General features: G+C 36.6%; 1 long non-coding RNA gene across 1 annotated transcript; it reads left to right on the plus strand.

Annotated features, from left to right (window-relative positions):
* Positions 1-20,182: 20,182 nt before the first annotated feature.
* LOC104863151 lies at positions 20,183-42,529 on the plus strand. Its single transcript, XR_780493.1, has 4 exons — positions 20,183-20,267; positions 22,834-22,929; positions 36,480-36,543; positions 42,458-42,529. It is a non-coding gene; the product is annotated as an uncharacterized LOC104863151 (long non-coding RNA).
* Positions 42,530-64,654: the final 22,125 nt, after the last annotated feature.

Raw genomic sequence — 64,654 nt, forward strand, 5'->3', positions numbered from 1 at the left:
AAAAAAAAAAAAAAATGTAAACTAAAGTCAAAGTAGGTTAAAGATGTAAATATTAAAACATAAACACTAAACTTGCTGGAAGATGTTAGGTAGAATTCCTGAAGACTTTGACGTAGATTAGGATTAGAGGTCCCATTTGACCCAGGTATCACTCTGTTGATCGTCTTTCCAAAAGAATTAAAAGAATCCTGCCATACCACATGCACACCCATATTTATAGAGGCACAGTTTGTAATAGCTAAAACTTGGAAACAGCCCAATTTCTCTTCAACTAGAGACTGGATAAAGAACATGTGGTTTTTCTAGAAAATGGAGTACTACTCAGCCATAAAGAAAGAGAAACTAGAGTCATTTATAGGTAAATGGATGCATATTAAGGGCCATACTCTTAAGTGAAATAACTGAATATGTAAATACTGAATAGTTTCTGTGATGTGAAAAACTAAAAGTGTAAATAAGGTTCAAATTGTATAATTGATTATGTGAAATAGGAAGAAAAGGGCTAAAGGAGTAGGGGAAGTGGTAAAGGTTGGAGAAAGGAAAGAAGGGCAAAGGAAAAAATATGAGAAAAGGAAAATTTTGAAATAAAGTTATTGTAAATGGGGAAGGGTGGAGGAGGTGAAGGGAGTGCTGAGGAATGGGGAAAAAATAAGAACCAAGATACTTCATGTAAAGGTACAAGATCCCAATGATGAATGTAACTGTACTGTATACCTAAAAAGTATCAATAAGCTTAATAAAAAAAATATAGAGATAAAATTAGTACGATGCTGTCTGAATATTTGTGTTTCCCCAAATTCTTGTTAAAATCTTAACTCCCAAAGCAGTAGTACTAGGAGGCAGACCTTTGGAACATGATTAGGTCATGAGGGCAGCCCTCATAAGTCACATTACTGCTCTTCTAAAAGGCCCCATGCAGCTGCCTTGCTCTTTGTAACTATGTGAAGACCCAGTGAGAAGGCATAATTTATGAGGCAGAAAATGGGTGGACTTTTCAGCTTCTTGAATTATAAGAAATGAATTTATAGTTTTTATAAGCTACTTAGTTTTCAGTATTTTGTTATAGCAGCCTGGAAGGACTAAACAAAGTAGTAACATTTCTTCAGAAAACAAAGGTTTTGGTTCCAGCTGTGCCATAAATGGGCTGTGTTGACCTTGATCTCAATCTCAACATCTCCATACTTTAGCTTCCTAATCTGCTCAGAGAAGTTTTAATACTGCTTCCCTCACTATGTTTCCATGACAATAAAATGAGAGATGTAGGAAAAAACAAATAAGCTTTACAAAAGTGCAAAGTCATATTTATACCTCCTTTCTGTGAATCTAGATACACAATTATGTCTCTGTGATTTGAAAACAACTCTTTTCACAAATTCCAGTGCTTTTACTAACACATGCCTAAATATGTAGTAAAAAAATCAGAATTTTCTTACTTATACAGATACCCACCATTGCCCAATTCATTTGCTTTCTAAAATCTATTTTTATTTGAAAACTATTTTGAAAAGTAAAATGCATAAGTCTTAAGTATGCAGTCTAATCCATTTTGACAAATGTGTACAACTGTGTAACCCATAGGCGCATTCCTTGTTTATTTATGGCATTGAATGTTTCCATCATGTCAGGAGATTCCATGTGCCCCTTCTAGTCCATCAACCTTTCAGAATAAAACACTGCTGACCATCAGTAAGTGTGTGCAGACCCCAGCAAGTAGCTAGTGTGGACTGGAGCAGCATGGCTTCAGGCACTTCCAGCCAGGGCCCCACTCTGATCCTGGCCATTGGGCCCACAGGCCCCAGCCAAGGATCTGCCTGGAAAAGAGTGGCACATGTGCACAAGCAACAGCCAGAGGTCCACCCTGATACCATTGGTAAATGTGTGCAGGTCCCAGTGAGAATCCAGTGTGGAACAGAGAAGCATGACTGCAGGCAGGTCCAGCCAGTGGCCTGCCTGATGCTGAGCACTTGCACCCATAAGCCCCAGACAAAAGCCCACCAGGAAAAGAGCTGCACGGGAGCACAAGCAATAGGCACAGGCCTGCCCCAATCCCATCCATAAGTGCACATAGAACCTAGCCAGAAGCCTACCAGACACCAGTGACTAGGGTGCTCAGCCTCCAGCCAAAGGCCCTTCCTGACAACATCTACTTAGGGGGCAGGCCCTAGCCAGAGGCATGCATAGATACCATCCCAAGTGTGCACAGGTCACAGCCAGAACCTCCCCTGGACAAAAGGACAATGCAGGGATCCAGAAGGTAACCATTCTGAACTCAGGAATTGGTGCACTGGTGAGCAGCAGAGAAAAGACCATTCAGTGGCTTGCTGAGAATTGAAGACCACTGGGTGAGCAAAAAGTTACCTCAACAAAGGCACAGCAGGCTGCATCTGTTGAAATCAGATGACACATAAACAAGTCTCAAAACCAGACTTCCACCTAAGACAACCCCAAAGGGAAGAGAGATGGAACAATCTGATACTCAATCACCTGGACTCCCTGAACTGGTAAAGAAAGAGGATCTGGAAAAAATGAAATCCGAAATCATTTCTCAGTTAACAACAGAAATTGTGCTCATAGCTCAAGACATGATTAATAAATCTAGAGCAGAAACAGATTGAAAAAAAAAAAGAGGAGCTGAGAAACATGATAGAAACCCAACATAGGAAACAAATGGAATCCATAAAACAGATGTAAACATTTCCAGGAGATTAAAAACTGCATTGAAACTTTACATAGCAGAATGACCCATTGTAAGGACAGAATTTCAAGGATAGAAGACAGGATTACAATGAGTGACTAGGAAAATAATATTTTTTAAAAATAGTGAGGGACCGTGAGAAATCAATCCAGGTACTGCTAGACAATGCAAAGAAGAATAGCATCAGACTGATCAGAGTCAGTGAAGAAACAGGAGAGAGTGCAAATGACATAAAGAAAACTATTCACAGAAGTAATGGCAGAAAACTTCCCAAGTAGTAGAAAAGAACTTGATGTACACATAAGTGAGGCATATAGGATTTCAACTAGCCATGATAAAAAATAATCATATAATATAATAGTTAAGATTCCAGAAACCCAACAGAAGAAGATTCTACAAGCAGTTAGACAAAAGAAACAAATCATGTACAAAGGAAAGCCCATCAGAATCACAGAAGATTTCTCAACACAAACTCTCAAGGCAAGAAGAGCTAGGAGTGATGTATTTTAAGTCCTAAATGAAAACAAACTATAACCCAGATTAATGTACCCTTCAAAACCATCTTTAAAAATTGATGGAGAAATAAGATAATTTTAAGACAAAGAACACCTGAGGAACTTCATGAATACCAAACCAGAACTCCAGAAAATTTTAAAGAGTGTACTAGAAAAAGACAATAAAGGTGATAACCCTAGGAAGCATAGCAGAATGAATCCACCAGGCAAGACAAGAAATTAAATGCAAAGGGGGACAATCTAACAAAAGGAAAAAATCATGACAAGGATAAGTCAATACATATCATTTATAACCATCAATGTTAATGGTCTCAATTCACCAATCAAAAGAAATAGACTGGCAGAATGGGTCAAGAAGCAAGATCCAACAATATACTGCATACAAGAACACACTTAATTCATAAAGAAACTCATAAACTGAAAGTTAAGGGGTGGAAAACAATACTTCATGCCACAAGACCCCCCAAAAGCAGTAGTAGCTATCCTCTTTGCAAATCAAATGGATTTCAAACCAACACTGATAAAGAGGAACAAAGAAGGACATTATATCCTTGTAAAGGGAACAATCCAAAAGGAAGAAATGACAATCATAAATATATATGCAACAAATACTAGTAAGCACAACTATAAAACAAATACTAATGGACATGAAAATCAAATAAGCATTAATACACTAGTACTGTGGGACCTTAAAACCCAACTTTCACAGATAGCTAGATCAACTAGACAAAGAAAAAAAACAACAACAACAAAATGCTAGATCTCAATCAAATTATTGAACAAATGAACATAACACATGTTTACAGAGTGGTCCATCCCACAATATCAGAATACACATTCTTTTCAACTGCACATGGATCATTCTCCAAAATAGACCACATACTTGCTAATAGAACATGTTTAAGTAAATGCGAAGGAATTGGAGTTATCCCCCATATGTTATCAGACCATAGTGTGATAAAATTGGAGATCAATAGCAAAGCAAATTGCAAGAATTTTATGAACATATGGAAATTGAGCAGCACACTTCTGAATAATCAATGGGTCAAAGAGTAAATTAAAGAAGAAATCAGACAGTTTCTACAATTAAAGGACAATAACAATACAACATATCGGAATCTATGGGACACAATGAAAGCAGTCTCATGAGTGAAATTCATAGCACTGAATACTCATATTAGGAAAAACGAGTGAGCTCAAATTAACAACCTGATGCTGAAACTCAGACTTGTATAAAAAGAAGAGCAGGTCAAACCCAAAGCTCATATGAAGGAGGAAATTATAAAGATCAGAGCAGAAATCAATGCAATCCAGACTGAGAGAATGATATGAAAAAATCAATGAAGTAAAGAGTTGGCTCTTTGAAAGGGTAAACAAAATTGACAAACTCTTAGCCAACCTTATCAAAAAGAGGAAAGAAAAGACCCAAATCCATGCAATTAGGAATGAGTAGGGTGAAATTACAAGAGACCCAGCAGAAATCCAGAGGATCATCAGTACTTATTTTGAGAACCTATATGCAAATAAGATGGAGAAATACCAAAGAAATGGACAGATTCCTAGATTTGTATGAATTACCAAAGTAGAATGAAGACCTAAAAATTTTAAACAACCAAATATCAGTCAATGAACTTGAAAATGTAATTAAAAACTTACCAATGAAGAAAAGCCTGGGTCCCAATGGCTTCACTGCTGAATTCTACAAGACATTTAGTGAAGAACTGTTGCCACTTCTGTTTAAAGTCTTCAATGAAATTGAAAGGGAAGCAGTACTCCCAAATTCATTCCTGGAAGCAAGCATCACTTTGATCCCCAAAGCAGAAAAAGACCCAATTGAAAAAGAAAACTATACGCCAATCTCACTAATTAACATACATGCAAAAATCCTCCATAAGATACTGGCAAATAAAAGGCAGATGATTATCAATAACATCCTACATCCTGACTGAGTGGGAGTCATCCCAAGGATGCAGGGATGGTTCAACATATGCAGATCAATAATTGTGATACACTATATTAAAAGAGCCAAGGATAAATACCATATGATCATATCAACAGATGCAGAAAAAGTATTCAGAAAATCCAACACCCGTTCATGATAAAAACCCTACAAAAAATTGGAAAAAGCCTCTACATCAACCTGATAAAGGCATTTATGAAAAACCAACAGCCAATATAATACTAAATGGTCAAAAACTGAAAACCTTCACACTAAAATCAGGAAGAAGACAAAGATGTCCACTATAACCACTCCTGTTCAGTATAGTTTTGGAAACATTAGCCACAGCAATTAGACAAGAGAAAGAAATAAAAGGAATAAAGATAGGAAATGAAGAAGTCAAATTGTCAATTATTTGCAGATGACATGATACTCTATTTAGAAGACCCCAAGAACTCCACCAAAAGTCCCCTAGACTTAATAACCAAATTTAGTAGAGTACTATGATAGAAAGTAAACACACAAAAATCGATAGCTTTCCTGTGCACAAACAACAGACTCACTGAAAAAGGAACTGGAAAAACAACTCCCTTTACAATAGCATCCAAAAAATTAAATATCTAGATATTAACCTAATGAAAGAAATGAAAGCCTTCTTCAAAAACTGTAGCACTCTGAAAAAGGAGATTGAAGATGATATTGTAAAATGGAAAGACATCCCTTGCTCGTGGGTAAGAAGAACCAATATATTGAAAATGGCCATACTTCCAAAGCTCCTACATAGATTCAGTGCAATCTCAGTTGAAATTCCAGCAGCATACTTCATGAACCTTGGGAAAACAATCCAAAAATTCATTTTAAACAAGAGACCTAGAATAGCAAAGGCCATTCTAGGCAACAGAAACAGCGTAGGAGGTATCACAATTCTCCACATGAACCTATACAAAGCCACAGTGATAAAACAGCATGGTACTGGCAAAAAAACAGACCTGAGGATCAGTGGAACAAATTAGAAGATGCAGAAACAATTCTAGATGTACTAAGCCACCTCATCTTCTGTGAAGGAACCAAATACCCTCAATGGAGGAATGATAGCCTTTTTATTTATTTATTTCATTGCATTTATTGGTACTTTTTAAGTACACAGTACAGTTGCATTTATCACTGGGATCTTGTACCTTTTACATGACAGATCTTGGTTCTCATTTTTACCCCATACCTCTGCCCTTCCTTCACCCCCTTCCCCCTCCCCTATTTACAAGAACTTTGTTTCTATTTTTTCCTTTCCTTATATTTCCTTATATTTTTCTTTTCCCTCTTAATTAAAATTTACATGTGTGTAAATACTGAATAGTTTCTCTGTTGTGAAAAACTAAAAGTGTAAATAAGATCCAAATTGTTTGACTGACAATGTGAAATAGGAAGAAAAGGGCTAAAGGCGTAGGGAAAGTGGGAAGGGTAGGCGAAAGATAGCTTTTTAATAAATGGTGCTGGAGAAATTGGGTTTCAACTTGCCAAAGATTAAAATTAGACCTATTTCTCCCACCATACACTAAAAAAAAATCAAAATGGATTAAATATCTAAAAATTAAAACAGAAACACTAAAGTGGCTGGAAGAGTGGTTAGATAGAACTCTTGAAGACATTGGCATAGGAAAAACTGTCATGGACAAAACTTCAGTCATACATGAACTAGCACAAAGAATCAACAAGTTGGATCTTTTCCTATTAAGAAGCTTCTTCACAGCAAGAGAAACCACCAACAGTCTTAAGAGACAACCCACAATGTAAGAAAAATCTTTTACCAGCTGTTTCTGAGACAAAAGGTCTACTATTTAGAATATATAAAGAATTTTTAAAAAATCAGACCTCCCAAATTTAAAGACCTAATCCAAAAAAGGGTATCTGAAATGAACAGACATTTCTCAGACAATGAAGTATGAATAGCAAATAAACATATGAAAACATATTCAATATCACTGTCATTTGAGAGATGCAAATGAAAACAATGCTGAAATTCCACCTCACCCTAGAAAGATTGGCTGCTATCAAGAAATCAACAAATAATAAATGCTGAGGGGACTGTGGGGAAAAAGGAACCCTTCCCCACTATTAGCTGGAGTGTAGACTGGTGCAACCACTGTGGAAATTAGTATGGAGTTACTCAAAGAACTAGGACTAGAGGTCCCATTTGACCCAGCTGTTCCCCTGCTGGATATCTTCTCAAAATAATTAAAAGTGAGCTAGGGATTTAGCTCAGTGGCACCATGACTGCCTCACAAGTGAAAGGTCCTAAGTTCAATTCCTCATACAAAAAAAAAAAGAATTAAAAGACATACCACAATGATATATGTGCACCCAGGTTCATAGAAGCACAGTTCATATTAGTTAAAATTTGGAAAGAGTCCAATCGTCCATCAACTGGATACTGGATAAAGAAAATGTGGTGTCATTTTTTAATAAAATGAAATACTGCTCAGCCATAAAGAATGAGAGATTAGAGACATGTATAGCTAAATGGGTGCACATTGAGGTGATACACTTAAGTGAAATAAATAGGACACAGTGTGTAAATACCAAATAGTTTCTATGGTGTGAGAAAGTGAAAATGTACATAAGGATCAAAATGTATAATAGATAATGTGAAATAGGAAGAAAAGGTTTGCGGGGGAGTGGGAGGGATAGGGGAAAAGAAAGACAGAAATGGAATTAATATGAGAAAATGAAAAAATGGAAACAGTCTTTGAAAGTAGGGAGAGGTGGAGGGGTTGAAAGGAGGGCAGAGGAAGGTGGATCTAGATATGTTTTGTAAAGGTAGAAATCTCCAATGATGAATGTCATTATATTGTATACTTAAAATGTACCAAAGAAATTAATTAAAAAAATAAAACATTGCTCTGATTATTTTTGGTGTATAATAGTTTGTCTTGGAGAACTTCTTTCTCTCTTATGTTTGTCTTCTTTCATTCAATATAAAGTTTTTGGAATTCAACTATATTGTCGTGGATATAAATGACATAAAATGTTTTCTCTGTAGTATTACACTATGTGGATATATCATAATTAATTCATACTGTGATAATCATTTTTACTTTTTAGCTATTAAGAAAATGGCTAAGGTGAGTTTTATTTAAATAGTAGTGTCAACATGTGTTTTCTTTCTTTTGGATATATACTCAAGAGTGAAATCATTGGGTCATAGCATACAGGATTATGTTTCACTTTTTAAGAAACTACCAGTTTTCTGAAGTGAATGAGAATTTTCATTTTTTTCTATATACTTGCCAACATCTGGTATTGTCACAGTTTTTTCATGGTAACCATGGTGTATCACTGTATATCTGGTGCTTCTTTAAGAAAAGCTTTCTTGGATTCTTAATCTGATATCTATGAAGCCCCCTTTAGGATGTGTTCGTGACATTATATGCAAAAAATTCTGTCTTCTTACATTTTTATGAGAATAGAGTCTATATATTTTAGTCTCTTAAAGCAGTCCCTCATATATTAAAATTATGCAAAGGACAGTTTTCATAATTGTGAGTTCTGGTCAAGTTAGCATAATAAGCAAGCAGGAATCAACTACTTATGCTCTCACTTCTTAAAAATGTTATTTTACTTACCATGCAGTTTAATACAAATGCTTGCTGGCTCTTGATGTCTTAAAATACTGTTTGGCCCAGATTTATAGAATGTTCTTATGCGTCCACAATCTTTTCTATAATGAAAATCATATCCTCTGGCCCTATGTTATTAGGAAATGAAATTTGCATTTCTGATTGGATTAGGAAAAAAGTAGTCATAGGGCTTTTCACAATGAATGTCTTTGGTCTACCTGAAGCTTGAGCAAATGAAGCAGGTAGGGATAATTGTTGCAGGTATTTAACATGTTCTGTGAGGTACCATTTATGATTCTTATTACTCTCAATGTAGTCTTTTGAAATCTGCTTCCTAGATTATTATTTATTTTAACATTCCTAATTTAGCAGAGGTTTTGAAAGCATCATTTGTGTATCTCTGTACAATTTATAAAGCCAGTGAGCTTCAGAAGGGTTAAAGTTTTTCTTTTTTTTTTGCACACCCTCACATTCACACCGAATGAATTCAAGGATTAAAGAAAGAATTGAAAAATTTTTGCCCATTCTGTGAACATACTGTGGATGCCCAATTTGTAGTGTGTCACTAACTGGCAATGGTCATTTCTGGTATAATCATTAAAAAAAGAGCCTGCTTAGAACATTCTTTTTAATAAATGTCTTTTGGTAGGAGTTTGGGGTTGAATAAAAACAACATAGAATTATGTGTTGGGCAATCTACATTGCATACAAATTTCTTGAGTATTAAAATAACAAATGAGATACTGTTGGATTATACTATTCCAGGCTACCACAGTCACAAAGGCATTCACTTTGGAATAACTTTATTGAGATACAATTCACATACTATACAGTGCATCCATTTAAAGTATACAATTCAATGGATTTCAGCAAATTCACAAAATTGTACATCTGTCACCACTATTTCAGGACATTTTCATCATTCCAAAAAACTTCCATATCTTAAAGCAGTCATGCCTTCTGACGTTTCTCTCAAGCTTTTCCAGCCGTAAGTACCCATGAATCTATTTTCTGTTTCTATTGATTTTTATAAATGTGCCTAGCCTGGACATTTTATACACATATGATTATGTGTTTTGTGACTATCTTTTTAAAGTTAGCGTAATATTTTGGAGGTTTATTCATATTATGGAATATATTGGTACTTCATTCCTTTTTGTTATTGAATAATATACCATTTTATGGAATATTCCATACACCACATTTTTTTATCCATTTATCATTGATGGATATTTGTATTGCTTATACTTTTTTTGCTAGTTTGAATAATGCTGCCATGAACATGTGTATAAAACTTTTTGTGGCATATATTGACAATTCTTTTTTGTAAATGCCTAGGAGTAGAATTGTTGGGTCAAATGGAAAGTCTACATTTAACTGTTTAAGATTCTGCTAAACTGTTTTCCAAAGAGCTATACCATTTGCATTTTTATCAGCTGTGTGTCAGGGATATGATTTCTCCACATCCTTGCCAAATTTTTTTTTAAATTGAGTTTATTGGTACCTTTTAGGGATACAGTACAGTTACATTCATTGCTGGGATCTTGTACCTTTACATGACAGGTCTTGGTTCTCACTTTGTCTCCTTGTCCCTGCCCTCCCTTCACCCCCTCCTCCCCTCCCCAATTACAAACACCTTATTTCCATCTTTTCATTTTCTCACATTTTTTTTCTTTTCCCTTATTGCCCTTCCCCTAACTATTCCACCTTCCCTACATCTTTAGCTCTTTTCTTCCCATTTCACAATGTCATTAGGTTATCTCATTAGGATCTTATGTGCTATTACAGTTTATTTACACCAGAGAAACTATTCGGTATTTACACATGTGTGACTTATTTCTTTCACTTAGGAGTATATCCTCAATATGTATCCATTTTCCTATGTTTTGAATTGCATTCTTTGATAGCTAAGGTTGTTGAGCATCTTTTCATATGCTTATTGGCCATTAGTATATTTTAGGAGGACTATCTAGTCAAAACCTTGGCTTGCATTTCAATTGTGTTGTCTCTTTATAATTATTGAATTGTAAGAGATCCTTGTTACACTTTTGGGGAATAGTATGAAACAAAAAATATTGAGATGAGCACATTGAAGATAAATATCAATAAACATATTACTTGAGATGCAGAATTCAATCACAGAACTTAGGAGTCACCATACAAATCCTCAAGGCAAAGTCCTGGCACAGGTAAAAAAATGAGTGAAGAATAAAGGACTGCCTAAGAAGCTACAGCCAGACAGTCAAAGAATTGGATGCAAACACATGTATTCTTTATGTAGAATTTGTTGCTTTAGCTGAGGTACTTCATTGCCTGAAAATGCAGCAAAATATTCTGCTGCCAAGAATTCAAAGATATTTGTTTGACTCTTGTTCTTTAAAGATGAGTACAACGTTTCTATTTATTGCTGTGGACTATACCGTATTTCTGTTTCAGCCAAGCCTGCTGGATAATGGTTTAGAGCAGTGCTTCTGAAACTTGAAGGTACATTAGAATCATGTAAGTGAACTTGTGGAAACATATTGTGCCCAACATATGTAGTACATCACATAAAAGTATTTAAAAAATAATTATGTGGAATTCACAAATGTCATTGATAAAAGTTCAATAATGTGTAGCATTTGTTTCATGACCCAAAGTAAATATTTACTGAATGAAATGAAATGCATCAAAATTACCCAGAGGACTTGCTATCACACATCTGGCTATGCCATGATCCTAGGTTTCTCAGTTAGTAGATCTATAAAGGGACTCAATAATTAGCATTTATAACAAGTTTCCAGGTGATGATGATTCCTGCTGGTCTGGGGATCACAGTGTGAGAGCCACTTCATTATTAAAGAAAAACATTTCAGTGCCTAGAGGAAGAATAAAGTGGTGGAGGCCAGGAACAAATTATAACATATAATCATAGGCATTGATAAATCTTTCCAGATGTTCCTAAACAGTCTCAAACTTTGTAGTGTATATTTTGGAATACATCCTTTTCTTTTTCTTCTAGTAACTTAACAGGAGAAGGTAACAAAATGCTAGCACTTTTGTCTTCCTTAAAAATAAATTGTAGAATCTTATACCATCCAAATTTTACATAATAATTTTAAACTTCAAAATAATTGACTTTAGGCTGGGGATTTAGCTCAGTGGTTCTGTGGCCTGCCTGGCAAGCACAAGGACCCGAGTTCAATTCCCAGTACCAAAAAAAAAAAAAAAAAAATTGACTTCACAATTATATAGAATGGTTGCTTTCTCTAAAACAAGGTAACAAGAAGATTCCACTATAATACAACTGGAAAGACATCCACTTTTCTCTGAACAAGCTAAGTCACAACTGGGGTGGTGTTTAGCACACTTAACACTGATGTCTGCCATCTTAGCTACTTTTTTCATTGTTGATAATACCTGATATACAGAAGTTAAGGGATAACAGTTCTATTCAGCTCACAGTTTGTAGATGTTTCAGTCCATAGTTCGAGGCAGCAACACCAGCAAGCAGCAGCAGCAGGCCTGCCTCCCCTCTCTCCATTTATATTCTACACAGTCTGTAAGACTATTGATTGATGCTACCCATGCCCATGGTGGGGCTTCATTTATCCACCTCCTTAATCCCAATATCACACCCTAATTCAACCACCTTCTAAGCTCCCCATGTATGAGTGCATGAGGCTTTGGAGAGGGCATCTAGACACAAGCCATAACATTTACTCAACATCTGTCCTCTCTAAACATTTTTTGAATGAATAAATGTTTTATCTACCATTGTTTTACTTTGGTTCATCTATGGCAACTTTCCAGCTGAATAACAAGGTTGATAGATTTTTAGCTACACTTTTCAGATATTTATATCAAGGAGAAGGGCATATACATTTAATTAAGGTTTTTAAAGCTTCTGCATGTTGTTTTCTCCTGGGAGTGCTGAATCTATCCTCAACCAGTGGGCTATAGGTAATCAACTATATTTAAATACGTAAATATTACACATCTGACAGAAGTTATGTGGCAGAATTATTCCTCAATTTTAAGACAAAGTTTTGGAAGCTATCTAAAAAAACAGACTATGCAAAGAATGTTTTAAGTCTTTAGCAGACTTATTGTTTTGGTTGAGTCTATTTTACAAAGTGTAGACATTTTTATGGCTAACCTTATAAAAGATCTTAATCATTTAGAAATGATAAATAGATCTAAAATTCAACTAGCTACATAAAATTGGAAAAGTCTCATGATGCCAAAATATCAGGCCACATTATCAGAACCAGCATGTAAACTATTTTTCTATATACATTTTCTAAAATAGCGAGATGTTTGAGTACCAAACTTTCTTATCATCCATTGGAGCAAATGCATAGAAAAGTAGGTGAGCTCTGATATCAGAGCTGTGTTCATTTCCAAGATGTGTTACTTCTGGGCTGGTTGGCTGTAGTCATGTGATATGTTGCTTTGATCCTATTCACAACTGAAGAACTCATTTGCTCCAGTTGCCACAAGTTGACATTGGAGTGTAACATTCTAGTCCCCTTATCCCAACTTAGGACAACTCTTTAGGGCCATCACAGTTCTACATCTCTTTTCAGATCAGACAAGGTCACACCAAGACTACAATGAAGTTCAACTTCTTCCTCTGCCAGACATGCTTCCTGCCCATCCCCTCTACACACTTATCTGAGAATGCTCCCTATAAGTTTTTCTGAAGACAAATCTCTAAGAGTCTGCTGCAAAGAAACCTCACATATAAAAGGGATATTTTATGTCACTTAACTTATTTGACCCTAAAAGTTTCACATAACAATGTCTATGAGGCGCTAGCAAAATGTCAAATCCAGAATAGATTTTTAACAATGTTAAATCCTTTTCTAACCCCCAGTTAGATTTTCTTCCTATTTATAGATAAGCCTGTTTTCCCAGACTATTCAGCTTATTCAAGCACAAGTAACATGTAGAATCTGGAATTTGAGAGACTGTGAGTCCTTTCAGTTGGTTTTCCCAACTTCAGAGAAACATCCATTCTGGGACAATGGCTTACATATCTGGTGTTATGGTTCATATCTAAAATGTCCCCCGAAGCCTCATGTGCTCTCAGGTGTGATACTAGATTAATCCACTGGTTTAGCATAGTTCTGTGTTTAAGTGAATGGAGACCTTGGGTATGGGTGACACCAACCAATGAGCTTGTATCCTGGATGGAATAAAATGCAAAGAAGAAGGTAAGCTGGTGCTGCTACTTGACGTCTCCTGCCTACACTGCCATGGGTTGTTTCTCCTCTGTGATGCCCCTCTGCCATGCCACCTTGTGTTGGAGCCAGACAACTATGAATTTAAACCTTTACAAACTGTGAGCTAAAATAAACCTTTTCTCCTTTAACTTGTGGGTGTTGGGTGTTTTGTCCCATCAATGAAAAAGTAACTAAGACAGCTGGATAGTTTAGAGTACGGTTTCCAATGGCTGCTTCTGTACTAGATTTACCCTGGCAGTCAATAGGTGATACACTTTATTTTATTTAGCACTGAACTCAGGACCTTGTGCTTGCAAGGCAGACAAGGCACCACTGAGATGATAAGCATTTTTTAAGTTAATGGCTTCATGTTTGATTTAAATTTCCAGCTTGAGAGAACATGATCCTGATTTGAGTACCAGTTTTAAAAAAGATATTACTATTTTTTCTCCTTAAAAATACTACACAGATGGAGCAGAACATGGCATTGTAAAAGTCATTTAATTTCTTTGACTCTAAAAATAGAGTCAGAAATCTCTGCAATTCCAGCATGCTGAGAGGCTGAGGCAGGAGGATCTTAAATATGGGCCCAGCTCGTGCAACTTAGCAAGACTCTGTTTCTAAATAAACAAATACATTTTTAAAAATAGCTGGTGAAATAGCTCAGTGTGGAGAGCCTGGATTCAATTTCAAGTGCTACAAAGCAAAGCAAAAACATGTTGAAGATCTTCATTGTGCAGATATTGGGTCCTATGGTTGGTAGGTATAGCTATATGCTATAGTTCAGTTGATTAAAATGTGGAAGGTTTATAATTTGTATGTTACTAAAGGAGTTTAACTCAAACAAGGGCTCTAGAAATTACTGTAATTGTTCACTTTGAAAAACACTTATTACAATAATTCTGGGGATTTTCCTTCTGGGGACATACAGACGAACATGACATGGTCCTCTGCCTTCAAAAAACTCATCTTCTGTCCTTGAAGGTACTAGCTACATGGGCTTCTTTGTAGGAAAAGGGATCAGAAATACACTGTCAAGTGTTTTGTTTTGTTTTTTATTTTTTGCCCATAATAAAAATTTATGTAATTATAAAAGAGTAGCTAAAATAAGTTACTCATTATCCTCCAATAATCGTTTCCTTCCTCTTAATCTAGATCACTTATCTTACAATATTATCTGGACATATGGCCATCTATATAGAGCATACATTTCCCAGCTTTCTTTGCTCCTAGTTGTGCCCATGTGACCATATTCTGGCCAATGAGATATAAACAACAATGTTGTGTGCATGGTTTCTGAGTTGTATTTTAAAAATGAAGTTTTTGGAGCCTACTTCCTTTTTCCCTATGCTGCTGGCTTATACTCTCAAAATGAAAGCTACAGAGTAAAATATACAGGTACCTATAAGTACTGGATTGCTACATAAAGAGTAGAATCTGAATATTACATAAAGAGTAGATTTTTATTACATAAAATGTAGGAACTTATTTGCTGGTGTTGGTATTTCCTTTATAGATGAAGAAATGAACCTAAATTCATTTAGTTAGGCAGTGGGGAAGCTGGAATTCAAGTGCAGACAATCAGTATTCAAGTCTAATTCTTTTTGTCTAAGAGGATTCTTTTCAGGTAAAAACTAAAATCTATTCAAGTTTGTAAAGTAAAAGGCTATTGAGATGTGCCCAAAGTTCATAAAATTTGAACAGATCTTGTTTATCAAATATTGTTTATTAAAACTGGGGGATTTCTTTAAAGATCAAAACTAGAAGAATTAAAATTAATAGAAAGCTAAGTTATCCTATTTTGCACAGAAAGTCAATTAAAAGAAATCACTACCCTAAGAAGTGAAGTATAAGTATAAAGAAGATAAAGTATAAACTGCCTGAAGGTAATTTGGGTCATTCATTCAAGATATATCCAGATTAGGGAGGTTTTATGGGTATTTAGGTATATCCTTCACTTGTAATTTTAAGTTTTAAAAAACTCTGTCTTTAGTCCCCCTTGAGGCCTCTCTCAGCCAGAAATCTCAGATGGACTGGCTGGCACTGCTTGGCATTCCTTAAATTCTCATGCTAGCGCTAACACAGCATACCAAGCTGTGAGCAGTTATGTTGCCAACAACTTCACTGAGGAGGAAGCAGACCATATGCCAAGATATGACCTCAGTGAATGTCCTTAAATTCATATGATGAACGAGCAGGTGTTTAATAACCACATTTTTCAATTATGTCTCAGTTTGTGTTTTGGAAGAGCATCAATTCATCCTGTATCCACAATGAGAAGGCTGCAGACTGTCTTTGAGTTGCTTGCTCTTGAACCCTCAGAATGAAAGAGTGACACAATTTGTTCTCTGAGAGGGGCCATCCTCCATTTGGGTCATCTCAGGTTACTTCCCCTTTCCTTTTCTTCCGAAGAGTGTGTCTTGGTATAATTTATACCACTACTTCTGACAACTGTATAGGCTCATTCTCAATTTCTTTCCTTTGTTTCTATTTATGCTATAGGTTTGAATGTCTTATTAAGTCAATAGATTCCAAATATTAATGTATATCAGAATCTCCTGGAAGGTGATTTTTAGGCTTCACCCACAGTTTCTGATTCAGTAGGTGCTGGATAGGGACCGAGAATTTGCATTTGTAACAAGTTTTCCACCGATGCTGATGCTATTGGTTTAGGGAACACAACTTTGTAACATACGCACACCACACACGCATATATATTTTTTGCTTGCTGTAAGAATTGCTATATAAAGTCTCCTCTCCTCTCTTATCAGACTATCATTTGCCTTAAGTATCATATGTCTTTATATACTCAGAGTTTGGCCATGTGCCTGACCAAGTATGAATGTTTGTTGATTCTTGTTTTTATTGATTGAATATTTATGTTACTTCCAAAGATTATATGTTGAAATCTAATCCCTGAGGTGATGGTATGTACAGGTGGGGCCTTTGGAGGGAATCGGGTCACAAGAGTACAACTGCTATGGATGGGACTAGTGTCCTTAGAAGAAAATGTCAGAGGTCTTTATTTTCATCCTGTGATGATACAAGAAATTGATGTTCTAAAACCTGAAAAAAAGGTCTTACCAGACACCAAGTCTGTTGCAATCTGGATGCCATATTTCTAGCCTCTATAATTTTGAGAAACAAATGCTTATTTGTAAGCCATTCGGCCTATAGGATTTGGTTATAGCAGTCCAAGAAGACACCTGTGTTGGCCTACCCCACTTTCATTCTTTTAAAAACCAATAAATAAACATCTTCTTTCAATAAAAAATTCTGTTTCACAAAGATTTCTTCTTTAAGACACAGAGTTGCTCAAAACCCCAGAATATTTCACCGATAAGCAGTTGCCACAATTTCCAGTGAATTGTGCATTGTCTACCCTCTGTTTTTATGTGCCTGGAAGACCAAGTTAATTATCTTGTGGTTGCTGGCAACTTCTCAATGAAAGATCTGTCAAGTGTAATATCCCAATGCATTTGGCAACACAAAGCAAAGCAAATAATGTGTGGAGGATAAACATTTTTCTGCACGAGGGTTAAGGGGAGGGTTCGAAGAGAAGAAAATCACATTTGTATTTTAAAGAGTTCTTGCTATTGAGAACATTCGGGAACCAAAATGTTTACACCAGTTAGCATTCCATCCCAGAGACAATGTGGTTCTGTTTCCAGGCAGACTCTCACCTGACAGTTCAGAGTTTGGCTTAGCCCTGGAGCCATTTTCCAGCACGGTGTGACTCCCCATTTGAACTCTGAAGAGAAGAACCTCTCAGAGAAGGTTTTTAATCTTTAACGATATTTTTAGATTTCTAGTGTTAAGGTGTCTAGACGCCCCTGGGTACTAGATTCTTTAAATAATACTATTTCTAGTTAATTAGCCTGAAAAATGTAGCCAGTCATTAGATTATGAATATGTTATCTTAGTCTGTTCAGGCTTTTCTAACAAAGTACCCCAGACTGGGTTGCTTATAAAAACAACAATCTATTTTACACAGTTCTGGAGGCAATAAGTGTCTCCTTTAAAGGTGTTAGTCCAATAGACCTCTTTGAATCCTGACTCTCTCCCCAAAGGCCCATTTCCTGTCCTAATACCATCACATTTCTGGCAGGGTTTCAAGTGGAGAATTTTTAGGGAAAAGAAATATTCAGTTCATAAAATATCCTATAAAATTACAGAGTACACTTAACGATTTTTTAAAAATTCTGTTAGATGTAAGCCATAATGATTTATTTTTTAAAATAAGCTAGTATGTGATAAGGCACTCACTTTATAGCAAGATAGCTAGGTGAAGAGGCATCCTAGCAATTTCTTTCACTTAGAGGTGGCAAATATATGACTTGTCAGTCACATTTACCTGGCTTCGTTCAGATGCGCCCAAATGCATCCTTAGAATGCTTAACACAACACAGCATGGGTAGGAGGGTAGGAGCCTGGACAATCAGGACAGAGCTTGGTCTAAGTACATACTACTGGATTTTCTGGGATGTAACCTTGGGCAAGGGACTAATCTCTAAGCCTTTCTTCCCCAGAGCTCTAAAATAAGAGAACACACATATACTATTTAGCAAGGGCGTAGCATAAGGAGCTTTATAATGTTCACTATTCTCCTTTTTAATGCTATTATTAATAAATAACCAAACTAGGCAAAGGATGAAATTATTTGAGCGCTGCTTCTTCCCTAAAGTGTTTAGATCAAATCTAACGGAAGTTCATATTTGTTAGGGAAAGCATGACAACATATTAGAGTGACACTGCCACCATTCAGCTGGGCTACGGCCTTCTGAGTCCAAGCTCAGCTTTCCCTACAACCTGTAATCTCCTCCAAACTTTTCTGCTTAAATGGTGGTGGTGCTAATCTAAGGGCAGGTGCTAATGCTATCTCTTTCCACCTTTCAACCCTTAGAAAGTCTTGTATAGACAAAGTCACAAATACCTTATTACTTGCTCTCAACTCTTAAAGATTTAAAGATACTGAGTGCAAGAGCTGCCATTCCATCTGAATCCTCAAGCATGTCTTAACCCATCACCCTTCTTTATGTACATTGCTTGCAATCCCCTAATTCAAAGTGCATCGTCTCTTGACTGGATTTCTGACATAGCCTCCTAAATGAACTCTCTTCTTCCCTTTTCCTCTCTTCTACCCAATCAGCTGGTTTGATCTTTTAAAACTGCAACCTTAACTTGCTTAAAATGTTTCCTTGCCTTCTTATGATCTTGTAATGAAATATAAGAGCAAGGTGTCCATCGATTTGTATAACTCTGCCTCTGCCCTTTTCTTCAGTCCCATCTCATGGGGAGACTGAAGAAACAACTTTTTCCTATTTATATCATAGCTATGCTGTTATCTTTCAGATCCTCAAATGAGTCAATGTTTCCCTTTTTCAGGGCCTTTGCACATGCTGTTCCCTTTCCCTGGAATGCTCTTCCTTAACTCTTAATCTGCTTAACTCTATTTGCCCTTTTAGGCTTCAATTCAACTGTTGCTGCCTCAGATAACTTCTCACTTATCCCCATCCCCTAATAGAATTATGTCACACCTGTTACTTTCTCCAGACTATTTGCATTTTTTCCTCCACAGAGCTTTCACATATTACATAGATTAGTAATTATATACATAATTCTATGCTTACTCACTTGATGTTTCTCTCCCCTTCTACACTGTGGTACTTATGTGCCTTATTACTCTCTAAGCCCTGAAAAGTTTAAGCATGTTCTCTTTAGCTTCACAAGCATAAGAGCAGAGCCTTTCCCTTCCTTACCATCATTATCACCATGGTAGATCAGGAGGGCCCATCCTCATAAGCAGGTGTTTAGTGTTTCCTGGTATTTTGTCCTCATGGGTTAAGTTAGATGATAAAACAGAAAAGAGATTGGAAAGTCTTACTTGAGCTGGGCGTTTTCTTGTAATATTTGTCAAGGTAAGCCAAAATTTCTGTACCAAACTGCTGTATTTTATTGGATCAACATAGTAAAGTTCATTTCTGCTCATGTAAGTGTCCAAAGCAGATATTTATCATAAGGATAGCTACCTTGGTCACTGTTCCAAGGGACTTGGGTGTACAGGCTCCTTCTACGTTATGGTTCTGCCACCCCTTAGGGCCTTAGAGACCATCATTTATATCTGGCAGAACAGGAAATAGGTTCATAAAAGATTGGAATGGAATCAGCCATTGTGAAAGAAATGTGTGTCACTTCTTCCAACATTCCATTGGCCAGAGCTCACTGGTTCATGCTATGGCTTCATCTATGGCAAAGCAGACTGAGAAATAAGGCCTAGAATGTGCCCAGGAAGACAAGGTAAACATGTAATGTGGATGCCCAGGGAAAGGATAATTGGTATATGCCCAGGATTGGGAGATGGTTGGTGCTCTCTAAATGCATAAATAAGTACATGAATGTTGGGAGAAGCAGCAGCCTTCACAAATATTTTGCATGTCAGTCATTTCATACCTTTGCAGTCCTTCTTGTTTTAATGGGTGTGAGTAGTGCTTTTCAAGGCTGTGGAATAAGGCTGGAAAGAACTGTAGCTATGGTGCCCTTACTTCTGTGGGCTTGTTGTATTCATTTATAAATACACACACACACACACACACACACTCTCACACATACACCTACATACACTTAGAGAGAGAAACAATCCAAGCAAACAGGATAGAGCACAATAGAAGGAAAGATAAACATGCCCAGTGCCTGGCACATAGGAATCCTGTAAATGTTAGAATGAGAGGAAAGAGGACAAGCCCAGTTTTCCCTATCTAGGATTTAAATGGATGATTCATAGACATATACTGAATTCCAATAGTCTTTCCTTAGAAATGTATCAAAGAGTGCTATCCCATTTTCCATTCATAATGTTACTCTTGTCTTTTAGCAATAGACTAGGTTTATTTTTCTAGTTAGTCTCTGTGGCTCTTCACGCTGTGTAAAGGCTACAGAATGTCAGGGTGGGGGAGTGGAGTGTTGTGGCAGGAAAAACCTGACTCAGGGGTCACTGAGATGGTTGCCATGAAGCTTTGAGAAGGAAAGGGATGCGGCTTATGATGGGATTTTTATGACTAGTTTCTCTGCTGATTTTGTAGAGGACGAAGAGTTCACCAAAAATCTCTTCTTTTTCTATACTTGCTCATCAATCATTGTGACCAATGCTATAATACATTAGTGTTCCCAACTCTCATATTGACTCTCATTCTTTCTGGTCCAAGTCTGCAGTATTGGCTGTAAAACAAAAGTGCAGCTTTCTTGCAGCCCAAAGAGGTCATTTGATACACTTTTGGATAAGGAGACATATCACCCCTCCCCAGATTTGCTGTTATGTACCTTGAATGGTTAGGATAGCAGGAGTTGCAGCTGTCATTTTTGGACCATAATGAAGATGCCAAGAGACAATAGACAAGTTGATTCTGACATTGTTGAACACCATTACCAATGGTAACTGACACCTAGATTTAGGCTTTCTTTTATATGAGGAAACATAAACCCCTTTTGCTTAAGGCACTTAAAATGAGGATTTGGTCACTTGCAGCCCAAAGAATTTCTTTTTTTTTAAATCTTATTGAGTTTATTGGTACATTTTAGGTATACAGTACAGTCGCATTCATCATTGGGATCTTGTACCTTTACATGACAGGTCTTGGTTTTCATTTTTCATCTTTTTCCCATACCCATGCCCTCCCTTCACCCCCTTCACCCTCGCCTATTTACAAAGACTTTGTTTCCATTTTTTCCTTTTCTCATATTCCAAAGCATTTCTTAATGACTTTTTCTTTTTTAATTTTATTTTTCCATAGATAGAAGTAAATGAACCAGCTATATATAAGAAGAATTAAAAAGTTTCTACAAAATACTAAAATAAGATTTCTAAAACTGGAATTGCAGGATAGGGATTATAATTTAGAAAAAAATAAAGTCAGAGGACTCACACTGTCTGATTGTAAGACTTGTTCTAAAACTAGGTACAGTAAAATCTTGGATTACTAGTACAGTATTTATAAAGTTTATAAATCAAGACAGCATTATTGCCAAACAATAGACACAAACATACTCAGAATACAATAGAGAGCCCAGAAAATATAGACTGCAAAACAATCATTCCCCTGGAGCATTTCTGCAAAGAGGAAATATCCAACAATGCAAATTACCTCTTCCACTACAGTGGCAAGTCAGCTCTCTCCCCACTGAGCGAGCCTTCCTCAGCCTGAGATAAAATTTAATCATAATGAATATGTTTAAAAGTAAATTCTACATTACACTTTCCTGGACTAGACTACTGCTCTCAAATGTCAGGTCTTCTTGTTATTTTTCTTTGATCTCTCTGGAGTTCTAGGGAAATCTCTTTGTTCCTTGTGAGCGCGTGCTGGCACTGTCTATTCTTGGCACCATCTCTAGGGGCTCTCTTCTGGAGCAGGTGTAAGGATTGCCCTTTCTCGTACTTCTGCTTCCCTTTTCCTGCCCTTACTAATTTTGTTTTCTCCCAGATACCTCCTCCACTCCCCTCCTCAGTTGATTTTTGGCCATAGTTTTTATGTTTCTGATTCTCATTGCTAAAGTATGAATGAGATCACATTGTCCCCTTGCTTATAATCTTCAGTGGATTCCCCCTTTCACCAGGTTCCTTCAGTACAGCAGAGGCCCCGTGGCTTTGCCCTCATTGGTCAGGACTCTTCTGGCCCCACATCTTGGCATGCCTGAGGACATCAAGCTGTCCAGCCAAATGCCATCTCCTCCAGCAGGGCCTTCTCACCACTCTTCCAAGATACCTCACATCACTCCATCCACTTTTAAAGTTTTATTCAAAACTTTGTCTTTTATTTCTCATCCATTAATTTGTCTATTTCCTTTTTTTTTCATTTCCATTTTTCTAAAGCTCCATGAAAGTAAGGACCTACTCTGCTGAAAAGTGACATTTGTCTTTGATCTATAGGAAAATGAGTTCACCTGAGGAGAAAGATCCATAAGTGGGGTATGTACTTTTGCTTTTCCAAATCAGTCCAGGTTTTCCATGTAATTATTAACAGCATTCCATTCCTCCTCAAAGGTATGACTGGTGGACAATGAGTTACATGGCCATCCTGCCTATGAGGCAGAGGAGCCTGTGCATGGTTAAACACCGGGCCAGATGAGAGGTTGGTGCCATTCAAGGGATGGACAGGAGCCTTCTGTGGTGGGATGGTGGTCGTACTTCTGATGCGGGGGAGGGAATGGTGATGAAGTTGGAGAAGCTGGAGTGGGCTGAATTATGTAAAGCCATGTGTGTCTTGCCAATCAGAATTATGACAAGGACTGTTAGTGTCTTCCTTGTATTCTTGGGAGAAGACTTTTCACTGTGCTTTCCTTTAGAGAGATTGTGGAACTAGGCTATCTCAGGTGGAAACATTTGTGTTTTGCATGTTAAAACAATATGACTATGTAATTTTAAATTTATATAAAATTTTAAATGGCTTCCATTTATAGCTTGGGTCTGACTCTTCTTGTCTAAAGAGAAACAATGGGAAAACTGGATAATGAATGTATTATATATAAACCTTTGTGTACTTCTAATTATTCAAGTGTTTTTTTGTTCCCCTTTTTAGTTTTAACTACAGTAAATGGCCCTTTGCTAGAGACTTGTACCAATGTCAAATCTACTCTTTTCTCATATTGTCAAGCCTTTCTTTTGTCCTTAAGATATATTATCAAATTTACGTAATGATTCTAACTTTGGAAGTTTTATATGAGTTTCATTTTTTTTTGCTGGTTTTAGTTCTGGCTTTCTCACATGGTGCCTTATTTTGTGGTGTGTTTTGTTTTGTTTTAACTACGAGTTGTTAATTTTTCTTGAAACTTGATCTGGGAAAATTTTTAAGTCCTAGGGTAAAGATGAGTCTTCCAGAAAGAAAGCTTATTTGCACCTGTTATATCTCTTGGATATACTAGTACTCTGGGACTTCTATAAGCTATTGGCTTACACATTTTTGGAATTTGGTTACAGACCCCCAAGAGGGATGATGCTAGATCACAAATTCTTATGTTGGACACTTTTCTCCTTCTATCACCATTGAGGTTTGAGACATTGTATTTTTCTTTAATGTATCCTGAAAGGACTGGGGTAGGGTTATCTCTAATTGATCCTTATATTAAAGTGCTTCAGAGATCAGCTTAATGCAGTGGGTGAAGGTTTGGGGAGGCTCATTCTCATTTGGGGAGGACTTTTCTACCTGGGAAGATACAGGCTTTGTCAGCTCTTCTTGGAGACATGAGTGGTCTGATATTCAAATTCATCTAGTTTAGCAAATGTCTTCGTAAAACTACCTTTCAGTCTTCTCACTGCTTTCTGGACTCCCCATTCATTTAATTATTTGCCCAGTGTAAATTCATGGCTTAATTAAATGCAATTTTACCTTCATCATGAAGACTGCCAAAATCTATTATTTTTTAAAATCTTAAAGTTTATATGGAACCAGAAGAGAGATGAAGAATAGCAAAAGCAATCCTGGGTAGCAAGAGCAAAACAGAGGCATCACAATCCTAGATTTCAAGTTATATTACAAAGCTACAGTGATAAAAACAACAAAGAATCATCACAAAAACAAGCATGTGAATCAATAGAATACAACAGAGGAAGCAGAAACAATCTTAGGCACTTTCAGCTACTTAATCTTTGACAAAGGGGCCCAAAAATACACTGGAGGAAAGATAACCTATTTAATAAATGGTGCAGGGAAAATTTGCTATCTACATGCAGAAGATTGGACTCATATCTCTCACCATGTACTAAAATAAAATAAAAATGGATCAAATATTTAAATGTTAAAACAGAAATACTTAGTCTGCTGGAAAATAAAATAGGTGAAACTCTTGGACATAAGCATAGGCAAGGACTTTCCAAACAGAATCCCAGTTGTATAAGAAATGACATCAAGAATCAATAAATGGAACACATCAAATTTAAAAGCCTCCTCACAGAAAAGGAAACAATCAACAGAATGACGAGACAATCTACAGAATGAGGAAAAAATTTGCCAGCTACTCCGTGGACAGAGGACAAATATCTAGAATTTATAAAGATTTAATTTATAAAGATTTAAATTTATAAAGATTTTGATTTAAAAAAATTTGACCCCAAAACAAAAGACCCAATCAAAAAATGGAAAACTGAATTGGATAGACACTTCTCCAAAGAAGTAAAAAAGGTAAAAATATACATAAATATGTTCAGCATCTTTGGTCATTAGAGAAATGAAAATCAAAAAACAACACTGTTACCAAAGAAAGAATGGCTATCATCAAGAAGTCAAATAATAACATTATGTTGGTGAGGCTATGGGGATAAAGAACTGTTCTGCATTGTTGGGTGGAATGTAAACTAGTACAGCTACTATGGACATCAATATGGAGATTCTTCAAAAACCTAAACTCAGACATTCCATTCAACCCAGCTATTCTCTTTTGGTGTCTTCTCAAATGAGTTAAAGACATCATATTACAGAAATACATCCATAACCATGTTTATAGCAGTACAACTTACAATAGCTAAATATTGGGAGCAGCCTATATGCCCATTAGCAGATGAATGGATAAAGAAAATGTACACAGTGGAGTACTACTTAGCATGAAGAAGGATATATTTGAGTCATTTTTAGGAAAGAGATTCTCTTTGAGACCATAATGTTAGGTGAAATAAATCAGATGCAGAAAGTTAAGTATTGCATGGTTTCTCTTATAAGAAAAAATAAGTATATATAAAGAGCAAAATAAAAGACAGGTTATGTGAAACAAGGAGGTAAACTTGTGCAGATGGGATGGTGATCTAGGGGTGGAGGTAGAGAGAGTAGGGAGAGTAAAGGAGGAGAAGTAAAAAAGGATTAAAATGCAGTATTGCATGCACCATCCCCATGATTAATATATTTATTATGCATCACAAATGTGTACTAATAAAATATTTTTAAAAATATCTATTGGCCCAAATATTGGCTCTTGGTATTCAAAGTCAGACTTTTGAGATGAGAAATACCTTTCTTTTGGTCCTTGAGTTTGTCGTAAAGTGCTAATGATTATCTTTTTGTAATCAGTGCTTCAAATCATCCAAACCTCCTGAAACAATGTAGGCCTCATCTTCAATATAGATTTGATTTAAAACAGCGAATGAATTAGAGTAAGAAATAAATTGTAAATGCCAACCATGTCCATTAATATAAAACAATTTCTCCATTATAAAGAATTATTTGACTATTTTTAGTCCTTGAAGAATGTATCCATAATATGACTGATAATTAAACTAATACCTTATTAATGAACATTTTGATTCTTTTCATTTTTACCTGCAATCCATGTTGTAACAATAAACATTCTTGTACATTTACTTTTTTATAGCTATACAAAATTTCAGCAGGATAAATGTCTACAAATAAAATTGGTGCGTCAAGTACTACGTCCATTTATACTCTTGATGGCTATTGTCTAGGACAATTTTATACAGAAAATGAGAGAGTTCCACCATCGGTAAGTGCGTGCACACACCTGGGAGCAGCTGTGTGGAGCAGAGTGGTGCGGCTTCAGGTGGGTCTAAGCGAGGACCCCACCCCAACCCCAGGGGTATAGGCACACATCCCAAAGCCACAGACCACCTAGAAAAGAGCAGCACAGGCATGCAAGCTTCATCCAGAGTCTTGCCATACCATCAGACACAGCCAAAGGCCCCCTTGGAAAAGAACTACACAGACACACAAGCAACAGCCAGAGGCTCACTACAATGCCACTGATAAGTGCCTGAAGACCCTAGCCAGAAGACTGCACAGACAATGGGAACTAGGATACACAGGCCCCAGACAAAACCCCTCCCCTAGACAACAGCTGCATAAGGGCTCCAGTGAGAGGCACACCTAGATACCATCCCAAGTGTGAACAGGCCCCAACCAGAATCCCACCCAGACAACAGGTCAGCTCAGGGATATAGATGGGCCACTATTCTAAACCCAGGAATTTATGTACTGGGGAACAGCGGAGTAAAGGCTGCTCAGGGGCCTGCTGAGAATTGAAGACCATTGGGTGAGCAAAAAGTTGCCTCAACAAAGGCACAGCAGGCTGCATCTGCTGAAATAAGATGACACAAACAAGTCACTGCTGAGAAGAAGACCATTGGGTGAGCAAAAAGTTGCCTCAACAAAGGCACAGCAGGCTGCATCTGCTGAAATAAGATGACACAAACAAGTCTCAAAACCAGACTTTTAGACCACCTAATGCAAGCCCAAAGGGAATAGAGATGGAACAATCTGATATTCAACAACCTGGGAACTGACAACAACAGAGGACTTGGAAAAAATGAAATTGGAAGTAATTTCTTAGATAACAGCAGAGATTGTGCCAATAGGACAAGACATGATTAACAAATCTAGAGCACAGATTAAAAAAAATACAGGAGCTGAGAAACATGGTACAAATCCAATGTAGGAAACAAATGGAATCCATAAAACAGATGCAAACAGATTTCCAAGACATTAAAAACTCCACTGAAGGTTCATGCACCAGAACAAGACCATGCGAGGACAGAATTTCAGATACAGAAGATAGGATTGCAATTAGTGACCAAGAAAAGAAAAATCTCTTAAAAATAGTAAGGGACCATGAGAGATCATTCCAGCAGCTGTAAGATGATTCAAAGAAGAATAACATTAGACTGATTGGAGTTAGTGAAGAAACAGAAGAGAGTGAAGATGACATAAAAAAAAAAAACTTCATCAAAGTAATGGCAGAAAATGTTCCAAATAGGGGAAAGAACCTGACATACAGATAAGTGAGGCTTATAAGACTCCAGCTAGCCATGATAAAAAAAAATCTACACATAGGCATATAATAGTTAAGATTGCAGAAACCCAGCAGAAGAAAAAAATTCTACAAGCAGTTAGAGAAAAGAAACAAATCATGTACAAAGGAAAGCCCATCAGAATCACAGCAGATTTCTCAACACAAACCCTCAAGGCAAGAAGAGCTTGGAGTGATATATTTTAATGCCTAAAGGAAAACAACTTCCAATCAAGATTTATTCTTGATACTCTGTATCTTTCAGAATTGATGGAGAAATAAGATAAGTTCAAGACAAAGAACACCTGAGGGACTTCATGAATACCAAACCAGCACTCCAACAAATTTTAAAGAGTATACGATAAAAAGACAATGAAGGTGACAACCCCGGGAAGCATAGCAGAATGAATCCACTGGGCAGGAAAGAAATTAAATGCAAAAAGAAAAAATCATGAGAAGGATAAGTCAATACATATCAGTTATAACCATCAATTTTAATGGTCTCAATTCACCAATCAAGAGAAATAGATTGCCAGAATGGGTCACAAAGCAAGAGCCAACAATATACTGTATACAAGAAACACCTAACTCAAAAAGAAACTCATAGACTGAAAGTTTAAAGGTGGAAAACAATACTCCATGAGATAGGAGCCACCCAAAAAACAGGAGTAGCTACTCTCTTTGCAGATTAAGGGGATTTCAAACCAACACTGATTAAGAGAGACAAAGAAAGACACTACATCCTTGTAAAAGGAAAAATCCAAGAGGAAGAGATGACAATCATAAATATATATGCACCAAACAGAAGTGTGCCCAACTATATAAAATGGACATGAAAAATCAAATAAGCACTAATAAAATAGCAGTGGCAAATATCAGTACTCCACTGTCCCAAATAGATAGATCAACCAGACAAAAAATAAACAATGAAATAGTAGAGCTCAATCACACTATTGAACAAATGAACTTAACATATGTTTAGAGAGTGTTCTACCCCACAAAATCAGAATACACATTCTTTTCAGCTGCACATGGATCATTCTCCAAAACAGACCATACTCTCTCTTATAGAACATGTTTAGGTATGTGCAAATGAATTTAAATTATCCCCTGTATATTATCAGAACATAGTGCAATGAAACTGGAGATCAATAGCAAAAGAAACCACAAGAATTTAATAAACACATGGAAATTGAACAACACACTTCTGATTAACCAATGGGTCACAGAGGAAATTAAATAAGAAACCAGACAGTTCCTACAATTAAATAAGAAACCAGATGGTTCCTACAATTAAATGACAATGACAATACAACATATTGGAATCTACAGGATACAATGAAAGCAGTCTTATGAGGGAAATTCATAGCAGTGAATACTCATATTAGGAAAATAGAATGAGCTCAATTACACAACCTGATGCTGAACCTCAAACTTCTAGAAAAAGAAGAGCGGGTCAAACCCAAAGCTCATACAATGGAGAAAATTATAAAGATCAGGGCAGAAATTAATGCAATGGGGAGTATGAGAACAATACAAAATAATCAGTGAAGCCAAGAGTCAGTTCTTTGAAAGGATAAGCAAAATTGACAAACCCTTGGCCAACCTTATCAAAAAAGGAAAGACAAGTCCATGCAGTTGGGAATGAAAAGGGTGAAATTACAACTGACCCATCAGAAATCCAGAGTCATCAATACCTACTTTAAGAACCTACACATCAATAAGATGGAAAATACAGAAGAATGGATAGATACCTAGATTTGTATGAATTACCTAAGTTGAATGAAAATGACCTAAAAATTCTAAACAGCCTAATATCAATCAATGAAATTGAAAACATAATAAAAAACTTACCAACTCAGGAAAGTCCAGATCCTGATGGCTTTACTGCTAAATTCTATAAGACATTTAGAGAGGAACTACTGCCACTCCTGTTTAAACTCTTCAATGAAAGTGAAATGGAGACAATAATCCCAAATTCATTCCTGGAAGCAAGCATCAGTTGATCCCCAAAGCAAAGAATGACCGAACCAAAAAAGAGAACTATAAACTAATCTCATTAATAAATATAGATGTAAATATCTTTAATAAGATACTCGCAAACAGAATGCAGGAGATCATTAAGAAGATCGTACACCCCAGTGAAGTGGGATTCATACCAGGGATTCAGGGATTGTTCAACATATGTAAATCAATAAATGTAATCCACTATGTTAATAGAGCCAAGGACAAAAACCACATGATCATCTCAATAGATACAAAAAAAGTATTGACAAAATCCAACACACATTTATGATAAAAATCCCTACAAAAAATTGGAATACATGTCTCTACCTCAATCTGATAAAAGCCATCTATGAAAAACAAACAGCCAACATCATACTAAATAGTCAACAACTGAACTCCTTCACACTACAATCAGTAACAAGACAAGGATGTCCACTATCACCGCTCCTGTTCAATGGAGTTGTGGAAACATTAGCCACAGCAATTAGACAAGAGTAGGAAATAAAAGGAATAAAGATAGGAAATAAAGAAGTAAAATTGTCATTATTTGGAGATGACATGACACTCTATTTAGAAGACCCCAAGAACTCCACCATAAGTCTTCTAGGTTTAATAATGAAATTCAGCAAAGTAGCTGGATACAAGGTCAACACACAAAAAACAATAGCTTTTCTGTATATGAAAAACAGACTCACTGAGGGAGAAGTGGGACAAACAATCCCTTTCACAATATTATATATATAAAAAAGAAATACCCAGGAATCTACCTAATGAAAGAAATCAAAGACCTCTACTCTGAAAACTACAACACTCTGAAAAAGGGATTGAAGAGATAAATGGAAAGACATCCCTTGCTCCTGGGTAAGAAGAATCAACGTAGTGAAAATGGCCATACTTCCAAAACAGCTGTATAGATTCAATGCAATCCCAATGGAAATCCAAATAGCATACTCACATACCTTGAGAAAACAATCCAGAATTCATTTGGAACAAGAAGAGACCTAGAATAGCAAAAGCAATTCTAGGCAATAAATACAAGGTAGAGGGTATCACATTCACCTTCTTGAAACTGTACTACAAAGCAATTGTGATTAAAAACAACATGGTACTGGCAAAGAAACAGACCTGAGGACCAGTGGAACAGACCAGAAGACACAGAAACAAGTCCAGACACACTCAGACTCCTCATCTTTGATGAAGGATCCAAACACCCTCATTGGAGGAAAGATAGCTGGTGATAAATGGTGCTGGAAAAACTGGGTTTTACCTTGCCAAAGATTAAACTGGACCTATATCTCTCACCCTGAACTAAACTAAAATAGAAATGGATTAAAGATCTAAAAATTAAAACAGAAACACTAAAGAGGCTGGAAAAGAGGTTAGGTAGAACTCTTGAAGGCACTGGTATTGGAACAGATTTGTATGAACAAAACCTCAGTTGCCTGTGCATTAGCACAAACAATCAACAAGTGGGATCTCTTCTCATTAAAAAGCTTCTGCACAGCAAAAGAAGTATCCAGTAATGTGCAGAGACAACCTACAATGTGGGAAAAGTTTTTCTACACTTGATTTTAGCCAAAGGCTGAGAAGCGATGAGAAAAAATTTTCACTAACTGTTCCTCAGACAAAGGGCTACTATCTAGAATAAAGAACTTAAAAAAATCAGACCTCCCAAATTTAAAGACCCAATCTAACAATGGGTATCTGAAATGAACAGACATTTCTCAGACAACGAAGTACGAATAGCAAAGAAACATATGAAAAAATATTCAATATCGCTAGCCATTCGAGAGATGCAAATGAAAACAACACTGAGATTCCACCTCACTCCAGAAAGAATGGCTGCTGTCATGAAATCAACCGATGACAAATGCTGACAGGGATGTGAGGAAAGAGGAACGCTGCTAGTGGGAATGTAGACTGGTGCAACCACTGTGGAAATCAGTATGGAGATACCTCAGAGAACTAGGATTGGAAGTCCCACTTGACCCAGCTATCCTCCTGCTGGGTATCTTCCCCAAAGAATTAAAAGAATCATGCCATATATGTGCACCCATGTTCATAGAAGTACAATTTGTGATAACTAAAACTGGGAAATAGCCCAACTGCCCATCAAGAGGAGACTGAATAAAGAAAATGTGTGCATTTTTAAAAAATAAAATGGAGTACTATCCAGCCATAAAGAATGAGATACTAGAGACATGTATAGCTAAATGGATGCACATTGAGGTGATACTCTAAAGTGAAATAAATAGGACACATATGTGTAAATACCAAATAGTTTCTCTAGTGTGAGAAACTGAAAATGCAAATAAGCAATAAAGGGTATACTAGATAATTTGAAATAAGAAGAAAAGGTGCAAAGTGGGAGTGGTAATGAGAGGGGTAGGGGAAAAGAAAGATGGGAATGGAATTAACGTGAGGAAAAAAAAGGAAACAGTGTTTGTAGATTGGGGGGGAGGGGAGGAAGGGTTGACGGGAGGGCAGCGGAATGGGGAAAAATAAGAACCAAGATGAATTATGTAAAGGTGCAAATTTCCAGCAAAGAATGTCACTACATTGTAAAAAAAAAATGAATGTAATAGTCACCTGTCACAAAAACAAGCATGTGTTTCAGTTTCAATGTCAGGGTCCACTCACATTTTACATATAATACAAACATAACCTATGATAAAGAAAACTTCAGATATCTGAACTGCATAATTATCTTTACTGCTTCCAGCTTTCACTTTAATGATATCTTATGAATGTATATGTAGTAAATTCAGGGATCTGAATTAAGTTGTTAAATGGTCACAAGTGGATCTCTAGTTTACATATTTCTCCCCCTCTTTTTTTTTTTTTTTTTTTGCTTAAGCAGGTGTCCTAATATCTGCAAATTTAAGGATAGAATTATGTGTTAAACTGAGCCACAGGCTTTGTGTTTTTGTTGTTTCAGTAGTACAGATCAAATCCAGGGGCATTCTATTACTGTTCTACATCCCCAACCCATTTTAATTTTATTTTGAGACAGGGTCCCACTAAGTTGTCCAGGATGGCTTTGGACTTGTGGTGCTCCTGCTTCAGCCTCCTGAGTCATTGGAATTACAGTCATGTGCCACTGCAGTGGTTTGTGTTTTATTTTGAATCAATACAATAAAGTTATAATATATTAGCATTCTAAGTGATCTGTGGACTTGCAATTGGAGAGGTTCAACTGATACAGTAATTTGGGGTGCAAATGAGGGACCACTTAGATGGGGCCCAAAGATGAACATGTGAGCCCTCATCTACCTGCGGATGGGAAATAGTAGCCCCTCCTCTGCCAGGGGCCATCCCTGGCCACCTTCATTTCAACTCTTCAAGTCTTGATTTAGGTGTGCTCCTTTAAGACCCAGAGATTCAGCTGTCCCAGAAGAAGCAGTTAGGATAGACACTGGCTCAGGCTATTGCTCTTTTTGAAGGAGCCCAAGAAAAGATCCTCACTCTTCAGGGATAAATTCAGCCAGAGGGCTCCAGCCAAAGGTTGTTTCTCACATTCACTCACACATCCCTCTCCAGAGCTCAAATCTGCTCCCTGATTCCTAGGTCTGAGCTAATCCCACCATTGCACTTGGTTCAGCCCCGAAAGCACATTATTCTCTTTTGAACTCCTAAGTCTGCGCAGACACTGAACTCCTAAATCTGGGCTGGTGGTCTTATCGTTTCTTTTTGGTGATGAGTTTTCTTGAGGGACAATCTTTCTTGGCTCCAGACATTTTTCAGTTCCACCCCCACCCCGGTTTGATTAGGTTTAGAGGCAAAGTAGCTGGTCTTGGTCTCTCCCTGGGAGTGTCTTGGCTATTCAAGTTTAGCCAGGCTCCATATAACGATATTTTCTTTCTTCCTCCCACAAAAATACCAAATTCCATTTTACCCATCTATCCTACTGAAGATCATTTAAGTCCACTCCTTTCATTTTAAAAATGAGGAAACAGAGGCACAGAAAATTTGCTTCCAGCTAGTGACATACTCAGTCTTGAGAGAACAAAAATAAGAATTTGTGCCTTCTAAATTACAATTCAGGGCTCTAGTCTTTTCATCGAGATGTTTCTGTTTTGTGGGTTTTCTTTGGTGTTTTGAACCCCTAACTTACTTTCACTGCAGCATATTTAGCCACATTCCACCCTGTGCGGCTGAAATATTTGCAGACATCCTGGGCACCTTTATTATTTACCTACTAGTTATTTACAGAGTCAGAACCAAAACCACTCATTAAATTAGATGCTATTTCAGAAAACCTACATCACTGTTCCCCTTCATTAAAAGGATAATCAACAGCCAGAGCTGAGCACATTGGCTGGCCTAGAATATGCCTTGCTGCTTCTCTGTGACCCAGCGAACCCAGAAAATCCTTATGGGTTGGCCCAGAATTTGATGCACGCTTTGCGTTCAGCATTTCCACTAAACTCTCCATGGATCAAATCTTTTCTGGTTTCTGATTCTCTTTCTTTGGAAACATTTGTCACTCAGTCAACCACCACATTTTCTCTGAAGTGGCCGTCTGTGAGTGGTGTGAAATATCCTCCTTCTAGAACCTCAATCAGAATGCGACAGAACCCCCTTCCTGTCTAAGCCTTTGTCTGCCATCCACCTCGACAGTCACAGGACCCACAGTGGAGTCTTGGTTCTGTGTCCTCAGCACTATACGCTCCTTCTCTCCCTACTGGCTGTGAAGTAGTGTTCTATGATTGCACGTTCCAGGCCTACTTCTTGATATTTTAAAGGAGAGAGAAAGGAATTCAGAAAATTTCCTTTCTTTCTAAAGATAAGCCTAATTTTTCAATCTGGCCCATGTCTGTATGTGATAAAAAATGTTCTGTTTTGGCTCCAGAATCTCAGAATTAACTAATTCATTATATCTCTGCAATTCCATTCCTAATCATCTTCCCTCCTCTTTCTATTCCCCACTCCGTCTTCCCCACCACATCCTCAGGTTAATGCTGTATACAGGCTATGTAGATGCTTCATATGAAAATACAAATAAATGTATACTTATATGGTTCAATATTCTAGTTACTATTACAATAGCTACAGGGGGCCCAGATAATGCTTTGAGTACTTTCTACACATGGTCTCATGTAATTTTGGGGAGAACTCAACTTATAGATGAGGAAGCTGAGACTTAACGTGGCTGAAGAGACTGTGCCAGAAATTATTCTTGTTAAATAGTGGGTCAGGGCTTGAACTCAGGGCTGCTCAATGCCACAGTCCCCACTGTAATCCTTGCACTCTGAAAGATCTGAAAGGGGTGAAGGGAGGGCAGGGACAAGGGGAAAAAATGAGAACCAAGACCTGCCGTGTAAAGGTACAAGGTCCCAATGGTGAATGTAACTGTACTGTATGCTAAAATGTACCAATAAACTCAATTAAAAAAAAAAAAGATCTGAAAGGCCCCTTTAATAAAGCTCTAAAATTCCATGATGCTGCTTATTTGTGAGAGGCTCATTTTCTGCTCTCTAGGGAGTGTGCACTGACTTCAAGCTGCAAGGACACAGCTTATAAGAAGGTAGCAAAAGGAAACATGACACAAAGAATGATTGTAATGTCCAGAGAAGAATGTAGAAGAATAACAGGAAAATCTCCATACAGAAGGCTTTTTCGAAACCAGAGAAGTGGCAGCAATATTTTATTATAAAGCACAGTGTAGCAAGAATGAGCCACCAGGTTGAATTATATTTGACCATCTTATTTTCATGTTGGGCACATAAACAAGGGTACATATTATACGCCTTATTATTTTTTCTTTGGATTAGGGAATGTCATGAATGCCATAAATTTGTCTTGGCAGACAGTATTGCAGTTAGACTTCTCCAAAAACCACTTCTTAGTACTAAATTTAATGTGGTGGAAATGGATATTTCTTCATAGCTGCTATCATTTCTGCTTAAATTATTAATAGTTTTAATTTATTCCTAGAAAGTTATTATTTTACTTTAAAATTATTCAGAGGAAGATTTAAATGATAAAAATGCTAGCACTTGTATTTATTTATTTATTTTTGCACCATGCTGTTACAAAACAAGGATAAAATAGAGAGGCTAACCCAGCAGAATAGATGTTACCTGGGAAACATGTTCAAAATAGGAACTCTCAGGCCCTGACCTAGACCTTGTGATGTCGCTCAGAAACTTTTGCATTTAGTTTTATAATCCATCTCATGTTAATATTTTCCCATATATTTATTCAGTTGCATTGCATTTAATTACCTTAGCTCCTTTGTCCAAAATCAATTGAGTATGAATATGACATCTATTTCTACACTCTCTCATCTGTTCCATTTGTCTGCTTTTCTATCCACCAGTAGCACATTGCCTGAATTGCTATTCCCTTATAATATGCTTTGAAATAAAGTAGGGTGAATCACCAACATTTTTTTCTCTATTTATATAGGTCTTCTTTACATACACATATTTCAGTGCTACAATAAATGTTACTTTTTCCTCTGTAGTAAAATATGTATAACACAAAATTTCATTTTAAAGTGTGTACTTCAGTGGAATAAGTACATTTACATTGTACAGTTCTAACTCCAGGACATGACCCTTCTCCTGGGGTGTGGTCCTCTTAAATGATGGCTTTCTGGGGATTTTTGACTGAACGTTTAAAATGCCCAAGGAAATCTCCCATTCCAGCTGAGCTGCACCACTGCAGAACCTTCGCTTCTCGTTTTCTACCATAGTTAAAGTCACTGTATTTCTTTAATAGGAACTGAGACAAGCATGAGCCCAAGACAATGGAGTTATGGACAAATAATGATTCAACTCCTCAGGTAAAGTGAAAGGTCTGACTTCTTTATTTACTTGTTGCCTGAGAGCAGTATTAGGATTTTTAAAAATTAATAAAAGAAGATAAAATGGTGGTTGGAGCAGCAACCAATAGCAAATGACAATAATAAGGCCTCTCAAAATGCTTTTGGAAATTTGTGAAATTTATATTACAAATAAATGAGTAAAACAATTTGCTCCACTTAACTCCTTGTTTCCCATAATTATCCTGTGTATCAAAGTCAAAATTATCCCCCTAAAGCACAGTTCTGATTTTGCTAAAATATTTTCTGGTACCTAGTATTGCTAAACAAATTCCTTAGCACAGCATCTAATGCCTTTCTAGATGTGTCCATGTTGTCTTTTTAGTATTTTCATTCAGTGACTCCACCTTTGGCAGATGGCATTTGGCTTCTCCTGCCTTGCAAGGCATTCTGTGTGTCTGTCGCTGCTGGCAATGCTTTTGCCCTCCTTAATTACTCCCTAACCCACTCAACTTTGAAGACCTAATTCAAATGCCACCTCTTCATGGCATCCACATTATTTCCAGTTGCAATCAACCTCTATTATCTCTATGATCCTACTTTACTTCTAATGCACCCTTGCAGGGTATGTAGTGGCGAATGCATTTTTATTTTGCTTTATGCAATTGTGTCTTCTTTCATTGCCTCGTGTAGGGACCACATACATGCTACACACAAGCCCCAAATCCCTACTTGTAAGCTCATGGAAAATATTACTAAATGATTACAAAATGATTTTCTACCGATCTTAAATGTACTGCAAGGCATCTCAGGATATTATTAATTGATTATTAGCAACTTGTCCAAGCAGTTATTACCAGTCAATCAAATGCAGTCTGCATTCCTTTTTTAGCTAAATTTATGACTTTGTTTATAACTAAAGCTTAATGCTTTGTTTAGTGGAAGTGAGTTTCACTGCATAAAGGTGAAGGGAGGGCAGGGACAAGGGGAAAAAATGAGAACCAAGACCTGCCATGTAAAGGTACAAGATCACATTAATGAATGTAACTGTACTCTATCCCTAAAATGTACTAATAAACTCAATTAAAAAATTCCAAAGGTAGTTTCCACCAAGGACTAAATTTATTCAGGAGAAAGTAGAAATGTAGAGATTATAGAGGATTGCAATGCTATGACATTATAGCATGTGGATGGGCTGGCTACATAGGAGAAATCTGTTAGTAAGAGCAACAAGCTCTTGCCAAAGTAAGCTGTCAGACCTATTTTCTTCTCAAGAAACCCACCAGGAGACTTTGTTATTTCTGTAGTTTTGAATCTAAGAATTGGATAAAGCTCTATGTCAACTCTGTGTAAGGTCATGCTCTGAAAATCTTATGGGTCAAGGGAAGGAGCCAAGGTGTTTTCAAGTGTCTCAATTCATTTTATTACTATGGAACAAATCTCATCAGATATGGTTAGACATTTTTCCCCTGTGAATAGCAGGTGTCTAAAATAACTAAGAATTGTAAAACTGTAAAGATGTAAGTCTAATGTTCAAAAGCCCAGGGCAGGGGTAAGGGGAAAAAATGAGAAGCAAGACTTGTCATGTAGAGGAACAAGATCCCAACAATGAATGTAACTGTACTGTATCCCTAAAATGTACCAATAAACTCAATTAAAGCTGAAAAAAAAAAGCCCATTTGGGAAATGACAAGAGACATCAAGGGTTTCTCTTAAGGTCAGTTTTGAATATTTGTCCGTGTCCTTGAAACTATTCTAAATCTGTACTATCCAATACAATAGCTGATATTCACATGCAATTATTTAAATTAAAATTAAATAAAATGTAAAATCCAGTTCTTCAGTTACACTTGCCACATTTCAAGTGTGGCTAGCAGTGATCCTACTGGAGAGGACAGATAGCACTTCTGTGCTTGCAGGAAGTCCTACTGCACAGTACTGTTCTCAAGCCTCTTGCAAATGATTTGAGCTCTGCTGCATTGCAGTTAAGGGTTTTTGTAGAAGTTTTTGCTTCTATACACCAATGATATATTCTTTAACGTTACCATTACTTATATTACACAACTTAATATTTATGTTTCTTTCACCCAAATAAGTGCTTTTCTCTTTGGAGGCCCTTCTGTTTAATGTCCCATTTGAGATGAAATATCAAGCAAGTATTTATTTGCTGTGGTTAGAGGCCTATGTTGTATGCAACATTCTGTTATTTATTTTCCCTTGTTTCTTTATGGTGGTTAATATCATCCCTGATTCATATGAGTTTCTTTCTTCACTTCTCTGCATGCTAAGTTGGCTAGGTACTGCATGCTTGTGTGAATTTAAATTGTCTAACTTTTCCCTCACTAAGGAAGATATAGAGAATTCAATCATTAAAGAAAAGGGCTATTGGGAAATAATGTACCAAAAGTCACCTAACTATTCTATGACATTTTTGTTCTTGCCTTTTCTTCTACCTTAAGTAAAAGTCATTGTATATAGGGATGCGTTAAAAATATGTCACAAAATACAATATGGCTAAGGCTTCCATGTTACATTTAAATGAGGTTAATTTGAAATGACTTAATCTATGTTATGGTGGCTACTTACTATAAAACTCATTTTTATTACACTCAAAGCCATATGTTGACTTCATCTATTCCTCTGAAGATGAGATTATTTGATTTTTAAAAAATATTAAGGCAAAAATAAATGCATTATAGCACATGAGACAAAATCTCATCTCTATTTCTATTCCTATGGTCCCAAAGATTATTATCTGTCCTTGTAATTTCCTACTAATGTACCTCTTTGAATAAAGTCTGGACTGACTATTTATTCATATGTTCTCTTTATCCACACACTCCCTAGGCTAAAAACTTGCTATGTATTTGGAATAAATGAATCAAAATCTTCCCTTTACAGCTTCATCCTTATCACAACAGGACCTCCTCAGTGTCAGCTGCAGTGAGACAGTTATTCTCATGGCTTGGTTTGAATCTGTTTGGTCCTTCCTGCTGTGGAGACCCCAAAGTCACTTAACATTGTGTCATTTGGTTCCTTCATCTCAAAGATGAATTTGACTTCCAAACCTAAATCACTAGAGTTTTTTCCTGAGGTTTAATAAAAACCATTGAAATAGTGCTATTATTTTTCAGCTGAAAGTCAAGACTAAAATTCTTTTTTCTCTCTCTGACTTTAAAGTTTTTAAATGAAAATGTATAGTGAAATGCACAGATTTTAAGAATAGAATTCATTGCATTTTGACAAATGCATACATCAAGTGCCGAATGTCGAAACTATGGGAGATTTCTACCCCCTTAGTTCTTTTTGCCCTTCTGAACACGTCCATTTTCCCAACTGTCAACACAAGACCATAACTATTTTGATTATGCCACTGTAGCACTTTTTTGTAGTTCTAGAATTTCATATAAATAGAATCACACAGGGCTTTTTTTTTTTTTTTTTTTTTTGGAAATTAGGCTTTCCTCATTTTCTATGAATTTTAATTAAATATTTCACTCCCCACTATAATGTCCTTTCCATCCACATTTTATATGGACACCTGTCTTTAAAATATTGGAAAATCATCGGCATAGAGGTAAATATTAAAAGTGTTAAGAGAATGGTTTGGTGTTTTGGAAATGGCTTTATAATTCACAACTACACGACCATGTCTAGTAACTTTGGTAAGTTACCTAAACTCTCTGAATCTCAATTGTCACTGTAGAATAACTATCATAAGAGCTGAAGAGTTAGCTCAGTGGTACAATGTCTGCCTTGCAAGCACTAAGTCCTGAGATTGATCCCCAGTACCAAAAATAAGAAAAACAAAGTAACTATCATAATATTTGTCTCACAAAAGTTTTTATTAGAATAAAATAATGTATGCATAACAGCCACCATTTGTGGGTACTGAACAACGGCACTCCTTCCCCCTTTTAAATTAATTAGCTTATATGGTAACCTGGCATTTTGGCCATTTTCCACATCCATTAATTATGTTTACTTGACTCAATTGCTAAGTAGGCTCCCATCAAGGTCATTCTCTTATACAACTACACTTATTTTCTTCTTGTTTTTAAATGTTCATTTAATTTTGATTGCATCTTCTATGAAAAATACCTTTATTTTATAGATAAGGAGACCGAGACTCAATGTGGACTTTAAAAGTTGGACCTTTTCATGGGCAAAGCTCTGTCCCCTGAGATAGACACAAGGGTGATCCAAGACCCTTAGGTCCTTTGTCATTTTTCTTTGCTCAGGAAAGTTTCCAGTGCAAGTCGAGGACCCAGTATAAACAGATGTCTGCTTTTGCCAAAGCTCTCCATCTGTTTTCTGCCTTCTGTTTAGGTGGTTCTTGGCTGACAATTGACTGTGGTCCAATGGTTCATCTGTTTGTTCATTCATTCATGAACAGGTGTATGCTATTCTGACGATTTACTTGGCTATTACATGTCAGAAACTATTATGCGCACTATGTAAAAATAGAGCAAAAATATCTACATTTTAATGAAAGATACATTCCAAATAGGGAAGGTGGACAATAAGTTTATTTACTTACTTATTTAATGTTAATGCAGTAAGTACTTTGGAGGGGAAAAAAAAACACAGAGGAGAGGAAACTGGAGTTACCAGAGAATGGTATTTATTTTTATAAAATAGGTTGAAGGAGACATCTCCATTCTATCAATTGAGACAATTAACAAAGCCTAACAGTTACCCGCAGAAGTCACACAGCATGAGGGAATGAGTCACACAGATATAGGGCAGGTTGGGAGAGAGAGGTTCCACGCAGAAAGAAGAACAAGTCTGAAGCACTAGGATAGGAAGTCCCTGGGTATCTTTCTGAAACAGTTGGGCAAGCTAGTGAACTTGGGAGCAGAGTTAGTCAGGAAGAAAGGGGAAGAGAGGAGTAATAAATGGACAACCATTAAGGGTTTTAGTAATTATTTTAAGGACTTTGATTTTAAAAATTATTGATTTTATTAGTGCAAGTTTATGATATGGAATAGTGATGTTCGTTTTGGGGAACTGGTACATGAATATAACATATGTTGATCATTTTCAAACCCTTAAACCCCTCTTCTTTTTCCTCAACTCTCCCCTGAACCCCTTTCCCATTTCTAAGAGTCTACCTTCTAGCTTCCTATCATGACTTTTATTGTGAGTGAGATGAAAAGCCATAAGAAGATTCTGAGCAGATGAAACCATCCATGATTTGACTCATATTCTGACTTCTGGGATAAGCGTGAACTGCAGGAAGGCCAAGATGGAAGCAGGGAGATCAGTTAGGAGACTGCTGCAGCAATCAGCAAGAGATGACATTGGCTTGGATGGAGTCAGTAGTAGTGAAGGTCATGAGAAGTAATTGGATTATGCATGTGATTTGAGGCTAGAGCCAGTAGCATTTGCTGATGGATAGGTTTTAGTTTGTGGGAAAGAGCCAAGGAAGATGTTAGAGTTCTTCTCTTGAGCCACTGGAAGGAAAGAATCATCATTAACAGATCCAGAAGGCAAGAAGAGGAACAAGCTTGAGAAAAAAAAAAAACATCAGGAGTTCATTCTTTGGAGAAGTTAAGTTCATTTTTTGGAGTAATTGAGTTTGAGATGACTGCTAGACAACAAGCGGAGATGTTGGGTAGACGAGATGGATGTATGAACCTGGAGTTTAGGGACAGGTCTTTGCTGAAGATGCAGGTTTGGAAATTGTCAAAAAAGAGGAGGGTTCAAAGCAATGACTAGAGGAGCACACCTACGTGTAAGGGTATAGACAGAAAAGGGAAGCCCAGTATGAGCCACTGCAATTGATGCAATGTGATTTAAAATGACTTTCAGTCACTTTCAGATAGGTCTAGACCTTTTATTCTTATTACTAGTTAGTATTTCCTTGACAGTTCTTGCTTGTTCTTTACCTACTCTTCATTACTAAAGAGGGTTTTGCTCATTTTGTCTTTAGGACAGACAAGTGCTATAGACTGGTTGTTCCTGACCCCTTACAGATTAATGGGCATTGAAGAAACAACAGGTGATTTTGAAACTGTTCTCCATTCCTTTGTGTGTGTGTGTGTATGTGTGTGTGTGTGGAACCAGGGATCGACCTCGGGTCCTTGTGCTTGCTAGGCAGGCCACCGAACCGCTGAGCTAAATCCCCGACCCCCTGCTCTCCATTCCTTTCAACACTCTAGAATTCAAGAGGGAGCTGAGGGAAGAATAAAAACAAATATATCTTTTGTGAGACATAGGATTTTATCAATGTGAGAAACGAAGTTTGATTTCAAAAAAGTTCTGTCCTCTAGAGAGAAGCAAAGATAAGAAACATTCTAACTGTTTTGTTTTAATCTGAGACCTTGAGAACTGCCTTCATTTTACAAGCAGAGCAACAAAATCTTACTTTTTTGAAATGTGGGCAGACAGAAATAATCCCCCTACTGCCCTAGATACAATCATATAACCTTCAAGTTATTCGAAAAAGTCACTCTGTGAGTAATATAAAGATGAAATAAAGAGAACATACCTGGAAGTGATTTGTTCCAATTACTATGAATACATAGCAAATCAAACTAAAATTTAGTGAGAATAAACACTGACTATGCTCTAAATTTCTGTAATAAATTTGGATTAAGCACAACTGGAATAGCATATTTTATGCCATGATGTCTGGGGTACCAGGTAGAAGATAGGAAGGCTGGGGTCTGGAATCACCTGAAGGGTCCCTCATTCACTCAACAAGCAGGTGCTTCTGGGTCACAAGAAGAGCCACATTTACCCTCCCCATAGGCTTCTCCATGTGGCCTCTCCTTATGGGTTAGTTTGGGCTTATCTGAAGTTCCCAGAGTGACTGAAATAGTGAGCCAGGTGGATGTTGTATCCTTTGTCTGGCCTCGCCTCAGTAGACAGTATCACTCCTGTCACACTCTGTTGGTAGAGGAAGTCTCAAGCTCACCCACGTTCAGTGGAAGGAATGTAGGTACCATGCTTCAGCAGCAGGTGTGTCAACCACATCATCAGGGGAGTTTGTGGGATGGCATGTGTAAATTGATTAGTTGTCTTTGGAAGTATACAATCTGCCCAAGATTTAGGGGCTACCAAGACAATAAGCTATCAGATTTGCAGTCTTTGGCCTAAGAGGTAAATAAGAGATAAATGATAAATACTTCTGGGGGTGATTATCACTGATTTTAGGATCTTTGGGGAGGTTTCTAATCTGCAGACTATGAAAATGTTATTCTGGTAAAAGGTCTGTTTATATCTTAGGTTCACTGTCTCATTAGGACAGCATTTGTACTGTGTTGTTGGATGACAAGCTGCTCAGAAGAGCACAGGGAAGTGACATATGGTGGAGTTGCAGACAATTACTGAAGGCCCTTGAGAATTTACAGGCAGCACCTATAGAAGAGAAGAGAAACTTTTCTGTAAAGCTGTCCTCATTCCTAATCAGGGACTAATGAATCCTCTCACATCACTCTGTGATTAATTTCTATCTGTGGTATTTCCCTCTGGACATATACAAAGGGAATCGGGCAAAATTATACCCTTTCCCTCTGTGGATTTCCCCTGAAGGAAGTTCATCTCTCTGCCCATAAAAAGTCCATGGGTCCATTTTAAATGATTGGTGGCCAGATCCAGGTTAGAAGGCAAAAAGACTTGGAACCTCTAGATGAATACTAAGAGGGAAATGATTGAAATCTTTGGAGTGATGAAAACTTAGTACAAAGTGAATACAAATATATGGACCAAGTTCAAGGAGTTATTTGTCATGATTTCAAATGACAGCAGACATCAGGGAGATATTTTTGGGCTTTTCCCATACACAGGGCCATCAGAGGAAGGTCTAGGTTCCCTACTATGACCTCCTGAGCAAGGTGACACAAAGCAGGAAGAAAGATCTTTTGAAAATAAGGAGTGCTTAAGTCGTAAAATATTAACATTGATCTCAACTCCTAATGGAGTTTAAATGGGCCACTTAGTTCAGCTCAGGCTGAGCTTTATGGATTTATTTTATTTTATTTTAATCAGCCTTTAAATATTGGAGCCTTAGAATCCAAATGTTGGGATTTGGACATATGGGTGGCTGCCGAACCGTGGGCATCTGAGGGAATAGGGGGTGCAACAAGATCATTGCAGGGTCTAAACTGACTCATCAAAGGCTTGGAAACATTTTGCAGTCAAGGGGAAGTGAGAGAGCCAGGGGTAGAAATGTGAGTTTTGCTAGAAATCAGTAAGCTTATGAGGAAAGGATTTGGAAGGAGGTGACAGTAGGAGGTTGTGTTAGGAATGAAGAAGTCCAGTCCTGTTCTATTATAAATCAAGGAAAGAAAAGATGACCTGGGTGGGTATGGGACTTCTATTTTGAGGTGTGAGAGATAATGCAAAAGTTGGGTAGTTCAAACATTCAAACAGAATAATAATAACTTATGTAGTAGGGTGAGTCTCTGCCTTATGTGGCAGCGACATCTCACGCCCACTTTAACCTGTTCATCTCTCTTTCATGTTCAAGCAAGGTTACCCTTCCTTCTGTCTTCTTTATGGATAGGGCTGTGGAACCAGATGGAACCACTTAGGCTGTGGACAGAAGTGACATGTGATCCAAAGTGCTTAAGTACTGATGTGTGATCCTCCTGTTGTCTTTCCTGTGCTGTTGAAACCTGAGATACTCTGATGGCAGAGGAACCTGCTTAAGGGATCCTCCACTAGTCTGGATGCTGGAGTGAGGTCACAGGGATTCTATGCCTATGCTTCTACTGATGAGAAATGGACATATCCCACAAGCAAGAAACAACTGATTTACTAAGCTACTGATATTTTAAGGTGGTTTATTACCTCAGAATAACATAATATCCTAAATTGCATTACTCAGATGCACAAATACTGCACTCTAATTGTATTCAGGGTTTTAGCAATATATTAATACAGGGTACATAATTTATAGGAGTATTTTATGATAATTACCCAAAAAGCAATATGCAAAGTTGTGCAAGAGAGATTAACCACACACAAAAGGGCCATAGAATCCAGCTGAGGGTCTGGATCCCAGCAATGTCCCTTTCAAGTACAGCTAAAGGTTTAGAATCCAAAGCAGTGTCCTCCACAAGTGAAGCCAGTGGCCTAGAACCCACAGCAATGTCTCATGCTTGTCTGTATTAAGGATCTACACCTGGAAGGGACAAAGGCCAAAGGTGGAAACCAGAAAATCTATGCCAGTGGGATGAAGGATCTGTGCCACCAGGCTGAGGAATTCACATTGGAGCTAGGAAGTGATGCTAACGGTGAAGATCAGAGCTCCCTGACAAAAAACAGCAGCAATTTCCAGTGACAGCAAGGCCTGAGTTCCTCCTCTGATGAGAACAGTCTAGTTCACATAAGGAAAACCATCCACATTAAGCTTCTCCCAGAAAATCAAGCCAAGATCTTCGCCTCCAGTTTTTTTTGATGGATATTGGCAACAGTCCTCAGGTGGCTCTTCCATGCCCAGACCATGGTGATTCAGTTCAGCTAGTCACTGTAAATGGACCATTAATTGATCCACCACAAAAATGTTCTACAATCCATTGCATTTTATTATCAAATCTTTACCTGTTGGAAGCAGACAAAGGAAACTAAAATATGTCAAATAATGGTAAGTCTCATATAAGTTGTATCTATTATATATTCATTTATATGTTGAAGCTCTCCAAATTTCTTTGACAGCCAATGAAGTATCCAGTATAAAAAGTAGCTTATTTGTCCTTGTGGCAGAAGGTAGGAGAGGGATAAGCCCTTCTGGATATCTGGATGCCCTTTTGCCTTCAAATGCAATACTTTATGGTGAGGACTTCTGATGACCATCCTCTCTACATTCATTCTTGCCCTATCAGTCTTTGGCTCTCAGGTCTTGTCTAAGCTCCTTCAGCATCCTTGCCCATGATGTTCACCTCATTACCAAAACTCTATCATGGAGCTTCATTTCCACAGAGGCACCATGAAGGTTTGCTAGTCTTTACTTTCAGACGTCATTTTGGTCCTATTACACTGGCCTAGAGGCATATCTGAACCACCTTTTTACTGTCTCCTCTTTGTCTGTCTTGTTGCTGTCCACATCCACTGCCTGACCTAGGGGCTAGAGAGATAGGAATGCTGAGACTCTTGAGGCTAAACAAACCCTTTCTCCTATAAGTCTTCATTCTTAGTCTTTTTTTTTTCCTACCCTCAAATAGGGTATGAATGCCTTTTCTGTCCAGTGGGATTTTCTGTAAGTTATTACCTTCTTCTTGATATCAGTAGACACCTTTGTTCTAAGTGGACTTGCTTCTTTCCCCAGGACATTAAGCCTGATGGCATAGCCTGAATGGTGAACATGACTGATAGACAGAATACATTTTTAAAAATATCCAGGTTGATATTGAGTGATTTCTTGATAGCAGCCATTCTTTGTGGGGTGAGGTGGAATCTCAGTGTTGTTTTCATCTGCATCTCTCGAATGACCAGTGACGTGGAACATTTTTTCATATATTTACTTGCTGCTTTTACTTCTTTGTCTGAGAAATGTCTGTTCATTTCAGATCCCCATTTTTGAATCAGGTCCTTATATTGGGGGGGGCTGATAGTTTTCAGTTCTTTATATATTCTAGATAATAGTTCTTTGAAGAGCAGCTGGTAAAAAGTTTTTCCCACATTGTAGGTGGTCTCTTAGTTCTGTTGATGGTTTCTTTTGAAGTGCAGAAGCTTTTTAATATGATGAGATCCCAGTTGTTGATTCTTTCTGCTAGTTCCTGTGATACTGAGGATTTGTTCATAAAGTCTTTTCCTATGCAACCACTATGGAAATCAATATGGAGATACCTCAAAGAGCTGGACTAGAGGTTCCATTTGACCCAGCCATCCCTCTGTTGGGTATCTTTACAAATGAATTAAAAGAATAGTACCAGAGTGATATATGCACACCCATGTTTATGGCGACACAGTTTGTAACAGCTAAAATTTGGAAGCAGCCCATTTGCCCATCAGTTGGAGATTGGATAAAGAAGATGTGGTTTTTCTATAAAATGGAATACTATTTAGTCATAAACAAAGAGAAATTAGATTCATTCATAGGAAAATGGATACATATTGAGGATATACTCCTTAATGAAATAAATAAGTCACACATGTGTAAATACCAAATAATTTCTCTGGTGTGAATAAACTACAATAGTATGTAAGATCCTAATGAAATAACTGACATTGTGAAATGGGAAGAAAAGGGCTAAAGGTGTAGGGAAAGTGGGAAGGGTAGGAGAAAGGTAATAAGAGGAAGAAAAAAAAGGAGAAAATGAAAAAATGGAAATAAATTGTTTATAAATGGGTAGGGGAGGAGGGGATGAAGGGAGGGCAGGGACAGGAAAAAATGAGAACCAAGACTTGTCATGTAAAGGTAAAAGATCCCAATAATGTATGTAACTGTACTGTATACTAAAAGTGGTACTAAAATGTACCAGTAAACTCAATGAAGAAAAAAAAAAAAACCCAGGTTGACATTTTCAAGATAATGACATAAGCATTTATCAAATGTTTTCTCCCTGAAAATTTGGAAACCTAGTCTGAAGTTACTGATATTTTATGGCCTCCTTGGAGAAATTAGTGGCACTTATTGTGTGATAAGCCCATTGAGGAATGAGGAAATTCCTGAGGTATGATCTCACATTAGGAGGTCAACCATGAGAGCTTGTGGATAGCTATATATAAAATATTTATCTAAAGCCAAATAAACTCAGTATTTAACCTCAAATTTCCATGTAAGTCCTATGGGAAACCCAGTTCCTTCTCTTCAGCTCACTAGCTATCTTGTTTTCCTGAACACCATATCCTAACTTCCTCTAGGGTCACACTCACATAGTCATTTGCTTCTTTTAAGACTAGCAAGGAGTAAATGAATAAAACCTAGGACTTTAACTTTCTCCTTTTTAAGAACTTTCTTTTTGTCACATCTTTGGTTTATACATTAAGGCCTCATATGGATTTTTTTGTTATTTTATACTGAGTATATTGATTTTTATAACTCATTGATGGGTAGTGCCCATAAATATGATATCCAGGGATTATTTTAAATCAAATTCCGGGTAATCTTGCTGCTTTTAAGCTTGACAATTATCTGAGTTTGTAATTTTTAGTTGCTCTTTATAAAAAATAACTACATAAAATCTCATTAATTATTTTTTAATTTTTCTGCTGAATATTTTTAGCCATGGATGATTTTGTATAGTTGAATTTAAGATAACCTCTCTTTCAACTTTCCACCAAACAATCAAATCATAATTTAGGAATATGCCACCTGTCTTCCTTACATTCAGATGCTGAAAGTTTGTGCTAAATGAGAGCTACTACATTCCTCTCTTGTGGCAAGGATGATACAGAGGAAGCTCTCTGCCTCTAGTTAATACAGAATGAGAGCATATTTGTAAGCAAATACATGGCATTTTAAACAAAAGATGCATTTCTGAAAGTTCCCTTGGAAGTGAATCTATATTGGACAATATATTAGTTACTTTTCTCATTGCTGAGACAAAATACCCAATGCCAAAGTTAAAGAAGGAAATTGGGTGGGCCAATGAGTACCAGCAAGCCATGAGAGGAGCCTGCCAGCACCCCAGCCTTCATTGAGTGGACTAGTTAGGACCGGCCAGCAGTGCAGGGAGCCCACCAACACCCCAGCCTTCATCAAGCTGAGAGGTGAGGTCAGGCCAGCTGCGTGGGTGCCTCTGCAACATACCTCCCCCGCTCACCATCGGGCCTCCTCATTGTGACAGTTCCTGGATCCACACTGCAGAGGCACAGGTGGTCATAAAGGCCATTTTACTGAGCTCCAGAAGATAGAATGGAAGTGAACAACTGCAATAAATGCATATCAAACCTTTGTAATTGGTAAGTTGGAGGGAATCACCATCTTCCATCAGAACCTTGATTATCTTCAGGGTAAGGGCAGTGGGAACCTGTAGTAGAACCTTGTAGAGTTCAACCCTGTAGGAGGTCAGGGAGCTCAACTTGGGCCTTGTAGCCTGAATTTAGCCCGAATCTTAGTGGTCTGCAATCAGTTAGCTGAGACTAATTGACTTAGTTCTGCACATTGCTGCTCACATTGCTTATTATGACAGCAGAGATATATCCTGAAAGAGGCTCTTCAAAATTTTTCTTCTTTCTTTTTCTCATCCGATTATGCAAATTCTTTCTTTTTTCTGTCTTTTTTCCCCCACTTAGTCTCTTGCTCCCCCATATTATTTTTCATCTCCCTTTTGGTTCCTATTCCTGCCTAATTTGGATTTCTTCTTTTTTGTCTCTTTTCTTTTCTTTCCTTCTCTCTTTTTCCTTCACTCATGTGTCAGTAGTTTCAAAGGAAAGTTGAGTCCCTATTACTATTAAGTTGTTCTATTCTTGTCTTGGTTCTTGCACTCTATCTTTTCTTCTTGTCTTCAACAGTTTCCTAGAGTTTGCGTAATCATCCTGTGTCCTCTGGCTTCACTTGAAACCTTGTCCTATTCATCTACCTATCCATTTCTCTTCTCCTAACTCCTTCTAAGTCCCCACCCAGAAGGGTAAAGTTGCTATAATGAAGAGTTTATTCACTATAAACATATTTTTGTCTGGTACTCAATTTTTATTTAATTCACATGGTTTAAAGGTAATAGATTAATAACTACCACAAATGGTGTATTTCTAAACTGTGCTTAATACTGTTGTGTTGCTGACTGTATCAATTAGGCTAAAGGGTTGTGATTGATTTAATGAGTTGTCCTTTCTGATATTATGAAAGTGAGAGTGTCTATGAGTCATTAGAGACTCAAACCCTAAAGAGCAGCTATATCAGGAAGATCAGAGAACTAACCCAGGAATTAAACCAAGGACAGCCAACAACACAAATAAAAATGAGAAAACAATTAAGCAAGACAGAAAAACAGACTTCTAGTTCACCAATGGCAAATTCTAGGGTAAATGAGGTGGAAGAACCTGACAATCAACCACCAGGACACCCTGAACTCATAGCACAAGAAGTAACAAAACTGATCAATCAGGCTCTAGAAAAATTCAAAACAGAAATAATTTCTCAGAAAACTACAGAGATGGTAGCACAATGAAAGGCATGATTAGAGACTCTAGAACAGAAACTAACCAAAAAAAAAAAAAAAAATTGAGCTCAGGAACAAGCTCAGGAACATGATAGAAGCTATGAATGACCAGCATAGGAAAGAAATGGAAACCATGAGTGTCAAACATAGGGAAGAAATGGAATCCATGAAACAGATTCAAATAGATATCCAGGAAATTTAAAAACTATTGACAGTATTTGCAGCAGGATAAATAAATGTGAAGATAGAATTTCAAATATAGAAGATAGGATTGCAGTGAATGTTAAAAGAGAGAAATTCTTAAAAACAATATGGGATCATGAGAAATTGATCCAGCAACTCCTAGACGATGCAAAGAAGACTAACATAAGACTGGTAGGAATCTATGAAGTAGCAGTTCACAAAATTAATGACAGAAAACTTCCCAAACAGAGAGGAAGAATTTGACATCCCGATAAGTGAGGCATATAGCATGCCAACTAGCCATGATTAAAAAAAAATTTACACCTAGACATATAATAATCAAAATCCCAGAAACCCAACAGATGAACAGAATTCTACAAGCAGTTAGAGAAAAGAAACGAACAACATGCAAAGGAAAGCCCATCAGAATCACAGTAGACTTTTCAATACAAGCCCTCAGGTCAAGGAGAGCCTGGAGTGAGGTATTTCAATGCCTAAGACAAAACAACCCCCAATCTGGAATAATGTATCCTTGAAAGCTATCTTTCAAAATTGATGGCAAAATAAGATACTTCCATAACAAAGAACACTTGAGACACTTCATGAATACCAAACCAGGACTATAAACAATTCTAAACAATATCCTAGAAAAATACAATGAAGGTCACAACACTATGAAGCCCAACAAAGCAAATCAATTAGGCAAGGTGAGAAACTAAAGGGAGAGGGGAAAAATTAAAAAGAGTCAACAAAAGGACAATAACATAACAATAACAAGTAAGTACATATCAATGTCAATTCACCAATCAAGAGAAATAGACTGGCAGAATGGATTAAGAAGCAAAATCCAACAATATGTTGTATACAAGAAACACACCTAGTGCAAAAAGAAGCCCATAGACTGAAAGTGAAAGGATGGAAAACAGTTCTCCATGTGACAGGAGTCCAGAAAAAAAGCAGGGGTAGCAATCTTATTCGCAGACAAAGTAAATTTCAAACCAAAACTGATTCAGAGAGACAAAGAAGGTCACTACATCCTTGTGAAGGGAATAATTCAAGAGGAAGAGATAACAATCATAAATATATATGCACCAAATATTAATGCCCCCAACTATATAAAATAAATGGTAAGGGACAAGAAAAACTACACAAGCACAAATATAATTGTAGCAGGGGACCTAAATACCCCACTATCACAAATAGACAGATCATCTAGACAAAAAAATCAGCAATGAAATACTAGAACTGAACCAAGCTTTTGAACATATGGACTTAATAGATGGCTATAGAGTGCTCCACCCCACAAAATCAGAATATACATTCTTTTCAATTGCAAATGGGTCATTCTCCAAACTAGACCACATGCTAGCTCATAAAACAGGTTTAAATAAATGCAAAGGAATCAAAGTTATCCCATATATATTATCAGATCATAGTGCAATTAAACTGGAGATCAATAGCATAAGAAACCAGAAGAACTTCACAAACACATGGAAATTGAACAACACTCTCCTGAACAACCAATGGGTAACAGAGGAAATTAAAGAAGAAATTAGTCAGTTTTTTCAAATAAATGATAATGCCAATACAACATGTGGGAATCTATGGGATAGAAAGAATGCAGTTCTGTGTGGAAAATTCATAGCAGTGAATGCCCACACTAGGAAAACAGAGCAAGCTCAAATAAACAACTTAATGATGAACATTAGGCTCTTATAAAAAGAAGAGCAAGAAAAACCCAAAACTCATACAAGGGAGGAAATTATAAAGATTAGAGCAGAAATCAATGCAATGGAAACTAAGAAAATGATTTTTAAAAATCAATGAATCAAAAAGTTTGTTTTTCAAAACAATAAATAAAATTGATAAATCCTTAGCCAACCTTCTAAAAAAAAAAGGAAAGAAAAGACTTAGATCCATACAATTGGGGAAAAAAAGGTGAAATCACAACAGATACAGCAGAAATCCAGAGGATCAACAATACCTATTTCAAGAGCCTATACTCTAATAAAATGGAAAACACAGAAGAAATGGACAGATTTCTTGATATTTATAAATTACCAAAGTTGAACAAAGAAGATATAAAAATTCTAAACATGCCAAGTACAATCAGTGATATTAAAAATGTAATTAAAAGTATACCAACTAAGAAAAGCCCAGGTCCTGATGATTTAAAGGCTGAATTCTACAAGACATTTAGAGAAGAACTACTGCCACTACTCTAAACTTTTCAATGAGATTGAAAAGGAAGCAATACTTCCAAATTTATTCCTGGAAGCAAGAGTTACTTTGATTACAAAACCAGGGAAAGACCCAAACAAAAAAGAGAACTACAGGTCAATATCCATCATGAACATAGATGTAAAAATCATTAGTAAGATACTGGCAAACAGAATACAGAGGGTCATCAAGAAGATCATACACCCTGACCAAGTTGGATTTAGTCTACAGATGCAAGGATGGTTCAACATACATAAATCAATAAATGTAATACACTATATTAATAGAGTCAAGGGCAAAAAAACATGCAATCATCTCAATAGGTGCAGAAAATGCATGTGACAAAATTCAACACCCATTCATAATAAAAACTCTGCAAAAAATTGGAATGGATGGTCTTTATCTCAACTTGATAAAGGCTATCTATGAAAAACCAACATCATATTAAATGGCCAAAACCTGAAAATCTCCATGTCAAATATGGAACAAGACAAGGATGCCCACTATCACCACTACTGTTCAAGATAGTTCTGGAAATATTAGCCACAGGAATTAGACAAGAGAAAGAAATAAAACTAATAAAGATAGGGAAGGAAGAAGTTAAACTGTCATTATTTGCTGACAATATGATACTGTGTACATAGAAGGCCCCCAAAATTCCACCAAAAGACTTCTAGACTTAATTGAAACTTTCAGGAGAGTACCTGGATACAAGGTAAACACTTAAAAATCAATAGCCTTCTTTTACACAAATAACAGACTCACTGAGAGAGAAATTAGGGAAAGAATCACAATCACAATAGCATCCCAAAAAAGAGCAGCTTGCAAGGCAGGCGGCAAAACCACTGAGCTAAATCTCCGGCCCCTAGATGACATCCTGATGAGTATTTTAATGATTGATTATGGAGAAGGAATATATTTTCCTTCCCAAGAAGATACAATCCTATCAGAATCTCAAAAGGATAGACACACTACAAGTGAGTTGTTGTGGGGGGGGGTCCTCTAAAATATTTCCATCCGCCAGAGTTGCTATAGTTAGTTTCTACTCACTTGATAAATGTTTCAAATGATTTCATCCTATCATTGCTCACTTCTTAGTAATTGGTAGTACCATTTGGTTCTGGGTTCTTTATATTTTTGCCAGAACAGGCAAAAAATCAGAGAAAATCTAGAATCACCTCATATTTCATGGTTACATAATGTGGGTGGTTATCTCTCATGGAATCCCTTCAACCTTTTGTTCAACTTAGATCACTCCATCTCCTTTGCTGAATCACTATATATTCTTTGCTGAATCATAAGAACCATGATTGCATACATATACCTTTTTGAAATTATTCAGAAAAATACCAGTTGGATAAAGAGTTTTTATAAATGGTTGCTAATTATGAGGATGTTGGGTTGCAGCAATAAAAAGCCAAGTCACTGTGAATAAGGTAAAGATAGTATGATGCCTCATAAAATTTAAAAGCAAGAATGGAAGTGAACAATCAATGTCCTACAGGCTTCTCTTTTCACTTTTTCCTTCTGCATGTCTTTATTTTTCTATGTACTTTTTTTCTCCTCTCTCAACTGGTATAATCTATTTCTATAAGAGGAAAACATGAATAATGACAAGACCTATGCAAATTTTTAGTGGCAGTTTAAGGCACCTGGAAAGGTCTCAGCTTGTTTTCAGATACAATTCTTTGGTGAAGGAAGGTTCTTCAGTGACCAATTTGGATAAGTTGTTCTCTCTGACCAATTTGATGGCCAAGATAGATTCTAAGAGGTAATCAACTCACATGTCATCCCCTGGACAAATTGACTGAAGCCAGCCATGTTTTGTGCAAGATGGTTGGGCCACAAGATACCATGTTAAGAGTGTGACAGAAGATAGGAGTAGTGATTTACATAACAAATTAGAGGAGGAGTGGAGGTGGCTCTATGTAATTAAAGCAATAATTGTTCATCTTTGTTCTAGAGGAATCTGATTTTTAGAGCCCATTAAATAAATTTCACATAAAATATAAAATGATAATGGGATATTAAATAATGTTTTTTAAGAAAATAGAATGTTTAAAAATATCTAGTTTCATAAAGTACTGCATGGATGAAGATAATGTAACAATTCACAAAAATACAGTGTTGATAAAGATGTACACCTATTGGAATGTTGACAGCAATGAAAAGGAAATATCAAATCATTACAATTTGCTTTCATTTCCCAAGCTACTCAAATGCTCCTTTAATTAAATGTGTATTCAGTTCAGTTTTAGCTGTTTGTGGTTATTGTTTTTCTATCTCAAAATGTTAATTTATCATATCAAATGACATTTAAAAATTTGAGTGTCTTTTTAAAAATTTTATTTTTATTGGGACATGTTTGCAGTATATAATGTTACATTTCTTGTGGGGAGTTGGTGAATGTATGTAGCACACGTCAATTCTGTTTTTTTTTTTAAATATGGGGAGTTGGTGAATGTATGTAGCACACGTCAATTCTGTTTTTTTTTTTAAAATCACATCCTCTTCCTTCCTTCCCTGTACCTCTCCATCTCTTGTTTCCCTCCACTTTTGCAAAATATCTATCCCCTTATTTCCTATTATCTATCATGTATCTTGCTCTTTATTTATATTCTGGGTTTCTTATATGAGAGAACCCATATGATATTTAAACTTGTGTGGTTGATTCAATTCACTTACTATATGGTCTTGAATTGCATCCAACTTCCTTCAAATGACTCATTTATCCATCTGTATAGTAGAATAGTATCTCATTGCATATAAATACCACATTTTATTTATCATTTCATGTGATGATGGACATATATAACACTTGAAACATTTAGCTATTATTAATTGTTCTGCTATAAATGTGTGTATGCAAATACACTGCAATATGATATCTAACTCTTTCAGGAAGATACCTAGAAGGAGAAGAGCTGGGTTGAATGGAATTTCTAGTTTTGGTTGTTTGAGGAATATCCATGCTGATTTCTATAGTGGTTGTATTAGTTTACATTCCCAACAATGATGATTTAGGTTTCCCTTTTCCATGCAGCCTTGCCAGCATTTGTTATTATCTAAGATTTTTTTGATAGTCATTCTTTCTGGTTTAAATGGAATCTCAGTTTTGTTTTGATTTGCATTTCTCTAATGGCCAAATATGCTGAATATTTTTATATGCTTACTAACACGTATTTCTTCAGCTCAAAAATGTCTATCCTATTCAGTTGCCCATCTTTTGAGTGGGTCTTTCATTTTGTTAAATATAAGTTTTTGAGTTCTTTATATATTCCAGGTATTAGTTCTCTTTTGACAAATAGCTGGAAAACTTTTTAGTCATTCTGTAGGTTGCCTTTTCACTGTATTGGTTGTTTTCTTCACTTTAATGAAGTCTTTTAATTAATATAATCCCATTTGTTGATTCTTGATGTTATTTCTTCTGTCTTTGGGGTTCAGAAAGTCCTTACCTAAGCCTATGTCTTCAAGAGTTTTACCTTGTAGTAGACTTTTTTCTATTCTAACATTTAAATTTTTGATCCATTTTTATTTTTGTTTAGTCCACAGTGAGAGATACGAGTCTAGATTTAATCTTATGCCAGTTTTCTTAGAACTATTTATTGAAGTGGTTATCTTTCTTGGAGCATTTGTTTTGGCCCCCTTTGTCAAAGATCAGGTAGCTAAATGTTTCTGAGTTTGTTTCTGCATCCTCTATTCTGTTCTATTGATCCATGTCTGTTTTTGTGCTAGTAAGTTGACCCTTGACTTATGAACTCAGTTAATTTATGATGGCTGATTGTAGCTCATGTTGGTCAATTAAAGGCTCAGGTGTGTCTACACAGCCTTCAAAGCCTCTCTCCTATATAATTTTAGGCCACATTTTTTTCCAGGCAGATCTCAGTGTCTTTAGAGAGACACTGCCCTGGGGTTTCTCAATGAACCCCACACAGGAAAGGATGATGTAATGTTACTTCCAAAACTCTTTAAGGTTAAATCTGTTCCTGAGACCATCTGGAAGCACAAGCAGCCAGCATTTGGGTCATAACTCAAGACTTTGATCATAAGTTAAAACTAAAATTCCAGTTGTAACCTAAGTTGTTCATATGTCAAGGTGGTCATAACTCAAGCATCCATTTTACCACTATGTTTTTCTCACTTTAGCTTTGCAAAATATCTTGATATTTGGGATTCTGATGCCTCTTGCTTTGCTCTTGTTACTAGGATTGCTTTTTCTATTCTGGGTCTCTTCTTGTTCAATATAAATCTTAAGATTATTTTCTCTAGTTCTGTGAAAAATGCTATTGGCAGTTTGATTGGAACTGCATTAAATCTCTATATCAGTTTGGAAATAAGATCATTTTGACTACATTGGTTCTGTCTGTCCAGAAACAGAGGATATCTTTCTGTTTTCTGTTTTCTTTTAGCAAGTGAAATACTTAACGCCAAACTCTTCTGGCCTTTAAGGTTTGTGTTGAGAAGTACACTAGAATTGTAATGGGCATACTTTAATAAGTGATTTGTTGCTTTTCTCTATCAGCTTTTAAGATTCTGTCCTTGTGCTGGCTTTCTGAGATTTTAACTATGATGTGTCATGAAGAATGTGTTTTCTGATTGTGATTATTTTAGAATTCTATATGCCGTACTTATCTGTATATTAAATTCTTTCCTTATGTTTGAAAAGCTTTCTGCTAGTATATCTGTAAACAGACATTTTTATTCCATTTGGCTCAAGACTTCTTTGTTCAAGCATACTACTGGACTTAACTCCAGCACTTCAGACCTAGTCACCTCTAAAGGACACACACTGAGGGCCTGGCTTCTCACCCTGGAGGTGGAGTCCCATGTCCTTCCCAGTCTGAGCTCAAATTTCTCAGGTGGTTCATGTCTGTATACCCTTTTCTCAAATGTCTCTTGTGGCCATCTTTCACCCAGTCACTGTGATATAGTGACATTGGAAACCCTGAAGTGAAGTTGTTTTGTAGTTGTTTTATGGCTCATTATTAAAAATTAACCACCTCCAAAGTGGCTCTCAATTAAACACTCCAAATATAATGAGCACAGCACTATATTATTTTCCAACTCTAGCTTGCTGTGCAAAAGGAGTCATTTTCAGAGGAAAATTCCACACTGTTTTTGCAGTTTCCAATAGCCATGGGCTTTTCTTGGGGCTATCCCTTGTGGCTTGGTCCGTTGTTTCTCCCTAGAGCTGTTGACCCTCTGGCCTTACCTTGTACTCACAGAATACAGATTCCCTCTACAGGAGCCAGTGTGAGCTTTCCAGATGGCTTCATTCTTTCTCTTCATCATTCCTTATTTCTTCAGCTTCTCTGTAGTTTCTACTTTTCTCAATTTCCCAATTTACTTTTTGTTTATAATCTTCGCCAAGTTATGTTTTTCTTTTGTCTCAAATCTTGGTCCTAGAGACTCTGTATTTTGTTGCTGATTAGTACTTCACCATTGTTTCTCAGTCCCTGGATTTTAACTTTTATTCCCTGGTCTATCTTTTCCCCTATATAATATTGGACACATACTTTTTTATTCATTAAATTTATTGGTATGTTTTCAGTATACCATATGATGCCATGCCATTAATCATTGGGAGTTTGTATCTTTACATGATCTATCTTGGTTCTTTGGACACATTTTTATGTTGAAGGAATGCTATAGTAGGAATATGCTGGTTATGGTCCCAGCATCCATTTTCTCTTTTATGATCAACCTCGTTTCTATTTTTCCTTGTCAAATAACTTTTGAGATCCTCTGTTTTTCTCTTAACATACCAGTATTTTATTAATGATTCATGAATATTAATACTTGCAGATTTAGCTTATTCCCTAAATTGATATGCAAAATCCTATAACATGGCTGAGTGTCATGGTGAACTCCTATAATACTCTGGGAAGCTGGGAGGATGAGGCAGGAGGATCACAAGTTTACGTCCAGCCTGGGTGACTTAGTGAGACCTGCCTCAAAATAAACAAAAGGGCTGGGGACATATCTCAGTGTGAAGATTCTGGGATCAATCCCCAGTAACAAACGCACAAAAAATCGCATTCTGTGGATATCAATTACTTTCTGACATACTTTTCTTATGGCTATGATATTCTTTGTTTTTAATTATGCAAATCATAATTTAATATCCTATGCCTCAGATTATTTCTCTGCAAGGTGTAGATAATTACTGTAGCTTGCTATGACTACAAAATTAGTTAATAAAACAAAACATTGCCTGGCATTTAGTCAACATTGAATAAATGTTACCTATTAATATTACTAGATTATTCATGGGACATTATGACTTTCTTTAAGATTATACATGTATAGTAAAAGATGAGCTTCACTTTTACATTTTAATTAAGTTTCATTGATGTGATCACTTAAAAAGGACTCATTGAATAAAGTTCATGAGCTCCATTTTACATACATATTAAGAGAGAGTGACTGGTTATGCTCTGAAGACCTCAGGTCAATGAGTTTTCATCTTCCTATATGGAAACTTTAGGAGTCAGAATATGTTTTGTCACAATATTTTTCCTCATAATAAAAGCTACCAACTTGAGTATTTCTTTAGTAGCCCAGATCCCTGACAACTAATAATAGAAATGCAGCATGAACAGTGACATTTTTCTCTTTTGTTGGGGGAGAAGTTATTGGGGATGGAATCCACTGCCTGTGCAAGTACTCTAGCACTGAATCATACCCCTACTTCTTTTTATTTTATTTTGAGCCAGGGTCTAACTAAGTTACCCAGGCCCCGAACTTGCAATCCACTCTGCCTCAGCTTCCCAGGAAACGTATTACAGGTGTCCACCATTACACCCAGATGAAAATTTGTTTGCTTGATTACAGTAGAAGCCTGTCATTATAGAGCCCCTGAAATAAAGAATATCTTCAGACATTGGGCGTGGTTGGCCTTGTCCTTTTTCAGCTCTATTTCATTCAGAATGAACATATTCATAATTAAGGTATCAATTTCAAAGACATCACATTACTAAGAGCAAACATTTAATATTAGATTAAAACACCCCATTTTGTACAAAGATGCTATTATTATTCAAATCTTTGGCAGTCAAAATTTTATATTAAAGCAATAAATTTCTAACTCTGCCTCAGAAAGGCAGCACTCATTTTTAACAGTGCCATTTGTATTTGCTTATTAGTGCCCATACACCCATCATTCCAACAGTTCAAATGCTTGTACTGATAAACTATCTGTTATAGTTGTACCTAGTTTTACATATCCATTTCATCCACCTTAACTTATAAGGGACCTGATATGTCTATCCAGAAATTCTTTCAAATTGAGCCTTTTGGTATTTCTCAGTCTTGAAGGTTAAACACAGTTTATTACATTTTTAAAAATAGCATTTTTAGTAATTTCTGGGCAAAGAATGGAAATATTGGGTTAAGGTTCAGATTAAAACTTGTGGAAATTGTGTCTTATTGTAGAGTTTTGCTATGTCATTTCTGTCACTTCCAACTGGCCAAGAAAATCATTTTAATTATTTTTCTCAGAAATGTTTTAAATTCACTTGTCCTTTGTACCCCTTGGACAAAGTTCAGATCCTCCTTATTACTTGTTCATAAATTTTAAGCTTTCCTACAGGCCTTCCTAGCACTGTTACTTGATGTACCACTATACTTGCCATTCTAGAATTGCAATCCTAGAAACCCATTCTATGTTCATGGAACAAAATGATGGTATTAGCCTTTATTGACTTTCTCTCAGTTTATCTTTCCTCCCAGTTCACACACTTCAAATTTTCTAGTTATACATCTTTACCGTTTCTTACAAATAGCACAACTTTTCATGTCCTTGAGGCTCTGGTTGGTTTCTAGTCTATCCTGTATTAATTTACTAGAGTTGCAATTTCAAATACCATAGACTGTAAATCTTAAATAATAGAAAATTATTTTCTCACAGGTCCAGAAGCTGGATGTGATCAAGGTGCCAGAACAGATGGCCACCAACTTCTTGCTGGTACCTCAGTGCATGTACAACCCTGGTGTCACTCTCCATGTCCCCAACTCATCTTCTTATAAGCACACCAGTCTGACTGGATTGGTGCTCACCTTAACCACTTCATTTTTTTTTTCTCCTCATTGAGTTTATTGGTACATTTTAGGTATACAGTACAGTTACATTCATTATTGGGATCTTGTACCTTTACATGATAGGTCTTGGTTTTCATTTTTTCCCCATACCCCTGCTCTCATTTCACCCCCCTCCCTTCCCTATTTACAAATACTTTAGGTTTTTTTTCCTATAAAATGGAATACTACTAGGCCATGAAGAATGATACATTAGAGTCATTCATAGGAAAATGGATGCATATTGAAGTCATACTCTTAAGTTAAATAAATAAGTACACATGTGTAAATACCAAATAGTTTCTCTGGTGTGAAAAACTAAAAGTGTAAATAAGATCAAAATGATATAATTGACAATGTGAAATAGGAAGAAAAGGGCTAAAGGTGTAGGGGAAGTGGGAAGGGTAGGGGAAAGGAAATAAGGGAAAAGAAAAAATATGAGTTAATTTTAATTTAATTTAGTTTTAATTTTAATTCGTTTTAAATTTTTAAAATTCATTAATTTAATTTCATTTTAATTTAAACATTTCTGTGTTTGCCATACCTCCAAGTCAGTCATTTTGAGTACCTGGAGAGTAGGGTTTCTGATACAAATTTGGTAAGGAATGTAACTTATAACATACCTTGTTCAACTATTTCTACTCCACTATTCACTTTCCTGAGAGGGCTTCCTCAGCTTCTTTGTTACTACCTCTTCAGTGCTCCCACAGGCCTTGGCGCTTCTCTCAATCATTTCACTGGCTGCACAATAATCACTGGTGTTGCACATTGGTCAACTTTTTATTAAAGGGATAAACAGTAAATATTTGAGCTTTTGTAAGATAAATAGCCACTGTCGTAACACTCAACTCTGCCACTATAGCAAAGAGTGTACAGAGCTCTTCCTTCTCTGCCTAGGCCCAGTCTGTAGGGCACCACAAATCTCCAATAGAATTTTCTTTGAATTTCACTCTCAGAGAAGGATGGTGAACTCTACGGAATTTCACCAAATTCATATCAGAAAGCCTGCTCTCCAGGTACTCAAACTTTGGAGATAGGGCAAATAAAGAAATGTTTAGATTAAAATGAGGCAGTTAGGGTGAGCACTAATCCTGTCACACTGGTGTGCTTCTAAGAAGACAGATTAAGACTTCTTTCATTTTATTCCTTTCTTATGAGTCTAATTCTTCTTAGGGACTGATACACAAATGCACTTCCTCCTTCAGATGTATTTAGTTCCCCATTCCATGGTTTAGGCTACTGGAATTTATTAGGAACTCCTAGCTCTGGGATCCAGAGCAGGTCTATTACCTTGCTAGGGAAAATTCCTAATATAGAATGAACACTTGGATAGAAAAAAAATATTTCCCATAGAGAAACAATTAGCATTAAGGCAAGGCAATTCTTCCATACATGAAACTGTCCTGCACTTTGTGTTTGCCTTAGTTATTTTCTCATTGCTGGGACAAAACACCTGACACCACAAGATTAAAGTAGGCATGCATGGCTTAGTTTAACTCGCAGCTTGTGGAGATTTTAATTCAAAGCCTGCTGGCAGGACAGAAGGACTTGGCATAGAAGGTTTCTCTTGGCATATAAGTGGGAAGCAGCAAGGAATAAAGGGAGGAGGAGGCCACACCAGTGACCCACCTCTTCCCACCAGGATTCACCGCCCAACATCACATCCAGCTATAATCCATCAGTGGATTAATCCAGTATCCCAGACCTGTGATCCAGTATCACACGCCCATGATCCAGTTACTTCCCAAAAGCCCCACTTATGAGCAGAAGAAGGTTTGGGGTGACATCTAGATAAAAACCGTAACAATGGGATGTTTAAAATGTCTGGCTTTTTCCTAGTAGCACCTTCAAGTCTTTATAACAACCCAAAATATTCCCATATATTTCTAAACAATCTGAGTTTTGTATACCCTGCTTAACCCATGAAGTCTCCTCCAATCTATTATTTTATGATGTATGTAATTTTTTGAAAGTGAACTATATGGCAAATATAATTTTGAAATTTAAAACTTGAAATTTAAACTAATCAGAAACATCAAGTAACCAATTTTGTTTTGTATGTTACATGAACCTGGTAGATAGTGAGTTTATTTTGTATTTTGAGAAAAGGCACAAGTAAATAATGTGTGTAAAGTCTTAATACTGAAGTGTTGCATGTGTCATTGTGTTACCTCAGATTTAACTCAATCTTTCATCCTTCCACAACTTCCCAAATGGTAGTCACTGGCCATACGTGGCTATTTCAATTCAAATTCAAATTAACTACAATTAGGTAGAATTTAAAATTTAGTATTTCAGTGTTACTAGTTATATTTTGCTACACATGTGGCTGGTGGCTACCATACTGGATAGGGCAGATATGGGACACCTCCTTTAACACAGAAATTCTAACTAAGCAGTCCCCAGTACGCTAGCCTTACCAGTTATAACTGACTCAAGCTATGCTACACAGCATTTTATGTTACTCAATTTATTTTATTCAAAATACTAGAATGCCATTGCATTTTCATTATCTAAAACACAGGCATGAGAATTTTTTTTCCCTTGAATTCAGGAAGGCCAAAAGTTTAGTGTGATCAATTAATATATGGATTTAATTAAGATAGTTTGAATTTTTTTAATTGAGTTTATTGGTACAATCTAGGTATACAATACAGTTACATTCATCATTGGGATTCTGTACCTTTACATAATAGGTCTTGATTCTCATTTTTTCCCCTTGTCCCTGCCCTCCCTTCACCCCCTCCTCTCCTCACCATTAACAAACACTTTGTTTCCATTTTCTCAGTTTCTCATATTTTTTTCCTCTCCCTTATTACCTTTCCCCCACCTTCCCACTTGCCCTACACTTTTAGCCCTTTACTTCCTATTTCACATTATTAATTATCTCATTAGGATCCTGTGTACTATTATAGTTTTTCACACCAGAGAAACTATTTGGTATTTCAGTTAAAGAAATCTCTGTATGAACATTCAAAATAGGGAATCCTAAAATAAAACTAAAAAGGAAAGTAAAAGAGAAAAGGCAATGATGTAACATTAAAATAATCCTTAATTCTGGAGATGAAAATGGTCCCTGAACATATTTAAATTGCTTCTTGCTCTTATAGTCTTATCTTATTCTTTTTTTCTTATTTAGAGAATACTTTATTAGTTTCTGTACTGAAACCCACGTAGATATGACCTTACATGTTTAGTACCATGTGTTACCCCTGTACACATGGAAAAAAAATAAATTAACATTTGTAGACCAATATGGCTGTCCATTTCTGGACAATGCCAACTCAACACAGTAAATTGGGATGACTTTTTCCAAAGCTGGCAGCACCGTTAATGTTTCCCAAAATTCAATTTATGTATAAATATGTATATATATATTTATATTTATATAAAAAGACTAATAATAGTATGTAATACATAGATAGCAGCAACAGCTTTTCCAGGTTCTGCAGTCATCTGAACAAAATTATAGACATTCAGCACATTCCATTAAAAACAAAGCAAAGCAAAACACCAACAAAAAAAAAAACAAAGAAAAGAATAATATCCAGAAAACAGCAAAGTTCTGTTGCTGTTGTGGTACCTGGCACCATTTTTTT

Source organism: Fukomys damarensis, unplaced genomic scaffold (assembly GCF_012274545.1).
Source record: "Fukomys damarensis isolate Sample0158 unplaced genomic scaffold, DMR_v1.0_HiC HiC_scaffold_37, whole genome shotgun sequence".
NCBI lineage: Eukaryota > Metazoa > Chordata > Mammalia > Rodentia > Bathyergidae > Fukomys > Fukomys damarensis.